Source organism: Pseudophryne corroboree, chromosome 3, assembly GCF_028390025.1.
Source record: "Pseudophryne corroboree isolate aPseCor3 chromosome 3, aPseCor3.hap2, whole genome shotgun sequence".
NCBI lineage: Eukaryota > Metazoa > Chordata > Amphibia > Anura > Myobatrachidae > Pseudophryne > Pseudophryne corroboree.
Genome location: NC_086446.1, coordinates 375,420,285 through 375,492,373, shown reverse-complemented (window position 1 = coordinate 375,492,373; position 72,089 = coordinate 375,420,285). Strand labels below are relative to the sequence as shown.

The following is a 72,089-nucleotide window of genomic DNA, read 5'->3' as shown; positions in this document are numbered from 1 at the left end:
GCTAGCTCTGTATAGCGGGCTCAACGCTCCCCGCTCCCCGGCGGTGACTCGCAGGTCCAGCGAAGGGTACAGGGCGCTTCCCGCTTAGGTAGATATAGTTTTAAAATAAGGCGCCATAACCGGGGTGCGGAGCTAACTCCCGCTCTGTACAGCGGGCTCAGCGCTCTCCGCTCCCCGGCCACTGTTATAGTGTAAGGGCGATTTATGTGAGTTTAATGCACATGGTGCTGGGGAGAATGTAATAGGCTCAGCACTAATCCAGTCATCCACTATATAGATTTTATCTCATAGCCCAGAGGAGTTTCACTCTGACGGCCATTTCCTCCCTGCAGGGGAAACCTCTGCCACATCCAGGTACAGACCTGGCTTCATATTTGCAGTGTCTCCTATAGCCTAGTGGGCTAATCTTGCATACTCAGAGACAAATAGAAGTAAAGCCCCATGTATATTGGAATAAGAGTTAACATAGCTCCGCCTTGCCACATAACAATTCTCCCCAGCTTTTATCACTGGCTAACCGCCATTTGGGGTGACCATCCGGGTTCTCCTTCCCTTTATTATTCCTTTATGTCACTGGTACTTTGGGGAATGTGTGTGGCATCAGATAGTAGCGGGGACATCTTAACACAGGGACCAGGGTTGTGATCCCAACAAAAACCTACTTTAAAGCTCCTATTCTGTCACTGCAGGTTATACTGCAGACATTACATAGGGCTACGCATCTTTAACCCACCTTTTCTCCTTTCGTTCATATCACCTGGACAGTCAGAGAAATACCTGTTAGGTGGGGATTGTGCGGGGCAGCCATCTCTTCAGCCCTCAACGCAGGGCGGGGTGTTGCCTTCCCTTTATGATTCCTTGGTATCACTAGTTACTAATGCTATTTGTAATTTGGGAATGTGTGTAAGGCATCAGACAAATAGCGCTGTGGCTCAGTACGCTAGTAGCGGGTATCTGAACAGAGGTTTAAAAAAAAAAAAAAAAACAACTTTAAGGGGAGCTCCTATAGCCTAGGGCTAAGACTCCTATCCCACAGCGCAGCGCTACTGGTTCAAGTCTCCGCTGCTCCAGAAAGTTTATTTGAATCGTGTCGGTCACTACACGTTATAGTGCAGACCTTACATAGGGCTGTGTTTATTTAACCCACCTTTTCTCCTTTCGTTTGTCTCACCTGGGATAGTCAAAGAATTCCCTCTTAGGTGTAAAGTATGCGGTGGAGCCATCTGCTTAACCCTCCACGCACCTGCAGGACACTCCTGTTTGAACAGCTCAGATTATACAGGTAATGTCACTCTTAACCAGAGACCTTGTACGTCATTTCACTAGAGATGAGCGCCTGAAATTTTTCGGGTTTTGTGTTTTGGTTTTGGGTTCGGTTCCGCGGCCGTGTTTTGGGTTCGAACGCGTTTTGGCAAAACCTCACCGAATTTTTTTTGTCGGATTCGGGTGTGTTTTGGATTCGGGTGTTTTTTTCAAAAAACACTAAAAAACAGCTTAAATCATAGAATTTGGGGGTCATTTTGATCCCAAAGTATTATTAACCTCAAAAACCATAATTTACACTCATTTTCAGTCTATTCTGAATACCTCACACCTCACAATATTATTTTTAGTCCTAAAATTTGCACCGAGGTCGCTGTGTGAGTAAGATAAGCGACCCTAGTGGCCGACACAAACACCGGGCCCATCTAGGAGTGGCACTGCAGTGTCACGCAGGATGTCCCTTCCAAAAAACCCTCCCCAAACAGCACATGACGCAAAGAAAAAAAGAGGCGCAATGAGGTAGCTGTGTGAGTAAGATTAGCGACCCTAGTGGCCGACACAAACACCGGGCCCATCTAGGAGTGGCACTGCAGTGTCACGCAGGATGGCCCTTCCAAAAAACCCTCCCCAAACAGCACATGACGCAAAGAAAAAAAGAGGCGCAATGAGGTAGCTGACTGTGTGAGTAAGATTAGCGACCCTAGTGGCCGACACAAACACCGGGCCCATCTAGGAGTGGCACTGCAGTGTCACGCAGGATGTCCCTTCCAAAAAACCCTCCCCAATCAGCACATGATGCAAAGAAAAAGAAAAGAAAAAAGAGGTGCAAGATGGAATTGTCCTTGGGCCCTCCCACCCACCCTTATGTTGTATAAACAAAACAGGACATGCACACTTTAACCAACCCATCATTTCAGTGACAGGGTCTGCCACACGACTGTGACTGATATGACGGGTTGGTTTGGACCCCCCCCAAAAAAGAAGCAATTAATCTCTCCTTGCACAAACTGGCTCTACAGAGGCAAGATGTCCACCTCATCTTCACCCTCCGATATATCACCGTGTACATCCCCCTCCTCACAGATTATCAATTCGTCCCCACTGGAATCCACCATCTCAGCTCCCTGTGTACTTTGTGGAGGCAATTGCTGCTGGTCAATGTCTCCGCGGAGGAATTGATTATAATTCATTTTAATGAACATCATCTTCTCCACATTTTCTGGATGTAACCTCGTACGCCGATTGCTGACAAGGTGAGCGGCGGCACTAAACACTCTTTCGGAGTACACACTTGTGGGAGGGCAACTTAGGTAGAATAAAGCCAGTTTGTGCAAGGGCCTCCAAATTGCCTCTTTTTCCTGCCAGTATAAGTACGGACTGTGTGACGTGCCTACTTGGATGCGGTCACTCATATAATCCTCCACCATTCTATCAATGTTGAGAGAATCATATGCAGTGACAGTAGACGACATGTCCGTAATCGTTGTCAGGTCCTTCAGTCCGGACCAGATGTCCGCATCAGCAGTCGCTCCAGACTGCCCTGCATCACCGCCAGCGGGTGGGCTCGGAATTCTGAGCCTTTTCCTCGCACCCCCAGTTGCGGGAGAATGTGAAGGAGGAGATGTTGACAGGTCGCGTTCCGCTTGACTTGACAATTTTGTCACCAGCAGGTCTTTCAACCCCAGCAGACTTGTGTCTGCCGGAAAGAGAGATCCAAGGTAGGCTTTAAATCTAGGATCGAGCACGGTGGCCAAAATGTAGTGCTCTGATTTCAACAGATTGACCACCCGTGAATCCTTGTTAAGCGAATTAAGGGCTGCATCCACAAGTCCCACATGCCTAGCGGAATCGCTCCCTTTTAGCTCCTTCTTCAATGCCTCCAGCTTCTTCTGCAAAAGCCTGATGAGGGGAATGACCTGACTCAGGCTGGCAGTGTCTGAACTGACTTCACGTGTGGCAAGTTCAAAGTGCATCAGAACCTTGCACAACGTTGAAATCATTCTCCACTGCACTTGAGACAGGTGCATTCCACCTCCTATATCGTGCTCAATTGTATAGGCTTGAATGGCCTTTTGCTGCTCCTCCAACCTCTGAAGCATATAGAGGGTTGAATTCCACCTCGTTACCACTTCTTGCTTCAGATGATGGCAGGGCAGGTTCAGTAGTTTTTGGTGGTGCTCCAGTCTTCTGTACGTGGTGCCTGTACGCCGCAAGTGTCCCGCAATTCTTCTGGCCACCGACAGCATCTCTTGCACGCCCCTGTCGTTTTTTAAAAAATTCTGCACCACCAAATTCAAGGTATGTGCAAAACATGGGACGTGCTGGAATTTGCCCATATTTAATGCACACACAATATTGCTGGCGTTGTCCGATGCCACAAATCCACAGGAGAGTCCAATTGGGGTAAGCCATTCCGCGATGATCTTCCTCAGTTGCCGTAAGAGGTTTTCAGCTGTGTGCGTATTCTGGAAACCGGTGATACAAAGCGTAGCCTGCCTAGGAAAGAGTTGGCGTTTGCGAGATGCTGCTACTGGTGCCGCCGCTGCTGTTCTTGCGGCGGGAGTCCATACATCTACCCAGTGGGCTGTCACAGTCATATAGTCCTGACCCTGCCCTGCTCCACTTGTCCACATGTCCGTGGTTAAGTGGACATTGGGTACAGCTGCATTTTTTAGGACACTGGTGACTCTTTTTCTGAGGTCTGTGTACATTTTCGGTATCGCCTGCCTAGAGAAATGGAACCTAGATGGTATTTGGTACCGGGGACACAGTACCTCCAACAAGTCTCTAGTTGGCTCTGCAGTAATGATGGATACCGGAACCACGTTTCTCACCACCCAGGATACCAAGGCCTCAGTTATCCGCTTTGCAGTAGGATGACTGCTGTGATATTTCATCTTCCTCGCAAAGGACTGTTGAACAGTCAATTGCTTACTGGAAGTAGTACAAGTGGGCTTACGACTTCCCCTCTGGGATGACCATCGACTCCCAGCGGCAACAACAGCAGCGCCAGCAGCAGTAGGCGTTACACGCAAGGATGCATCGGAGGAATCCCAGGCAGGAGAGGACTCGTCAGAATTGCCAGTGACATGGCCTGCAGGACTATTGGCATTCCTGGGGAAGGAGGAAATTGACACTGAGGGAGTTGGTGGGGTGGTTTGCGTGAGCTTGGTTACAAGAGGAAGGGATTTACTGGTCAGTGGACTGCTTCCGCTGTCCCCCAAAGTTTTTGAACTTGTCACTGACTTATTATGAATGCGCTGCAGGTGACGTATAAGGGAGGATGTTCCGAGGTGGTTAACGTCCTTACCCCTACTTATTACAGCTTGACAAAGGGAACACACGGCTTGACACCTGTTGTCCGCATTTCTGGTGAAATACCTCCACACCGAAGAGCTGATTTTTTTGGTATTTTCACCTGGCATGTCAACGGCCATATTCCTCCCACGGACAACAGGTGTCTCCCCGGGTGCCTGACTTAAACAAACCACCTCACCATCAGAATCCTCCTGGTCAATTTCCTCCCCAGCGCCAGCAACACCCATATCCTCCTCATCCTGGTGTACTTCAACACTGACATCTTCAATCTGACTATCAGGAACTGGACTGCGGGTGCTCCTTCCAGCACTTGCAGGGGGCGTGCAAATGGTGGAAGGCGCATGCTCTTCACGTCCAGTGTTGGGAAGGTCAGGCATCGCAACCGACACAATTGGACTCTCCTTGTGGATTTGGGATTTCGAAGAATGCACAGTTCTTTGCTGTGCTGCTTTTGCCAGCTTGAGTCTTTTCATTTTTCTAGCGAGAGGCTGAGTGCTTCCATCCTCATGTGAAGCTGAACCACTAGCCATGAACATAGGCCAGGGCCTCAGCCGTTCCTTGCCACTCCGTGTGGTAAATGGCATATTGGCAAGTTTACGCTTCTCCTCCGACAATTTTATTTTAGGTTTTGGAGTCCTTTTTTTTCTGATATTTGGTGTTTTGGATTTGACATGCTCTGTACTATGACATTGGGCATCGGCCTTGGCAGACGACGTTGCTGGCATTTCATCGTCTCGGCCATGACTAGTGGCAGCAGCTTCAGCACGAGGTGGAAGTGGATCTTGATCTTTCCCTAATTTTGGAACCTCAACATTTTTGTTCCTCATATTTTAATAGGCACAACTAAAAGGCACCTCAGGTAAACAATGGAGATGGATACTAGTATACAATTATGGACTGCCTGCCGACTGCAGACACAGAGGTAGCCACAGCCGTGAACTACCGTACTGTACTGTGTCTGCAGCTAATATAGACTGGTTGATAAAGAGAAGATGTCTATGTAACTATGTATGTATAAAGAAGACTGAAAAAAATCCACGGTTAGGTGGTATACAATTATGGACGGACTGCCTGCCGAGTGCAGACACAGAGGTAGCCACAGCCGTGAACTACCGTACTGTACTGTGTCTGCAGCTAATATAGACTGGTTGATAAAGAGAAGATGTCTATGTAACTATGTATGTATAAAGAAGAATGAAAAAAATCCACGGTTAGGTGGTATTACAATTATGGACGGACTGCCTGCCGAGTGCAGAGACACAGAGGTAGCCACAGCCGTGAACTACCGTACTGTGTCTGCTGCGACTGGATGATAAATGATATAAAAAATATATATATATCACTACTGCAGCCGGACAGGTATATATTATATATTATATAATGACGGACCTGCTGGACACTGTCTGTCAGCAGAATGAGTTTTATTTTTATAGAATAAAAAAAAAAAAAACACACAAGTGAAGTCACACGACGAGTGTTTAACTTTTTCAGGCAATCACAATATAAGTATACTACTAACTATACTGGTGGTCAGTGTGGTCAGGTCACTGGTCAGTCACACTGGCAGTGTCACTCCTGCAGCAAAAGTGTGCACTGTTTAATTTTAATATAATATGTACTCCTGGCTCCTGCTATAACCTATAACTGGCACTGCAGTAGTGCTCCCCAGTCTCCCCCACAATTATAAGCTGTGTGAGCTGAGCAGTCAGACAGATATATAATATATATAGATGATGCAGCACACTGGCCTGAGCCTGAGCAGTGCACACAGATATGGTATGTGACTGACTGAGTCACTGTGTGTATCGCTTTTTTCAGGCAGAGAACGGATATATTAAATAAACTGCACTGTGTGTCTGGTGGTCACTCACTATATAATATATTATGTACTCCTGGCTCCTGCTATAACCTATAACTGGCACTGCAGTAGTGCTCCCCAGTCTCCCCCACAATTATAAGCTGTGTGAGCTGAGCAGTCAGACAGATATATATAATATTATATATAGATAATAGATGATGCAGCACACTGGCCTGAGCCTGAGCAGTGCACACAGATATGGTATGTGACTGACTGAGTCACTGTGTATCGCTTTTTTCAGGCAGAGAACGGATATATTAAATAAACTGCACTGTGTGTCTGGTGGTCACTCACTATATAATATATTATGTACTCCTGGCTCCTGCTATAACCTATAACTGGCACTGCAGTAGTGCTCCCCAGTCTCCCCCACAATTATAAGCTGTGTGAGCTGAGCAGTCAGACAGATATATATAATATTATATATAGATAATAGATGATGCAGCACACTGGCCTGAGCCTGAGCAGTGCACACAGATATGGTATGTGACTGACTGAGTCACTGTGTGTATCGCTTTTTTCAGGCAGAGAACGGATATATTAAATAAACTGCACTGTGTGTCTGGTGGTCACTCACTATATAATATATTATGTACTCCTGGCTCCTGCTATAACTGGCACTGCAGTAGTGCTCCCCAGTCTCCCCCACAATTATAAGCTGTGTGAGCTGAGCAGTCAGACAGATATATATAATATTATATATAGATGATGCAGCACACTGGCCTGAGCCTGAGCAGTGCACACAGATATGGTATGTGACTGACTGAGTCACTGTGTGTATCGCTTTTTTCAGGCAGAGAACGGATATATTAAATAAACTGCACTGTGTGTCTGGTGGTCACTCACTATATAATATATTATGTACTCCTGGCTCCTGCTATAACCTATAACTGGCACTGCAGTAGTGCTCCCCAGTCTCCCCCACAATTATAAGCTGTGTGAGCAGTCAGACAGATATATATAATATTATATATAGATAATAGATGATGCAGCACACTGGCCTGAGCCTGAGCAGTGCACACAGATATGGTATGTGACTGAGTCACTGTGTGCTGTGTATCGCTTTTTTCAGGCAGAGAACGGATTATAAAGTAAACTGCACTGTCCTCACTAGTAAACTCTCTCCACTCAGTCTCTACACTTCTACAGTAACAGTACTCCTCCTAGTCAGCTCCAGTAAATCTCTCTCAGTCTCTTATAATCTAAATGGAGAGGACGCCAGCCACGTCCTCTCCCTATCAATCTCAATGCACGTGTGAAAATGGCGGCGACGCGCGGCTCCTTATATAGAATCCGAGTCTCGCGATAGAATCCGAGCCTCGCGAGAATCCGACAGCGTCATGATGACGTTCGGGCGCGCTCGGGTTAACCGAGCAAGGCGGGAAGATCCGAGTCGCTCGGACCCGTGAAAAAAAACATGAAGTTCTGGCGGGTTCGGATTCAGAGAAACCGAACCCGCTCATCTCTACATTTCACCTCTCCAGGTTTCTAAAGGAACCTTGCTAACCTTCCATGTTACAATACTGATGATGTCTGTTTTCTGTGGAGTCTGAACCAGTGTCTCAGAATATCCAGGTGCATTATACAGCAGTTCGTCTGATACTGCAGGTAAAGGAGGCGGACACGTCAAGTCCATCAGGGTACAACGCCGATGACGAAATGACAGCGACTGGTCCAGTATCGGATGAGCTGGGCAGGCTCCGGTAGACACCCGAATACACAATTTCAGGTATCAAACAATGTTTGTTTTCCTATCCTTTCCCCGCAGACGACAGGAAATGGTATCAGTACCTCTCCAGGGTATACCCCTCGATGTATCGCCGGTCCAACAAGCTGCCGTTTTTTCCTGAGGCAACCTTGCTCAGGGATCCATCGAACGCACATATACGACAGCGGGGTTCTACCTTGTCCGGATCAGGCAGGTTGTGGAACAATTGTCCTCTAGGTTACAGGATGTTTCGCATCAGGATCAATTGATACTTTGGTACGGGTCAGAATCACGATTCTGCTTTATGTTCTTTGGAGGTCTTCACGTCTGCAGACTCGGAACCTGCATTTTCGCTTGGGCTGTCTTAACCCGACGACCTCTGGGGCTGCGACAGTGACAGGTGAACATGAGATCCTAGGGGGCAGATGGTTCAGGGGAAGGAACTTTCTGCAGGATTTCTCGAACCATTGGAGGTAAGTCCACTTTGCTTTCTCCTACTACTGCCCCAGCTCCAAGACAGACCTTTACCGGTCTTTCCTTTAGATTTTTCCGTGCCCTTTCAAGCTTTCGACTCCACACGGGCGATATCTCCGTCGCCAGGGGATCTCAGGGCAAAAAGCTGAAGCAGAGGTTCAGCATCCTCGGTCCAGTCTGATTTTAAGTCATCCTATACACCTACTACAGGTCAAACCTTCCTACCACCTGGAAGGTCCCAGGGTAGGCGCATGTCGGGGTCCTACGGAGAGTACTGAGAAGGCTTGGGCGGTTACAGACTAAATTTTGGAGTACAACCGTCTCAGGAGTCAAGAGAGTCATACTACAGGCGGCGCTCCATATGCTTCTAACCACAAAGGATGTTGATCCCTGTTTTTCAGATATCATTTGAATCGGGATAGTTCTCAGGCCTTTGTTTTCTCTTCACGCTCCGAAGCCTGTTGGCTCGGCCAGCCCTATTCTAGCCTTCGAATCCTTTCAGTCTGTGATTGCTAGTTTTGGACAAGATAGGGAGTTTTACGTGTCCCTTGTCTGCAGGGAGGCCTGTTTACTGATTTCCGTTGGGTTTCCTCATCGGGCTTTTCTCAGATTCGCATTACAGGATACTCATTTTCACTGTCAGTCCACTTCCATTCGGTCTCTCTTCCGCTCACACAGGGTTCAGGAAGATCACAGAATAAATCTTTCCCAAGGGCAGAAAGTACGTTGGTTCCCTAATGGGACAATCTACTGCTACTATCCCACTTTGTACATTAGGTGGCTTCTGAATATCCGGAGGATCCAGGAGCTTCTAGTTCGACACGGATCCAAAATTATGCTCCTCGTAGACGTTTCTCAACACGGTCCGTCGGAGGATTTTTCCTTCCTCGGCACCAGGTACTCTATTTCTTCAGTCAAGCTGCGACGCAATGAGTGGTCGCCTACATTCCCCTCTGAGCGGGGGACAACAATCTTCTTTCCAGGTCAAGCCGCCAGGTCAGACTCCCGGGTGAGGGGACATTCCCCGGAGTTTTGTCAACTGGTCCGCTGTTGGCGGAGATTTCAGATCGACCTCAGGGCGTTCTGACTGACTCTTTAACCCTTTACTACACTCGGACGTGAGCTCTGGCGGCAGTAGCCGAGGATGCCCTCAGGGCTCCTGGGAGTTTTCTGGTTATTCTATCCTGCCTCCTTTTCTATTTCTACCTCTCTTTCGGTAACACAGGAGGGAAATATGCGTGCTAGTCCTCTCGGTGGCTCCGGTTGGGCCACGCATGACTTGAAGATACAGCTACACCTGTTGTCAGTAGAGGAGCCTTGGCTCCTACCTCGACTGGACTGTCTACTTCAACAGGGCCCCTTTTCTTTATTCAATCTTACACTGGTTTCATTTAACCTTGTGACTGTTCACGAGACCTCAGAAGGGACGAGTTCCCTAGTTCGGTTAGGCCTACTGGGCCCCGATTTCAGAAGTCTGTTACTACTTCTCGCTTTTGAAACTTTTGGAAAACTGTATGGGACATACTAAGGATAAAAGGGGTTTTCCCCTTCTTTCAGTTACCATTCAGCCGTCATCTTTGGTTTCTCTGGGAGGTTTTGCTCCGCTGCGCTTCAAACCACATTGACCTGAATTTTAGGTCTCTGCCTTTTTTCGGTTTTCTTCCAAAAGAGATTAGCCTGGCGGCCGTAAGTTCGGGCTCTTTCAGGGAGTTCTCTATTGGCAACACCCCCGGTTGAGCTTCGGCCTCAGCGGTCGTTTCTTCCAAAGGGGATGTCCGTTTTTCATATAAATCTGACACTAGTGTTTTTCGGTCCTCTTTGACTGTTGTCAGGGCTCGCCGACTCTCTCTACAGCGGTCTTAGGCTATTCGACGAAGGGCTTTTCTTCTTTGTTCTGTACGATGCTCCCGTACTAAATAGCCGAGGTCCCAGCATATGCTGGGCTGTTGGATACATCTGACCATCAGACAGTCTTCTTGGCGGTTGCTCAGGAGCCTCCGTTTTCCATTTCAGCGCACTTTACGCGCGTTGTGGGACCTTTGTGGGCAGCTGCCCGTGGGGTCTCCATTAATACTTTATGTCGGGCGGCTACTTGGTCAGACCGCCATCCGTTTTGTCAAATTCTACAAGTTTGACACTTTTGCGGCCTCTGCATCACAGTTTGGCCGAGCAGTTTTACAGGACTCTCAGCGCTCTCCCACCCGTTTTGGGAGCTCTGGGACGTCCCTATTGTAACTACGCCCCAGTGGCCCCTAGTGGATGAAGGAGAAATCAGGATTTTGGTACTTACCGATAAATCCCTTTCTCCGATTCCACAGGGGCCACTGGACGCCCGCCCAGCGCTGTTCCTCCTTGTTTTTTGCTTAACGGTTTGCAGATCACCATATGACTGCTTGTTGAGTTCGGGCTAGCCGGTTGTTTGTTAGGTTCTGTTCCAGGTTTGGTCTGTTATCCTGGTTTACAGGGCTTCATTAACCTCCTCTACCTTACGGTTTGTTTATTCCAGCTCTCCTCGGGCACAGTTTTACGTAGACTGGCTTGGAGGGGAGATAGTAGGGGAGGAGCTAGCCACAGTGTGAGAATTTTAAAGTGCCAGCTCCCAATTACTGCCTACTATTTCCCCATTGTAACTACGCTCCAGTGGCCCCTGTGGAATCGGAGAAAGGGATTTATCGGTAAGTACCAAAATCCTGATATATATATATATATATATATATATATATATATATATATATATATATATATATATATATATATATATATATATTAAAGATGCTGTCTTAAGAGATATGTATATATACAAAACATGCCCAAAGAGACATGAGTATACTGGGTCCTAGAGTCAAAGCTATGTCGATTTCTGCTTGACATGTCCTGTAGAATATGCAATGGACAGATGATGCTGACTTAAGAGGCATATGGAAGGCTGAGGATTGTGTGGAGAAGGGTTCTCGGATCTGGTCTCCACAGCTATAGCTAGTAATTCTGATATTTTGCCTTATATTCCTGCACAGCCTAGGAAAGCACGACATTATCAAATGCAGCCTTTCAAATAAAGAAGCAAGAAAGTCCGAGGTGCGTCCTTTCTTGCCAGAGGCGGGGGCAGAGGAAAGAAGCTGCACAACACAGCTAGTTCCCAGGAACAGAAGTCCTCCCCAGCCTCTACAAAAATCCACTGCATGTCGCTGGGGCTCCACAGGCGGAGCTGGGCCCGGTCGGGGCACGCCTTCGTAAGTTCAGCCACAAGTGGGTTCACTCCCTGTTAGATCCCTGGGCAATAGATATTGTGTCTCAGGGATACAAGCTGGACTTTGAGAAGATGCCCCCTCACCGACGGCCCTGCCGGCTTTCCCCCACGAGAGGGAAACAGTGTTAACTGCAATTCACAAATTGTATCTTCACCAGGTGGTGGTCAAGGTTCCCCTCCTTCAACAAGGAGGGGGTTATTATTCGACCATGTTGTAGTCCCGAAACCAGACGGTTCGGTCGGACCCATATTGAATTTAAAATCCCTGAACATATACCTGAAAGGGTTCAAGTTCAAGATGGAATCGCTAAGAGCGGTCATTGCAAGCCTGAAAGGGGGAGATTTTGTGGTGACTCGGGACATAAAGGATGCATACCTTCATGTCCCCATTTATCCACCTCATCAGGCGTACCTCAGAATTGCGGTACGGGATTGTCGTTACCAATTTCAGAAATATTCACCAAGGTAATGGCGGAAATGATGGTGCTCCTGCGGAAGCAAGGTGTCACTATTATCACGTACTTGGACGATCTCCTCATAAAAGCGAGATCAAGAGAGCGGTTGCTGAACAGCGTATCACTTTCTCTGGAAGTGTAACGGCAACGCGGCTGGTTTCTATATATTCCAAAGTCGCAGTTGGTTCTTACAGCTCATCTGCCTCTCCTAGGCATGATCCTAGACACAGACCAGAAAAGGGTTTATCTCCCGATAGAGAGAGCTCAGGAGCTCGTGACACTGGTCGGGAATCTATTAAAACCAAAACAACATCACTGCACTCGAGTCCTGGGAAGGAGGGTGGCATCATACGAGGCCATTCCCTTCGGCAGGTTCCATACGAGAACCTTCCAATGGGACTTACTGGACAAGTGGTCCGGATCACATCTTCAGATGCATCGGTTAATCACCCTATCCCCCAGAGCCAGGGTGTCTCTCCTGCGGTGGCTGCAGAGTGCTCACCTTTTCGAAGGTCGCAGATTCGGCATTCAGGACTGGGTCATGGTGACCACGGATGCAAGCCTCCGAGGGTGGGGGGCAGTCACACAGGGAAGAAATTTCCAGGGGCTGTGTTCAAGGCAGGAGACTTGCCTTCACATCATTATCCTGGAACTAGGGGCCATATACAACGCCCTAAGTCAAGCGGAGACCCTGCTTCGCGAACAACCGGTTCTAATTCAGTCAGACAATATCACTGCAGTGGCTCATGTAAACCGCCAAGGCGGCACAAGGAGCAGGGTGGCGATGGTAGAAGCCACCAGAATTCTTCGCTGGGCGGAGAATCACGTAAGCGCACTGTGAGCAGTGTTAATTCCGGGAGTGGACAACTGGGAAGCAGACTTCCTCAGCAGGCACGACCTCCACCCGGGTGAGTGGGGACTTCATCAAGAAGTCTTCGCGCAGATTGTAGGTCTGTGGGAACTGCCACAGTGGGACATGATGGCATCCCGCCTCAACGAAAAGCTACAGAGGTATTGCGCCAGGTCAAGAGACTCTCAGGCGATAGCTGTAGACGCACTGGTGACAGCGTGGATGTTCCAGTCGGTTTATGTGTTTCCTCCTTTTCCTCTCTTACCCAAGGTGCTGAGAATCATAAGGAAAAGAGGAGTGAGAACAATACTCATTGTTCCGGATTGGCCAAGAAGGACTTGGTATCCAGAGCTGCAAGAAAGGCTCACAGAGGACCCATGGCCTCTGCCTCTAGGGCAGGATCTGTTGCAGCAGGGACCTTGTATGTTCCAAGACTTACCGCAGCTGCGTTTGAAGGCATGGCGGTTGAACGCCGGATCCTAGTAGAAAAAGGGATTCCGGATGAGGTTATTCCTACGCTGATAATGGCTAGGAAGGACGTGACGGCTAAACATTATCACCGTATACGGCGAAAATATGTTGCTGGGTGTGAGGCCAGGAATGCCTCTACAGAGGAATTCCAGCTGTGCCGTTTCCTTCACTTCCTACAGTCGGGAGTGACTTTGGGCCTAGAATTGGGGTCCATTAAGGTCCAGATTTCGGCCCTATCCATTTTCTTTCATACCAAAACTAGCTTCTCTACCTGAAGTTCAGACGTTTGTAAAGGGAGTGCTGCATATTCAGCCCCTTTTTGTGCCACCAGTGGCACCTTGGGATCTTAACGTGGTGTTGAGTTTCCTGAAATCTCACTGGTTTGAGCCGCTTAAGACCGTGGAGTTAAAATATCTCGCGTGGAAAGTGGTCAAGAATTGGCGGTTTTGTCATGTAAAAGCCCCTATCTGGTTTTCCATATGGACAGGGCAGAATTACGGACTCGTCCGCAATTTCTGCCGAAGGTGGTGTCATCTTCATTTGAACCAACCTATTGTGGTGCCTGCGGCTACTCGTGACTTGGAGGATTCCAAGTTACTAGATGTAGTCAGGGCTTTGAAGATTTATGTAGCCAGAACGGCTGGAGTCAGGAAACCTGACTCGCTGTTTATCCTGTATGCATCCAACAAGCTGGGTGCTCCTGCTTCAAAGCAAACCATTGCTCGCTGGATCTGTAACACGATTCAGCAGGCTCATTCTGCGGCTGGATTGCCGCATCCAAAATCAGTGAAAGCCCATTCCACAAGGAAAGTGGGCTCTTCTTGGGCGGCTGCCCGAGGGGTCTCGGCATTACAGCTTTGCCGAGCAGCTACTTGGTCGGGTTCAAACACATTTGCTAAGTTCTACAAGTTTGATACCCTGGCTGAGGAGGACCTTGTGTTGGCCCATTCGGTTCTGCAGAGTCATCCGCACTCTCCTGCCCGTTTGGGAACTTTGGTATAATCCCCATGGTCCTTACGAAGTCCCCAGCATCCACTAGGACGTTAGAGAAAATAAGATTTTATCACCGGTAAATCTATTTCTCGTAGTCCGTAGTGGATGCTGGGCGCCCGTCCCAAGTGCGGACTTCTTCTGCAATACTTGTATATAGTTATTGCTTCAATAAGGGTTATGTTATGGTGGCATCAGGTTTGTCTGATGCTCTGTTGTTGTTCATACTGTTGACTGGGTATGTTATCACTAGTTATACGGTGTGATTGGTGTGGCTGGTATGAGTCTTACCCTGGATTCCAAAATCCTTTCCTTGTAAGGTCAGCTCTTCCGGGCACAGTTTCCTTAACTGAGGTCTGGAGGAGGGACACAGAGGGAGGAGCCAGTGCACACCAGGTAGTACTAAATCTTTCTTTAGAGTGCCCTGTCTCCGGCGGAGCCAGTCTATTCCCCATGGTCCTCACGGAGTCCCCAGCATCCACTACGGACTACGAGAAATAGATTTACCGGTGAGTAAAATCCTCTCTTTCCCTATCCTAACCCTCAGGGAGTGTCGGTGTACCAGCGCCTGTCTGCTGAGTAGTATAAGGAAACCTGTGTAGTACTTGCTCTGCTTCAGCCCCATAATGTGTATGTGGGAAAATACTTCAGCTGTTGCCATACTATGGAGCATATTCAGTTGCAGGCAAAATATTGAAAAACCCTGGGGTACTTCAGAGAAAACCAGTTGCAGTAATTTCCATAGAAATTAATGTGGCTTTTTTTCTAGAGATGTGCACCGGAAATTTTTCAGGTTTTGGTTTTGGGTTCGGTTCCGCGGCCGTGTTTTGGGTTCGAACGCGTTTTGGCAAAACCTCACCGAATTTTTTTTGTCGGATTCGGGTGTGTTTTGGATTCGGGTGTTTTTTTCAAAAAACCCTAAAAAACAGCTTAAATCATAGAATTTGGGGGTCATTTTGATCCCAAAGTATTATTAACCTCAATAACCATAATTTCCACTCATTTTCAGTCTATTCTGAACACCTCACAATATTATTTTTAGTCCTAAAATTTGCACCGAGGTCGCTGGATGACTAAGCTCAGCGACCCAAGTGGCCGACACAAACACCTGGCCCATCTAGGAGTGGCACTGCAGTGTCAGGCAGGCTGGCCCTTCCAAAAAACACTCCCCAAACAGCACATGACGCAAAGAAAAATGAAAGAAAAAAGAGGTGCAAGATGGAATTGTCCTTGGGCCCTCCCACCCACCCTTATGTTGTATAAACAGGACATGCACACTTTAACCAACCCATCATTTCAGTGACAGGGTCTGCCACACGACTGTGACTGAAATGACGGGTTGGTTTGGACCCCCACCAAAAAAGAAGCAATTAATCTCTCCTTGCACAAACTGGCTCTACAGAGGCAAGATGTCCACCTCATCATCATCCTCCGATTCATCACCGTGTACATCCCCCTCCTCACAGATTATCAATTCGTCCCCACTGGAATCCACCATCACAGCTCCCTGTGTACTTTGTGGAGGCAATTGCTGCTGGTGAATGTCTCCATGGAGGAATTGATTATAATTCATTTTAATGAACATCATCTTCTCCACATTTACTGGAAGTAACCTCGTACGCCGATTGCTGACAAGGTGAGCGGCGGCACTAAACACTCTTTCGGAGTACACACTTGTGGGAGGGCAACTTAGGTAGAATAAAGCCAGTTTGTGCAAAGGCCTCCAAATTGCCTCTTTTTCCTGCCAGTATACGTACGGACTGTCTGACGTGCCTACTTGGATGCGGTCACTCATATAATCCTCCACCATTCTTTCAATGGGGAGAGAATCATATGCAGTGACAGTAGACGACATGTCCGTAATCGTTGGCAGGTCCTTCAGTCCGGACCAGATGTCAGTATCAGCAGTCGCTCCAGACTGCCCTGCATCACCGCCAGCGGGTGGGCTCGGAATTCTGAGCCTTTTCCTCGCACCCCCAGTTGCGGGAGAATGTGAAGGAGGAGATGTTGACAGGTCGCGTTCCGCTTGACTTGACAATTTTCTCACCAGCAGTTCTTTGAACCCCTGCAGACTTGTGTCTGCCGGAAAGAGAGATCCAAGGTAGGTTTTAAATCTAGGATCGAGCACGGTGGCCAAAATGTAGTGCTCTGGTTTCAACAGATTGACCACCCGTGAATCCTTGTTAAGCGAATTAAGGGCTCCATCCACAAGTCCCACATGCCTAGCGGAATCGCTCTGTGTTAGCTCCTCCTTCAATGTCTCCAGCTTCTTCTGCAAAAGCCTGATGAGGGGAATGACCTGACTCAGGCTGGCAGTGTCTGAACTGACTTCACGTGTGGCAAGTTCAAAAGGTTGCAGAACCTTGCACAACGTTGAAATCATTTTCCACTGCACTTGAGACAGGTGCATTCCACCTCCTATATCGTGCTCAGTTGTATAGGCTTGAATGGCCTTTTGCTGCTCCTCCAACCTCTGAAGCATATAGAGGGTTGAATTCCACCTCGTTACCACTTCTTGCTTCAGATGCTGGCAGGGCAGGTTCAGGCGTTTTTGGTGTTGCTCCAGTCTTCTGTACGTGGTGCCTGTACGCCGAAAGTGTCCCGCAATTCTTCTGGCCACCGACAGCATCTCTTGCACGCCCCTCTCGTTTTTTAAATAATTCTGCACCACCAAATTCAAGGTATGTGCAAAACATGGGACGTGCTGGAATTTGCCCAGATTTAATGCACACACAATATTGCTGGCGTTGTCCGATGCCACAAATCCACAGGAGAGTCCAATTGGGGTAAGCCATTCTGCGATGATCTTCCTCAGTTGCCGTAAGAGGTTTTTAGCTGTGTGCGTATTCTGGAAAGCGGTGATACAAAGCGTAGCCTGCCTAGGAAAGAGTTGGCGTTTGCGAGATGCTGCTACTGGTGCCGCCGCTGCTGTTCTTGCGGCGGGAGTCCATACATCTACCCAGTAGGCTGACACAGTCATATAGTCCTGAGTCTGCCCTGCTCCACTTGTCCACATGTCCGTGGTTAAGTGGACATTGGGTACAACTGCATTTTTTAGGACACTGGTGAGTCTTTTTCTGAGGTCTGTGTACATTTTCGGTATCGCCTGCCTAGAGAAATGGAACCTAGATGGTATTTGGTACCGGGGACATAGTACCTCCAACAAGTCTCTAGTTGCCTCTGCAGTAATGATGGATACCGGAACCACGTTTCTCACCGCCCAGGATGCCAAGGCCTCAGTTATCCGCTTTGCAGCAGGATGACTGCTGTGATATTTCATCTTCCTCGCAAAGGACTGTTGGACAGTCAATTGCTTGGTGGAAGTAGTAAAAGTGGTCTTACGACTTCCCCTCTGGGATGACCATCGACTCCCAGCAGCAACAACAGCAGCGCCAGCAGCAGTAGGCGTTACACGCAAGGATGCATTGGAGGAATCCCAGGCAGGAGAGGACTCGTCAGAATTGCCAGTGACATGGCCTGCAGGACTATTGGCATTCCTGGGGAAGGAGGAAATTGACACTGAGGGAGTTGGTGGGGTGGTTTGCGTGAGCTTGGTTACAAGAGGAAGGGATTTACTGGTCAGTGGACTGCTTCCGCTGTCGCCCAAAGTTTTTGAACTTGTCACTGACTTATGATGAATGCGCTGCAGGTGACGTATAAGGGAGGATGTTCCGAGGTGGTTAACGTCCTTACCCCTACTTATTACAGCTTGACAAAGGCAACACACGGCTTGACAAATGTTGTCCGCATTTCTGTTGAAATACTTCCACATTGAAGAGCTGATTTTTTTTGGTATTTTCACCAGGCATGTCAATGGCCATATTCCTCCCACGGACAACAGGTGTCTCCCCGGGTGCCTGACTTAAACAAACCACCTCACCATCAGAATCCTCCTGGTCAATTTCCTCCCCAGCGCCAGCAACACCCATATCCTCCTCATCCTGGTGTACTTCAACACTGACATCTTCAATCTGACTATCAGGAACTGGACTGCGGGTGCTCCTTCCAGCACTTGCAGGGGGCGTGCAAATGGTGGAAGGCGCATGCTCTTCACGTCCAGTGTTGGGAAGGTCAGGCATCGCAACCGACACAATTGGACTCTCCTTGTGGATTTGTGATTTCGAAGAACGCACAGTTCTTTGCTGTGCTTTTGCCAGCTTAAGTCTTTTCATTTTTCTAGCGAGAGGCTGAGTGCTTCCATCCTCATGTGAAGCTGAACCACTAGCCATGAACATAGGCCAGGGCCTCAGCCGTTCCTTGCCACTCCGTGTGGTAAATGGCATATTGGCAAGTTTACACTTCTCCTCCGACGATTTTATTTGAGATTTTTGAGTCCTTTTTTTACTGATATTTTGTGTTTTGGATTTTACATGCTCTGTACTATGACATTGGGCATCGGCCTTGGCAGACGACGTTGATGGCATTTCATCGTCTCGGCCATGACTAGTGGCAGCAGCTTCAGCACGAGGTGGAAGTGGATCTTGATCTTTCCCTATTTTTGGAACCTCAACATTTTTGTTCTCCATATTTTAATAGGCACAACTAAAAGGCACCTCAGGTAAACAATGGAGATGGATGGATACTAGTATACTTATGGATGACGAGCGACTGCCAACACAGAGGTAGCTACAGCCGTGGACTACCGTACTGCGTCTGCTAGTATAGACTGGATGATAATGATATAAAAAATATATATATATCACTACTGCAGGACAGGTATATATTGTATAATGACGGACCTGCTGGACACTGTCAGCACTGCAGACTCCTAAACTACTAGTATGAAGAAGATAGAAATATAATGAATGACGGACCTGCTGGACACTGTCAGCAGAATGCGTTTATAGAATAAAAAAAAAAAACACCACACGAGTGTTTAACTTTTTTAGGCAGACAATATACTGGTGGTCACTGCTGGTCAGTCACACTGGCACTCTGGCAGCAAAAGTGTGCACTGTTAAATATGTACTCCTGCTATAACTGCTCCCCAGTCTCCCCCACAATTAAGCTGTGTGAGCAGTGAGCACTACTCAGCATAGTCAGATATACATAGATGATATTATCATGCAGCACACTGAGGCTGAGCACAGATATGGTATGTGACTGTGTATCGTTTTTTTTCAGGCAGAGAACGGATTATATTAAATAATAAATAAAACTGGTGGTCACCACTAGTATAACTATCAGCAAAACTCTGCACTCTCTGAGTACTCCTAATGCTCCAGTAAATCAAGTGTCTCACTCTCTATCTAAACGGAGAGGACGCCAGCCACGTCCTCTCCCTATCAATCTCAATGCACGTGTGAAAATGGCGGCGACGCGCGGCTCCTTATATAGAATCCGAGTCTCGCAATAGAATACGAGCCTCGCGAGAATCCGACAGCGGGATGATGACGTTCGGGAGCGCTCGGGTTAGCCGAGCAAGGTGGGAAGATCCGAGTCTGCCTCGGACCCGTGTAAAAAGCGTGAAGTTCGGGGGGGTTCGGATTCCGAGGAACCGAACCCGCTCATCTCTATTTTTTTCTTACAGCTTTAGAGCAAGTTAAATTTTTCCTAAACTTGTTATTTTAAAGAAAAATTGTTGGGACTTACTTCAGAGCCCCTTGGTCAACCCACATATAACTAATTAGGCAAGTTCCTAATTGTCTTAATTAGTCCAACGTTGTTTAAAAAAAATATATATATACATCCCCTTCTACGTATGCTCTGCTGAACAAGTTAATTGTGAAGACCCCTTCCAGAGCACAGCAGGCAGAGCATGGTGGATAGACTAGCAGCTGCTGCAGCCCAGGGGGACTTGGAGCCTTCAAAAAAGATTTTGGACAATGGAACATCCAAATGCCATCAATCCTGGGTCAGGACCGTGATTCAGGTACAGGGTGAGGGCAGAGGGAGAGAAGTAAAGTGATGGTGGAAAGAGTGAGAAGAGACTGGAGATCTTTAGTATGGACGTGTATCAGACAAAGCTACCTGACTAGCTCTCCTGCAGCCTTCTGATGTTTCTTCTCATGAGTGCCACAGGAATCCTTCATTCACCCCTCAGTCCTAAGGATCCAATTCCCTCAATCACAACCACCTGGCTGCAAGCTCCACCCTTATCTCCCTCCCACCCCTAACATTCACACTCACCAACCCTAACATGATGAATGCAGCTCATTAGGTACAGGGATCAACAGGCAGCAGTTCCTGTTGCCAGAACTCTAACCCTCCCCTGCTCCCTACCCTTATCCTAACTTTCCCTTGTAGGTTCCTAACCCTATCGGCTTGGTGTCTAACCCTAACCTCCCCAGTACCTAACCATAACCTTGCCTCCAGTGCACCCTAAACTCCCACACACGCAGTGGAACACGAAGGCATCACACTGTAACTACGATCAGGATTCCCGCTGTCAGTATTTTGATGCTGGAATTCCGACGCCAGGCTTATGCTGTCGTTCGAGATTCCCGTGTCAGTATTTCGAATACCGGGATCTCATCTGTCGTCATATTGACTTTATCTCTTATGACCATTCATGCAGAAATTCCATTGATCTCTGCAAGGCCCTTTTACTTTGAACTCTTAAAATCAAACTTAAAAAAAAACCTAGTTGTTTACAGGGAACACTAAACAAAACTCCAATCCTGTCTGAAAGAAAACATGATTCTCTTCACTGATATCCTGCAGCATGAAAATTGCTTTTCAAAATTAATAACACAGCAGTAAGATTGATCATCTAGGTGCCTTTCAATGCTTCAGCCAAAACACAAACCATTCCAAAGTTGCCAGAAGCTCCCATGCAGTCTATGCCAAGTAAAGGAGAACACTGTTTCTGCATTAGTTAAGGGATGCCCTTGGCTAATATTATTGGGCTTGTTGCCAAGCATAAAGAAACACTGCCATAAGTGAGGGAACAGGTGATTCACATATGCAAATGTATAAAATCCACACTGCACTGATTTTGATGTGAAAATATGCATCCATAATTGTGGTGGACAGGCAAGCATATCTTGTATTTCTATCTGTGTATATAGTGCCTTCAGGCCCATCACCCCAGACAAGGGACTAACCCAACAAACACAGTTTATCAGTTTAATGGACAGAGTTGCACAGCATCCTCTGGAGAAGGCAGTTTCCATGACAACCACAGTTTGTTACCAGTAGTACGATGCACAATATTTGATATACTTTTGTCTAGACAAAGGAGACAACTTCTGCCCACATAGGGTTCATGAGTTGAAACTCTCCAGTTGGTCCATGAGCACAACAAGGAGGCATACTGGACCAAAACTGTTTCAGAAGGACAATGATCTATAATGGTTCATGTGCTGCATAGGACTTTGTAAGCTGTATCTTCTTGGAAATAGGTGTTACAAGGTATCAGGAACTGGTTATCCTTGAATCAATTCTGTGGTTGGTGTCAGGGCTATCATCTTCCCTGTTGTGAATTACGTAGTTAAGGTTCAGTTTTAGAAAGTCATATGATAAAGGTTGGGAGGTCTTAACTGAGCCCACATTTATTCATAGGAACATATAATGGTATATAGAGTTTGACTAGGCTTCTCAGCTTGTGGCCCAGGTTGTGATGCGTTGGTGAAGTTAAGCAGGAAGGACTCAGCTGGGGCTTGCTGCAGGGCTCGTCTCACTGCTATTACTGACAAGGCATTCATTGGATTTCAGGCTTGGCAGAGATTTACAGCTGGGGATAGATGCCAAAGATCCGCACAGACCCAACATGGAGGGAGTGGGGTCCTTACCTGTGGGGTAAAGGAATAGGGGGAAAAAAGTCAAATTGTATGTCCAAATTCTCTTAGCTGCCTTCGGTAAATATTCACTTTACTGACATGTCGTGCTGGAGTGACTAGTGTACACAATTTGGGATATGATATAAGTTTGGGTGGAAATGTTATGTGGCTCCTTCACACTTTGCGTTTTGGCTCATAACTACTGTTGTAAACGATAAATTTACACCTGTGTTCGAATGCTTTTACATTTACCCACTGCCTATACACCATGTAAACAGCCATTTTGTTGGCTGATCCAATATGCATATAAATGCAGCATTGTCTCTTGTTCCCAAAGCAGTGATCTCAGGCTGGCAACACCTCAGTAAGGTTACAGGTTCTTTATTCATAAGACTGCATTCTCATAATGGTGGCCTCTAATGTGTACAGGCAGTGGGCACACTTTTTAAATTGTAAAACTACTTCATTTTGGTTGTAGGTTAACTGCATAACCACAGGCTACATTGTTGGGTCGACACCTATTGGTTGACATGAACATGGTTGACATGCAAAAAGATCGACATGAGTTTTTCACTTTTTCTAAACTTTTTCATACTTTACGATCCATGTGGACTACGATTGGGAATGGTAACCTGGTCCGAGCGCAGCGGTAGCGGAGTGAGGCACCTTGGCCAAAGCATGGCGAGCAAAGCGATCCATTCGAGGGGACATGGTGCACTAATTGGGGTTCCTGGTCACTGTACGAAGAAAACGACACACATGTTGAACTATTTCTATGTCCACCTAGCCACCGTCGATCAATAGGTGTCAACCCTGAGTCCCATACCCAACTGTAGCTGTGGCGTTATTTCTGCTGCGGGGTACACTGGGCTTCACAAGGAATAACATTGGGGTTTCTTGAGTGTAGAGTAGCATCTTGATCCAAAGCACCAATAGGCGCAAAGCTTTGACCTTCTTCCCAAGATGCATAGCGCCGCCTGCTATATCACCCCACCTCCATGCACAGGAGCTCAGTTTTGTAGTTGGTGCCTTGCAGTAAGCAGGCAGTTAACAGGAGGGGCTGCTCCTGCAGCCCTAAGAAAAGCTATATCAGGAGAAAAGAAAATCTGAAGACTTCAAGGGCTGTGTATGGATGTCAGTCTGACATCTCTTGCTGCAGCTCCATCACTCCCCCAGTGGCGCTGTATACTCCCACGCCCTGGTTGCCGGGTAATTACAGCGGAGGCTCCGGTGTTCTGGTTAGTCACACACTCGCCGCTGTTCTCCCGGATCGCGTGGCCACATACAGGAAGAGGTAAGGGGTCTCTTTGGCCCGCTGTAACTGTGATCCGGCGCGGCCAGTGGGAGGAGGACCGGGCGCGCTGGCGTGGACACTGTAAGGGGCAGGGGCTCCACTAGCCACCAGGGCACTGGGCACAGGTCGGTTTTCTTTCTAAAACAGTTTGTTTAACAGCCGCAGTGCCTGGTGGGGAAGCCAGCATGGGGGATAAGGCCTGACCTGTAGCCCCTCCCCCAGGCCCAGGGCGCCATGTAGGCAAATGTTCCCACCCTGCATCTCTCCCTCACTCCCTGTCAGCCGCCATTAGACGGAGCTGCGCTGTTCATGGGACTGTTTGGGCAAAATCCTCTGTAAAGCCGCCTGCACGTCAGCGCTGTGCATTTTACAGGACACTGAGGTATTCTACCTGTCAGTGGACAGTGTAAAAAGTGCATCCAGTCAGGGTTGTGTAGTACAAATACCCTGTGATATACATCCAGTATTTACTGTGTTTTGGTATATCTAATGTTATATGTGTGTGTGTGTATATATATATATATATATATATATATATATATACATACATACATACATACATACATACATATACACAGACACACACTGCTCAAAAAAATAAAGGGAACACTTAAACAACACAATGTAACTCCAAGTCAATCACACTTCTGTGAAATCAAACTGTCCACTTAGGAAGCAACATTGATTGACAATCAATTTCACATGCTGTTGTGCAAATGGAATAGACAACAGGTGGAAATTATAGGCAATTAGCAAGACACCCCCAGTAAAGGGGTTGTTCTGCAGGTGGTGACCACAGACCACTTCTCAGCTCCTATGCTTTCTGGCTGATGTTTTGGTCACTTTTGAAAGCTGGCGGTGCTTTCACTCTAGTGGTAGCATGAGACGGAGTCTACAACCCACACAAGTGGCTCAGGTAGTGCAGCTCATCCAGGATGGCACATCAATGCGAGCTGTGGCAAGAAGGTTTGCTGTGTCTGTCAGCGTAGTGTCCAGAGCATGGAGGCGCTACCAGGAGACATGCCAGTACATCAGGAGACGTGGAGGAAGGCCGTAGGAGGGCAACAACCCAGCAGCAGGACCGCTACCTCCACCTTTGTGCAAGGAGGAACAGGAGGAGCACTGCCAGAGCCCTGCAAAATGACCTCCTGCAAGCGACAAATGTGCATGTGTCTACTCAAACGATCAGAAACAGACTCCATGAGGGTGGTATGAGGGCCGACGTCCACAGGTGGGGGTTGTGCTTACAGCCCAGCACTGTGCAGGACGTTTGGCATTTGCCAGAGAACACCAAGATTGGCAAATTCGCCACTGGCGCCCTGTGCTCTTCACAGATGAAAGCAGGTAATCACTGAGCACATGTGACAGAGTCTGGAGACGCCAAGGAGAACGTTCTGATGCCTGCAACATCCTCCAGCATGACCGGTTTGGCAGTGGGTCAGTAATGGTGTGGGGTGGTATTTCTTTGGGGGGCCGCACAGCCATGTGCTCGCTAGACGTAGCCTGACTGCCATTAGGTACCGAGATGAGATCCTCAGACCCCTTGTTAGACCATATGCTGGTGCGGTTGGCCCTGGGTTCCTCCTAATGCAGGACAATGCTAGACCTCATGTGGCTGGAGTGTGTCAGCAGTTCCTGCAAGACGAAGGCATTGATGCTATGGACTGGCCCGCCCGTTCCCCAGACCTGAATCCAATTGAGCACATCTGGGACATCATGTCTCGCTCCATCCACCAACGCCACGTTGCACCACAGACTGTGCAGGAGTTGGCACCATCCACCACCTCATCAGGAGCATGCCCAGGCGTTGTAGGGAGATCATACAGGCACGTGAAGGCCACACACACTACTGAGCCTCATTTTGACTTGTTTTAAGAACATTACATCAAAGTTGGATCAGCCTGTAGTGTGTTTTTCCACTTTGCAGGTGGCGTGGCTGGTGGTATCCTCAGCTCGGCCTGTAACTACCGTCACGTCTCTGAAAGAACCAACGAATAAGCGTGTGGAGGGTTGTTTAAAGGCATTTTACACCCTAACTGGTGCTGCGCATAGGCCCACCATTGCAGCGACATGGGCTGCAGAGGCTGTTGAAGCGTGGGCTCAGGAGCTGGAGGCGGAGTTGCCTTCCAACGCTTCTGATCATGCTAGACAATGTCTGTCATATATTGTCACAGCGTCTCATTATATTAAGGAGGTGTCTTCTGATGCTGGTATTCTGGTGGCCAAGGCTTATACTACGTCCATTTTGGCTCGCTGGATTCTCTGGTTACGGTCCTGGTCTGCGGATCTGGACTCTAAGAAAACCCTGGAGGTACTCCCTTTTAAGGGAAACATTCTTTTCGGAGAAGACCTCAACAAGATAGTAGCTAACTTGGCTTCTGCTAAAACAGCATGTCTACCTAGTACTGCTCCTTCGGTGCCAAAGGCTAAGAGTACTCCCTTTCGCTCCTTTCATCCTTCAGGGAAAGCAAAAGGTCAGGCGTACCCAAAACAGGTTCGCACTTCCAAACCCAATAAGCCCAAACCCAAACGGGCCTGGGCTTGCCCGTCAGCCTGCTTCCAAAACTGACAAGCCTGCCGCATGACGGGCGGGCCTCCCTCTGGGGGATCCCAGGGTGGGGGGCCAACTTCTAGGGTTTACCCAGGAATGGTTGAAGACCACTTCCGATGCCTGGGTACGGGAAGTCGTCACTCGAGGTTACGCCGTATCCTTCAAGAATCGTCCCCCTCATCGATTTTGCCTGACAGACGTCCCTTCGGATCAGGTGAAGGCAAAAACTCTTCATTTGGTGGTACAGTCCCTCCTGGACACAGGAGTGGTAGTACAGGCGCCTCTGGCTCAGAGAGGCAAGGGGTACTATTCACCACTGTTCCTAGTCCCGAAACCGAATGGGTCCTTCTGGCCCATTCTCAACCTCCAAGTCCTTGAACAAATTTGTGAGGGTCTCCAAGTTTCGTATGGAAACTCTTCGCTCTATTGTTCTGGCATTGGAACCTGGGGATTATATGGTCTCCCTGGACATACAGGATGCTTACATGCATATTCCCATTGCAGTGTCGCATCAGCAGTACCTGAGGTCTGCGGTTGGCAACCCCCATTACCAATTTCGGGCGTTACCTTTTGGTTTGACAACGGCTCCGCGAGTCTTCACCAAGATCATGGCGGAAATTACTGCTGTACTCCGCCGTCAAGGAGTCCGGATCCTACCGTACCTGGACGACTTGTTGATCCTGGCAAATTCCCCAGAAATTCCACTACGCCATCTGGATCTGACTATCCAGTTTCTGCAAGCCCACGGGTGGCTCATCAACTGGAAGAAATCTTCCCTGGTCCCTGCTCAGAGCATGGTGCACCTGGGGACGTTGTTGGACACTCACAACCAGCAGTTGTTCTCGTCTCAGGAGAAAGTCCTGAAGCTACAGGACATGATTCGATGCTTCCTATCTCGTCCGCAAGTGTCGATACATTCGGCAATGCAAGTTCTAGGTCTCATGGTGTCTGCTTTCGACTTGGTGGCGTACTCTCAATTCCATTCCTGCCCTCTAAAGAACCTGATTCTTGCCAAGTGGCACGGCCTGCCTCCCCGGAACAGGTCTCAAATGATCTCCTTGTCTCCGGAGGTCCGTCTGTCACTGAGCTGGTGGCTTCAAGACCAACGATTGAGCAGGCGTTGTCCCTTCTGGATCTCCAACTGGTTCCTTCTGACGACGGATGCCAGTCTGAGAGGTTGGGGCGTGGTGTTGGAGCAACACTCCCTTCAGGGTCGGTGGACCAAGGAGGAATCTCTCCTCCCGATAAACATTCTGGAACTGCAGGATTTAATACAGAACAGACCTGTTCAAGTACAGTCGGACAACGCCACCACGGTGGCATACATCAATTATCAATGCGGCACTCGAAGCCGCATGGCAATGAGGGAAGTATCACGGATTCTTCAGTGGGCGGAACGCCATCTGGCAGCCATATCGGCAGTGTTCATTCTGGGGGTCCTAAACTGGGAAGCGGATTTTCTCAGTCGTCAGGACGTACACTCCGGAGAGTGGAGCCTCCATCCAGAGGTGTTTCAACTCCTCGTGGACAGGTGGGGCCTTCCAGATGTGGACCTGATGGCATCTCGACAAAATCACAAGGTTACGGTCTTCGGAGCAAGGACAAGGGTTCCTCAAGCAGCGTTCGTGGACGCACTGGCAATTCCATGGAACTTTCAGCTGCCATACGTGTTCCCTCCGGTGTCACTCCTGCCCAGAGTAATAAGGAAGTTAAAGCAAGAAGGAGGAATCCTACTTCTGATCGCTCCCGCGTGGCCCAGTAGACATTGGTTCTCAGAGCTTCAGGGTCTCTCGATAGAGCGTCCTCTTCTACTTCCACAGCGCCCAGATCTCCTCGTTCAGGGCCCCTGTGTATATCAGGATTTAGCCCGGTTGTCTTTGACGGTGTGGCTCTTGAAGCTTCCGTCTTGTGGGCCAAAGGATTTTCTGAGGTAGTCATTCAAACCTTGTTGAAGGCCCGGAAACCTGCTTCTGCTCGGATTTACCATAGGGTCTGGAATTCTTACTTTGTTTGGTGCGCATCTAACAATCTTGACGCTTACAAGTTTAGGACGGCCAAACTTTTGGCCTTTCTACAACAGGGCCTGGACTTGGGCCTTCGTCTGGCCTCAATCAAGGTTCATATCTCGGCCTTGTCTGTTTGATTCCAGAGAAAAATTGCGACTTTACCTGATGTACATACGTTCACTCAGGGTGTGTTGCGGATTCAACCTCCCTATATCCCGCCTGTGGCCCCTTGGGACTTGTCGGTGGTTTTGGAGGCCTTGCAAGGGTCTCTGTTTGGCTTTCTCTTAAGGTATTGTTTCTGCTGGCTAATGCCTCTGCTAGACGATTTGGGTGCCTTGTCTTGTAGGTCACCATATCTTATTTTTCACCGTGATCGGGCGGTTCTTAGAACACGTCCCGGGTATTTACATAAGGTGGTGTCTTCTTTCCACCTTAACCAGGAGATTGTGGTTCCGGCCTTTGCATCTCCTGAATTGTCTTCCAAAGAGTGGTCTTTGGATATGGTACAGGCTCTCCATATCTACGTGAAGAGAACTGCCTCCGTCAGGAAGTCTGATTCTCTCTTTGTTCCGTTTGGTTTTCACAAACGTTGCTGGCCTGCTCACAAGCAGACCCTGGCCAGATAGATTAGAATGGTGATTGCACATGTTTATGTACAGGCTGGTCTTCCAGCTCCTGCTACCATCAAAGCCCATTCTACTCGATCTGTTGGACCTTTATGGGTGGCCCTCCGTGGTGCGACCCATGAACAGTTGTGCAAGGTGGCTACGTGGTCCTCAGTGAACACGTTCATAAGGTTCTATGCCTTCGATACTTCCACCTCCCAGGATGCTTTCTTTGGACGCCGGGTTCTTGTGCCCGCTACAGTGCATCCCCTCCCATAAGGTGCTGCTTTAGGACATCCCCGATGTTATTTCTTGTGGAGCCCAGTGTACTCCGCAGCAGAAAATGAGATTTATGGTAAGAACTTACCGTTGCTAAATCTCTTTCTGTGAGGTACACCGGGCTCCACAAGGCGCCCGCCCTGACGCACTTTGCTTCTTTGGGTTGGTATGGCATTAGCCGCTGACACCCTCTCCTATCAGGACAGTGTGGTGTATGTGGCTACCTGCTACTGCATTGGGCTGGTTAACAAAACTGAGCTCCTGTATACAGAGGCGGGGTGATATAGGAGGCGGCGCTATGCATCTTGGAAAGAAGGTCAAAGCTTTGAACCTGTTGGTGCCTCGGATCAAGATCCTACTCTACACCCAAGAAACCCCGATGTTATTCCTTGTGGAGCCCAGTGTACCTCGCAGAAAGAGATTTAACAACGGTAAGTTCTTACCATAGATCTCGTTTTTGCACTGCAGATCATGGTAGGGTGCTGAAGGAATCCCAACGTTCAGGTGTTTAAAAAAACAGTTCTATTCAGAAGGATTGAAATATTAGGCTGGGAGCAGGCTGCAGTCCAATTCCGCTTCAGTTAGAGCAGAAGTGGGTGTCTCTGCTACACTTCGGAATATGAACTCACCAGGTAAAAGTATGGAAACTGAAGAAAGCTTAATTTTCCATGATCCTGAATTGTGCGTGTTGAATCATCTATGCCACTTTTACAAAGAGAGACAAAACCATGATCTGAATGCACACAAGCTGTGTCCATCGTTGTACCACTGCCACAGACATATTTGTTTTTTTCTTTCAAATTGTCTTTCTGCATGTGTTTTTGCAGGATGTGGATCATAGGGTCGATAGTCATTAGGTCGACCACTATTGGTTGATTGATCGGGTTGACACCTGAAATAGGTCAACATGGTCATTACGTTGACAAGAACAAGGTTGACATGATTTGTTTACAATTTTTTGGGGTTGTTTTCTTTGTAAAGTGACTAGGAACCCCAATTAGTGCACCATGTCCCCTCGCATGGATCGTCATGCTTCGGGCACAGGTTACTATTCCCAATCGTAGTCCACGTGAATCATAAAGTATTTAAAAGTTCAAAAAATGGAAAAAAATGTGAAAAACTCATGTTGAGCTAGTGCCCAAGTTGACCTAATGCATGTCGACCAATAGTGGTCGACCTACAGACCAGATCCCATTTTGCACTCTTCCCTGCTGTCTAAGTATGTACTGCTGCAATTATGTTAGAGCTATGTCCTCATTGATCCAATAAGATAACAAACAAATCATAATACAATAAGATATACTGAGCTAGTCAAGGATGCAGGGAGAGTCCCATAACACCTTGAAGGACAGCAACTGGCCTGTGGGTCTCCTCTTGGACAGAACTGTATTGTAAGTTTATTGCATAACATAGGAAGGAATAAAAAAACAAAACAGTTTTTTTTCTTGTTTTTTTCAATGTTGCTATTATTTCGACTCTCAACACTGCCAATCATTAATTCCTCACTCACCTCATTAATGCTCGTATTTACCAAAATCCAGATTTTGGTCACGTAAACGAATGTTTGATGATCAAAAACTGGACCCCAGCTGTGCTACTGCAAAAATGTTAGGGTAATGTAGGGGTGGTCTTCTGTTTGCCGGCGGTCGGGCTCCCGGCGCTCAGTATACCGGCGCCGGGAGCCCGACAGCCAGAATACCGACAATTATTTTCCCTCGTGGGGGTCCACGACCCCCATAGAGGGAGAATAAAATAGTGTGGCGCGGCGAGCGCAGCGAGCCCGCAAGGGGCTCATTTGCGCTCGCCAAGCTGTCGGTAAGCCGGCGGTCGGGCTCCCGGCGCCGGGAGCCCGACCGCCGGCCAGCCGTAGTGAACCCTAATGTAGTCCCCAGGCCACAATGGCTTTCCGGGGCTTGGTAAATTTTACAATTTAGCAGCTATTGGGGGCTGAGTTTGCAAAGGAAAATATCCTTAAATCCTGGAGACACGGATATTTTGCAGGTATCCCTGCTATTATTTCGCAAGCTCTTCCACAAAATGAATTTGATAAATAAGTCACTCACATGATTCGGTAATACAATATATCCCCTCCTCTTACCAATAGGACCCCAGGGTTCCCCATCATGTTTATCTTCTCCCCTTTGGGATTCAGAGCTCAGGCTGAGCTCAGCAGAGAGATGCTCAGTGCTCAGGTAGCTATGTCTGTGGAGAGAAACACTGTTAAAACAACAGAAATAACAGAAACTGAGTAAGATTCTGAGTGTGTGCTCTTATACTGTATATGTCTAATGGCCATTGTTTAATAACTATTTGCTTGTGCACATCCTCCTGTAATTGTTACTAAACACGTTGCTGTATCTTTCTAGCTTTTGTGCCTTCTGACCACATCTTTACAAAAGCCATACTTCATTCCCATTGCAGTTGGGTATGATACAAATACAATGATAATGTAGCAAGTTGCGTCATATAAACCGCTGTCAGCTATATAGGACAAAACGCAGCAGAAAGCTAGAAATTAAATCTATATTTGGTAATAGCTGCAGAGAGAGGTGTACAATATAACAGATTATTCATCTGAAATGGAAAAATTCCTGTAAATAAGAAATGATCTGCCTGGCTGTAGCGTTAGGTTTTAAGGGGATGCTCTGTTGATGTGACAGTTAAAAAAAAAAAAGTTTAGTGTCTAAGAGGAAGATGTACTAAGTGAAAAGTGTGGAGAAGTGAGCCAGTGAAGAAGTTGCCCATGGCAACCAATCAGCTGCTCTGTATAATTTTATAGTATGCAAATTATAAATGTTATTTCAATGCTGATTGGTTGTCATGGGCAACTTCTCCACACTTTTCACTGCTTAGTAATTCTCCCCCATATGCTGTGTGTGTCTGTATGTCTGTCTTACCTTCTGTAGAGCGAAGAGTTAATAGATGTCTCATTGTCATTAAGATTGCCAAGGGAGGGCCACTGATTTACGAGAGGGGCCCCAATGCTTGAGTTGAATTGTTTGATGGGGGCAGTTTCGCAGGGGAGCAGGCCAGTGCTGGAATTACAGGGAGAAAATGCTCTAGTTATGAAATGCCACAGTTTATGATGGTTAAGTTTGCGAGGGATGGTTAATTGGCTTGTCGTTGCTACTGGTGTGGGCATAGATTTGAATGCTCTAAGGGGCTAATGCAATGTTTCATGCAAGTTCATAATGCTGACAGATCTTGTGATCTTTAGCACTGCCCATACTACAGAGCCAAGTGTACGCATCTCTGGCAATCTTAAGTTGTACGCATTTCAGTGACAACGCCACTTATGGCTGTATGGGTGACAATGGCGCCAGATTGTGAGTGGATGTGTGCAGACAGAACTGCGGGTTATGATGAGTTGGCAGGTCGGCATATGGGCAATTATCCGCATTTAGTTCACTGCACGCAGTGCAAGTGTAATTGCAGCTGACTTAGACATACAACATATTTTCAAATTGCTTGAAACAAAAGTAAATATGGATGTAATCTAATTCAAACCCTATTTTTAGTTTTTGTATTTTTCACACATTAATAAATACATAAACACCATTAAACATTGGTGTTTAAAATGTTTTAAAAAAGTTATATAGCGTGGCCTACTTCTCATGGATTATCGTGCACTACCTGTGCAATAATTATTGGATATGCATTTTTTTTTTACCCATTTTCCCAGTGCATGTGTGTGAACGGGATGATGTTGGGATCCCGATAGTCAGGAGTGCATTGGTAAGTACTGGGGTTAGGATTAGACACTAGGGGAGAATTAGGCTGCAGGAGGGGTGTGGTCAGTGGTGCCTAGAGTGGGGCAGGGACATTTTATCCAGGCCTGTTGGAGGGGTGGGGGTTCCGCTACCCCTGTTGTAGAGAGCGCCCGCATTGCGAGGAGAGAAAGAGGAGTGACTGCCCATGCTGTAGCCTCTCTCCCCAGCCCAGCACAAATGCTGCTTGTGTGCTGCGCAGGGGAGAGAGGCAGTCACTCCCTGCGTGATGTGCGGAGGAGGGAAGGGGTGATCGCACCTGCCACCAGTGGGCGGTGCCCATCTGCCCTCATTGGTCACGCTCCCCTCCCATTACCCGGACCCGGCACAGCTGTTAGCACCCCTGGGTGTGGTTAGGGTTTACATACCTGGATCCATCAGGATTATGACTGCCGGGAAACTGAATGCCGGGATTTTGTACCCAACCCGTGTGAACAAGCCCTACCCTTTGCTTGGTATACAGGAGAGGAAAGCTTGATTTTTGAAAATTTTCCTTTTTTAACTTAAATTATATTGTTTAGCAGTCGTATGAAACAGAAAAAATTGTGCATGGCAAAAATACTAGCGATGTAGCGATGTGTGTTTTGCATTTTGTAATAAAATAGCTGAGATTGTTGTGTGTTTAAGCAGCTTAAGTGCAGTCAATTTGGTTGTAATGGGGCCAGGATCTGTGGTAGATGACTGTGTGTCTTATGGTAGAGAAGTGCAAACAAGTCATAGGCTTATTTAATCAAGACGATATTTATATGCTATCAGATGTAGCACTGACTCTGACTAAATAACGTGGTTCCAATTAACTAATTGATGTAAAAAGCTTGTTTTATGAGTTAATTAATGCAGTCCGAAAGTTAGTACAAAGTTCTGGAGCAGACAAATATCTACCACGTGGAATGGGTCAGCTGAACTTTTCTACTCTGGATAGACCTTGTGATTATTAGGTCTGCAAACTCTGTCTTCATTACCCCACACAGTGCATGTTTTGCAGGTAATCCAGCAGGTGCACAGGTGTATTAATTACTCACAGACACATTTTAAAAGGTCCGCAGGTGGAGCTAATTATTTCACCTGTGATTTTGTGAGGAGACCTGCAAAACATGCACTGTGTGGGGTAATGAGGACCGAGTTTGCAGACCTATGTTGTAGTTATTTATACTGTAGCTTATAAACGGCTATGCCGGTTTATTATGGCCAGTGCAGAGGTGTATGGGAGCTATTCAGAGTTTTTAGCAAACCAAAAATGCACACTAATGGGCAAAACCATGTGCACTGCAGGTGGGGCAGATATAACGTGCAGTGAGAGTTACATTTGGGTGGGTTATATTGTTTCTGTGCAGGGTAAAAACTGGCTGCTTTATTTTTACACTGCAATTTAGATTTCAGTTTGAACACCCTCCACCCAACTCTGTCTCTGCACATGTTACATCTACCCCACCTGCAGTGCACATGGTTTTGCCCATTAGTGTGCTTTTTTGGTTTGCTAACAACTCTGAATAAGGCCCTATGTCCTCTCTAAAGGTGCGTACCTGACTAGTGTAATCTGCCTATCGTGATAATATTTGTCTAAATGGGTGAGTAATGTATGGGTGGCTTAGAGTCCTCTCACTCACAGCTGTTCTTGCAGTTCAAGGATGACTCCTTCTAGCTCGTGCTTCTCTTGAAGACTCTGCTCTCCGTGTTCATTGAGTATCTGAGTCAGTCTCTTGTTCTCCGTTTCTAGAGTCTTTAGCTGAGACTCTCTCAAACGAACCAGCTCCTCCAGATATCCCTGGGAACATATAGGGACAATGTTGGGTTGTAATGACTGCAAGAACACTACTCCACTATCATGTCCCTGAATATAGTCCCATCATGATTTGTCTTAACTATTGGCATGCATACAACATTGCATGGTTACACATTAGATCAGCTCCCAGACATCTCTCCCATATCATTATCTTTTCAAAATAATAAATATGATAAATCTGTGAAGACCATGCGAAGTAAGTGGTGGTGACATCACAAGAACATCATTGTTCTGAAAATTATCTGGAGTACTGAACCCACTGATTAACGGTCATTGTTGCCATCACCGTTACTGCTCTGATAATCTCTGTGGCCTACTGCGCGGCACAGCTGCCATCACAACGTCTACAACTATGGTGGTAATAAGGCTGATGCCAAACAAAAATACCTGCCACACAAGTATTCTGAGCTGGCAGATGACCGAGTGCCCATATATAACAAAAGCAGGACCAGAACAGGAAGAAGGTTCACTGTATTTACTTGGTGTAAAGTGTTCGTGGATGCCTGCAGCTTGACTTATCTTAAGATTTCTACAACAACTCGCTCCTCTTTCTTGTCTCCACCTGTCACACTTTCTCCAGACCTCACCACCAGTAGCTGCACAAAAATGCCAGTCTGTCCATTGTTTCTCATACATCTGGTAAGCTCCTTTCAGAGTGATCATCTTCACCTTCTGGTTCATGCCATTGTGTGTAGTTTATATTATGTTCTCCTACTGTACCACACTGTGTAATATGTCAGTTATGTTTCTTACTACTTATTTATAAAGTGCCAGGTGAGAGAATACATATTGCACCATTACATTTACTGAAAAGGAGATTCAAAAAGTGAACTATTGTTTGGTATGGTACTTGAATCTTTACGATGTATACATTTTGTACTTCAAAAATAGCACTAACAAAAAAGTCCATATTTAATATAGTTTTGTACTGACAGACTTGTAACATTTATTTTACAGAAACGGTAGATGCTTTTTCACCGAGTGGACATGCCCTATTAATGTATTTAATCAGTTTAGGCTTTGAAAGTTTTCCATTATAACAAGGAAATCTAGTTCTTTTCCTTTATTTTACACTACTGATATTTATGTGAAAAATGAGTCTGGCAGCCAGGTATCTTCTGTCACCAGTACTCGGCTGCTGCCTCCCCTATAGCCTATCACAGCTGTTCAAGGAGACTGAACCAGTGAAAGAGAATAATTTCTCTCCCCACTTCTATACTCCTATCACCATGGGGGCAAATGTATAAAGCCTGGAGAAGGGATAAAGCAGTGATAAGTGGAAGGTGATAATGCACCAGCCAATCAGCTCCTAACGGTCTATTTACATATTGGAGCTGATTAGTTGGTGCGTTATCTCCTTGCACTTAAAACTGTTTTCTCTATCGTCCTAAGTGGATGCTGGGGTTCCTGAAAGGACCATGGGGAATAGCGGCTCCGCAGGAGACAGGGCACAAAAAAGTAAAGCTTTACTAGGTCAGGTGGTGTGCACTGGCTCCTCCCCCTATGACCCTCCTCCAGACTCCAGTTAGATTTTGTGCCCGAACGAGAAGGGTGCAATCTAGGTGGCTCTCCTAAAGAGCTGCTTAGAGAAAGTTTAGTTTAGGTTTTTTTTTTCTTTACAGTGAGTCCTGCTGGCAACAGGATCACTGCAACGTGGGACTTAGGGGGAAAGTAGTAAACTCACCTGCATGCAGAGTGGATTTGCTGCTTGGCTACTGGACACCATTAGCTCCAGAGGGATCGAACACAGGCCCAGCCGTGGAGTCCGGTCCCGGAGCCGCGCCGCCGACCCCCTTGCAGATGCTGAAGCGTGAAGAGGTCCGGAAACCGGCGGCTGAAGACTCCTCAGTCTTCATAAGGTAGCGCACAGCACTGCAGCTGTGCGCCATTTTCCTCTCAGCACACTTCACTGGGCAGTCACTGAGGGTGCAGAGCGCTGGGGGGGGGCGCTCTGAGAGGCAAATATAAACCTTATACAAGGCTAAAAATACCTCACATATAGCCCATAGGGGCTATATGGAGATATTTAACCCCTGCCTGACTGGAAAAATAGCGGGAGAAGAACCCGCCGAAAAAGGGGCGGGGCCTATCTCCTCAGCACACGGCGCCATTTTCTGTCACAGCTCCGCTGGTCAGAACGGCTCCCAGGTCTCTCCCCTGCACTGCACTACAGAAACAGGGTAAAACAGAGAGGGGGGGCACATTAATGGCTATATATATATATATTAAAGCAGCTATAAGGGAGCACTTAATATAAGGATATCCCTTGTATATATAGCGCTTTGTGGTGTGTGCTGGCAGACTCTCCCTCTGTCTCCCCAAAAGGGCTAGTGGGTCCTGTCTTCATTAGAGCATTCCCTGTGAGTTTGCGGTGTGTGTCGGTACGTGGTGTCGACATGTATGAGGACGATATTGGTGTGGAGGCGGAGCAATTGCCAAATATGCAGATGTCACCCCCCAGGGGGTCGACACCAGAATGGATGCCTTTATTTGTGGAATTACGTGATGGTTTATCTTCCCTTAAACAGTCAGTTGAGGACATGAGGCGGCCGGACAATCAATTAATGCCTGTCCAGGCGCCTCAAACACCGTCAGGGGCTGTAAAACGCCCTTTGCCTCAGTCGGTCGACACAGACCCAGACACGGGCACTGATTCCAGTGACGACGGTAGAAATTCAAACGTATTTTCCAGTAGGGCCACACGTTATATGATTTTGGCAATGAAGGAGACGTTACATTTAGCTGATACTACAGATACCGTAAAACAGGGTATTATGTATGGTGTGAAAAAACTACAAACAGTTTTTCCTGAATCAGAAGAATTAAATGACGTGTGTGATGAAGCGTGGGTTGCTCCTGATAAAAAGTTGATAATTTCAAAAAAGTTATTGGCATTATACCCTTTCCCGCCAGAGGTTAGGGCGCGCTGGGAAACACCCCCTAAGGTGGACAAGGCGCTCACACGCTTATCCAAACAAGTGGCGTTACCCTCTCCTGAGACGGCCGCACTTAAGGATCCATCAGATAGAAAGATGGAAGTTATTCAAAAGAATATATACACACATGCAGGTGTTATACTACGACCAGCTATAGCAACTGCCTGGATGTGCAGTGCTGGAGTAGTTTGGTCAGAATCCCTGATTGAAAATATTGATACCCTAGATAGGGACAATGTTTTACTGTCGTTAGAACAAATAAAGGATGCATTTATCTATATGCGTGATGCACAGAGGGATATTTGCACACTGGCATCTCGGGTGAGTGCTATGTCCATTTCAGCCAGAAGAGCCTTATGGACACGACAGTGGACAGGCGATGCGGATTCAAAACGTCACATGGAGGTTTTGCCGTATAAAGGGGAGGAGTTATTTGGAGTTGGTCTATCAGACTTGGTGGCCACGGCTACTGCCGGGAAATCCACTTTTTTACCTCAAGTCACTCCCCAACAGAGAAAGGCACCGACCTTTCAACCGCAGCCTTTTCGCTCCTACAAAAATAAGAGAGCAAAGGGCTTGTCGTACCTGCCACGAGGCAGAGGAAGAGGGAAGAGACACCAACAGGCAGCTCCTTCCCAGGAACAGAAGCCCTCCCCGGCTCCTGCAAAAACCTCAGCATGACGCTGGGGCCTCTCAAGCGGACTCGGGGACAGTGGGGGGCCGTCTCAAAAATTACAGCGCGCAGTGGGCTCACTCGCAGGTAGACCCCTGGATCCTGCAGATAATATCTCAGGGGTACAGGTTGGAATTAGAGACGGATCCTCCTCATCGTTTCCTGAAGTCTGCCTTACCAACCGTCTCTTCCGAAAGGGAGAGGGTGTTGGAAGCCATTCACAAGCTGTACGCTCAGCAGGTGATAGTCAAAGTACCCCTATTACAACAAGGAAAGGGGTATTATTCCACTCTATTTGTGGTACCGAAGCCGGATGGCTCGGTAAGGCCTATTCTAAATCTGAAGTCCTTGAACCTCTACATAAAAAAGTTCAAGTTCAAGATGGAGTCACTCAGAGCAGTGATAGCGAACCTGGAAGAAGGGGACTTTATGGTATCCTTGGACATCAAGGATGCGTATCTACACGTTCCGATTTACCCCGCACACCAGGGGTACCTCAGGTTCATTGTTCAAAACTGTCACTATCAGTTTCAGACGCTGCCGTTCGGATTGTCCACGGCGCCTCGGGTCTTTACCAAGGTAATGGCCGAGATGATGATTCTTCTTCGAAGAAAAGGCGTATTAGTTATCCCATACTTGGACGATCTCCTAATAAGGGCAAGGTCCAGAGAACAGCTGGAGACAGCTTTAGCACTATCTCAAGAGGTGCTAAGACAACACGGGTGGATTCTGAATATTCCAAAATCCCATTTAATCCCGACAACTCGTCTGCTGTTCCTAGGAATGATTCTGGACACGGTTCAGAAAAAGGTTTTCCTTCCAGAGGAAAAAGCCAAGGAGTTATCCGATCTGGTCAGGAACCTCCTAAAACCAGGAAAAGTGTCAGTACATCAATGCACAAGAGTCCTGGGAAAAATGGTGGCTTCTTACGAAGCAATTCCATTCGGCAGATTCCATGCAAGAATATTCCAAAGGGATCTGTTGGACAAATGGTCAGGGTCGCATCTGCAGATGCACCTGCGAATAACCCTGTCACCAAAGACAAGGGTGTCACTTCTGTGGTGGTTGCAGAAGGCTCACCTATTAGAAGGCCGCAGATTCGGCATTCAGGATTGGATCCTGGTGACCACGGACGCCAGCCTGAGAGGCTGGGGAGCAGTCACACAAGGAAGAAACTTCCAGGGAGTATGGACGAGTCTGGAAAAGTCTCTTCACATAAACATTCTGGAACTAAGAGCAATCTACAATGCTCTAAGCCAGGCGGAACTTCTCCTGCAAGGAAAGCCGGTGTTGATTCAGTCGGACAACATCACGGCGGTCGCCCATGTAAACAGGCAGGGCGGCACAAGAAGCAGGAGTGCAATGGCAGAAGCTGCCAAGATTCTTCGCTGGGCGGAGAATCACGTGATAGCACTGTCAGCAGTGTTCATCCCGGGCGTGGACAACTGGGAAGCAGACTTCCTCAGCAGACACGATCTTCATCCGGGAGAGTGGGGTCTACATCCAGAAGTCTTCAACATGTTAATAGACCGTTGGGAAAGACCAATTGTAGACATGATGGCGTCTCGCCTCAACAAGAAACTGGACAAATATTGCGCCAGGTCAAGAGATCCACAGGCAATAGCTGTGGACGCACTGGTAACTCCTTGGGTGTACCAGTCAGTGTATGTGTTTCCTCCTCTGCCGCTCATACCAAAGGTATTGAAGATCATACGGCAAAGAAGAGTAAGAACAATACTAGTGGTTCCGGATTGGCCGAGAAGGACTTGGTATCCGGAACTTCAAGAGATGCTCACGGACGAACCGTGGCCTCTACCTCTGAGAAGGGACCTGCTACAGCAGGGTCCCTGTCTTTTTCAAGACTTACCGCGGCTGCGTTTGACGGCATGGCGGTTGAACGCCAGATCCTAAAAGGGAAAGGCATTCCAGAAGAAGTCATTCCTACCTTGATTAAGGCACGGAAGGAAGTCACCGTGAAACATTATCACCGCATTTGGCGAAAATATGTAGCGTGGTGCGAGGATCGGAGGGTTCCGACGGAGGAATTCCAACTGGGTCGTTTCCTACATTTCCTGCAATCAGGATTATCTATGGGTCTCAAATTGGGATCCATTAAGGTTCAAATTTCGGCCCTGTCAATATTCTTCCAAAAAGAATTGGCCTCTGTCCCTGAGGTCCAGACTTTTGTCAAGGGAGTACTGCATATACAGCCTCCTGTGGTGCCTCCGGTGGCACCGTGGGATCTAAATGTAGTTTTAGATTTCCTCAAATCCCATTGGTTTGAACCATTGAAAAAGGTGGATTTGAAATATCTCACATTGAAAGTGACTATGTTACTAGCCCTGGCCTCTGCCAGGAGAGTATCTGAATTGGCGGCTTTATCTTATAAAAGTCCTTATCTAATCTTCCATTCGGATAGGGCAGAACTGCGGACTCGTCCGCATTTTCTCCCTAAAGTGGTATCAGCATTTCATCTGAACCAACCTATTGTGGTGCCTGCGGCCACTAGCGACTTGGAGGACTCCAAGTTGTTGGACGTTGTCAGAGCCTTAAAAATATACATTGCAAGGACGGCTGGAGTCAGAAAATCTGACTCGCTGTTTATATTGTATGCACCCAACAAGTTGGGCGCACCTGCTTCTAAGCAGTCGATTGCTCGTTGGATTTGTAACACAATTCAACTTGCACATTCTGTGGCAGGCCTGCCACAGCCTAAAACTGTAAAAGCCCACTCCACAAGGAAGGTGGGCTCATCTTGGGCGGCTGCCCGAGGGGTCTCGGCATTACAACTCTGCCGAGCAGCTACGTGGTCGGGGGAGAACACGTTTGTAAAATTTTACAAATTTGATACCCTGGCAAAGGAGGACCTGGAGTTCTCTCATTCGGTGCTGCAGAGTCATCCGCACTCTCCCGCCCGTTTGGGAGCTTTGGTATAATCCCCATGGTCCTTTCAGGAACCCCAGCATCCACTTAGGACGATAGAGAAAATAAGAATTTACTTACCGATAATTCTATTTCTCGGAGTCCGTAGTGGATGCTGGGCGCCCATCCCAAGTGCGGATTATCTGCAATACTTGTACATAGTTATTGTTAACTAATTCGGGTTATTGTTAAGGAGCCATCTTTAAGAGGCCCTTTCTGTTGTCATACTGTTAACTGGGTTTAGATCACAAGTTGTACGGTGTGATTGGTGTGGCTGGTATGAGTCTTACCCGGGATTCAAAATGCCTCCCTTATTGTGTATGCTCGTCCGGGCACAGTACCTAACTGGAGTCTGGAGGAGGGTCATAGGGGGAGGAGCCAGTGCACACCACCTGACCTAGTAAAGCTTTACTTTTTTGTGCCCTGTCTCCTGCGGAGCCGCTATTCCCCATGGTCCTTTCAGGAACCCCAGCATCCACTACGGACTCCGAGAAATAGAATTATCGGTAAGTAAATTCTTATTTTATCACTTCTCCACGCTTAATACATCTGCCCCATGTTAGCTATGTGCCTCCTTCTGCAGTGAATGGTCACAGACAATAGCGGGTGAGTGGACAGAGGCATGCCAGGGGCCAGAAAGTGAGGCAAGAACTTCATCTCTGGTGTCTCCGGAGGTTCTTACCTCGCCTCATAGGAGCTCTGCCCTATCTACAGTGCAAATACTGTATTAGAAGGACGAGTGTCATCTGCAGTTATATTTCCAGTAACTAAGGAATGTTTTGATTAGGTCACCAAGAATAAACAGGATATTCCCCCGCTCATTGCTAGGAACAGCATTTCCTTTTTGATTTGATCTGAAATCTAACAAAGTAACTTTCAATCAACCAAATGACTTGAAAGAAAAATAAAGTATAACAACCATTTTTACTTAAAATCCTGGTCTACAGATCACTGATCAGAGGAGGATTATAGTTCTTGGCTATAAGAAGTAAACTGTAAATAAACAACTCCATAGTTACCAATAGCACATGTGCCCCTAAACAGAACCTGAAGATTTAAGAGAATTGCTGTAAGTTATGACTGAGAATGAGAAGGAATCCATTAAAACCCGGAATCAGAGTGAGGGTAATTGACACTGCTGGCTGGCTTAAGGGCCCTACACATTTAACGATCTGCCCGACGGCGGATACGGCCGACGGGTGACCCGGTGGCGGGGAGGCAGTAACGGGGGTAGGGAAGTTCCGTCACCCGGCTCCATAGAAGTGCAGGCAAACATGGACGAGGTCGTCCATATTGGCCTGCCTGCAGCGGTGTAGCTAGGTGCCCGGAGCAAGGGTATGTTTCGGCACCCCCTGCCCTGTATGGAATTGGGGGCCTGGCCAACATGTGGTGGCATGTTATATTTGAAAATAAAAAATATTTAAAAATTCTAAATTGGTGACAGTACCTTGTAGAGCTCAGGGCGAAAGTTTCCTCTGGACACCCCAAGTTTAAAACAGGGACAGCGCGTGCCCCAGGCACGCAACAAATATAAAGGGTCGTGGCTTCATGGGGTAGGGGTGTGAGCACAGAATAGTACCAATTCACATTACACTGCACATTAGTTTCTGTTAATCACTTTACACCACACAGTAGAGACCGTTATTCACGTTACAACACATACATGTTTAACCACAGAAGAGCTGTTTATACACGCTATGCCACAGTAGAGCCCCTTATACACGTTATGATACACAGTAGAGCCGCTTATATACGTTACACCACAGTAGAGCCATTTATACACGTTACGCCACACAGTAGAGCTGCTTATACATGTTACACCACAGTAGAGCCGCTTATACATGTTACACTACAGTAGAGTTGCTTATACACGTTACACCACCGAAGAGTCATTTATAAATGTTATGTTGCAGCTTCTAACGCAGAGAGAGGTGCTGCCGCAGCAACAGCTGGGGCATAGATAGGTGCTGTAGCATCCGGGGCAGAGAGGGGTGCTGCAACAGCCGGGGCAGAGAGAGGTCTGCAGCAGCCGAGGCAAAAAGTGGTGCTGTAGTAGCCGGGGCAGACTGAGGTGCTGCAGCATTCAGGGCAGAGAGAGGTGCTGAAGCAGCCAAGGCAGAAAGAGGTGCTGCAGCAGGGAGGGCTGCAGGACAAAAGTAACCCGGCTGCACAGCTACAAGCAGACAGTGAGACATATAAAGAGGGTGGGCAGAGCTTCGGCATGTGCTGGATGTCAGTGTCTCCTTCTGTCACTACTGGCCTGACCTGTTCCCCACCTATTCTCTGAGTCCGAGTCAGTGTGCCCACCATCTGCGCCCTCTAACTTTTTTGCCGCCCGGAGCTCGCGCTCTACTGGAGCCACCCTCGCTACACCCCTGCCTGCATGCACAGCCGACGGGGCACCAGCGATGAACGAGCGCTTGTGCCTCCACACTGAAAGAGATGAATGGTATCTCATTCATTAATGAACGAGTTTGTTCATATCTTTCAGTCGGATCGACCAGTGTGTAGGGCCTATTAGCATTGACTGGGACCACAGTTTTCTGCTACAGTCAGTCTGTTCCAATGTGCTCATTGGGGGTAATTCTGAGTTGATCGCAGCAGGATTTTTGTTAGCAGTTGGGCAAAACCATGGCCCTCATTCCGAGTTGTTCGCTCGCTAGCTGCTTTTAGCAGCATTGCACACGCTAAGCCGCCGCCCTCTGGGAGTGTATCTTAGCTTAGCAGAATTGCGAACAAAAGATTAGCAGATTTGCGAATAGAAATTTCTTAGCAGTTTCTGAGTAGCTCCAGACTTACTCAGCCATTGCGGTCAGTTCAGTCAGTTTCGTTCCTGGTTTGACATCACAAACACACCCAGCGTTCGCCCAGACACTCCCCCATTTCTTCAGACAATCCCGCGTTTTTCCCAGAAACGCCAGCGTTTTTTTGCACACTCCCATAAAACGGCCAGTTTCTGCCCACAAACACCCACTTCCTGTCAATCACACTCCGATCACCAGAACGATGAAAAATCCTCGTTATGCCGTGAGTAAAATACCTAACTTTTGAGTAAAATAACTAAGCGCATGCGCTCTGCGAACCTTGCGCATGCGCAGTAAGCGACTAATCGCAATATAGAGAAAATCTGCAACGAGCGAACCACTCGGAATGACCACCCATGTGCACTGCAGGGGAGGCAGATATAACATGTGCAGAGAAAGTTAGATTTGGGTGTGGTGTGTTCAATCTGCAATCTAAATTGCAGTGTAAAAATAAAGCAGCCAGTATTTACCCTGCACAGAAATAAAATAACCCACCCAAATCTAACTCTCCCTGCACATGTTATATTTGCCTCCCCTGCAGTGCACATGGTTTTGCCCAACTGCTAAAACATTTCCTGCTGCGATCAACTTGGAATTACCCTTATAGTCCGAGACGTGGCACTGTCCATGCAAGGCAGCAATGCCAGTCACTACGAATGTAATTGCTTTTGTCACAGATCATCTCCCGACGGGGAATGTCACTGGAGTATAAGGGAGGCAGTGAGTGGAATTTGCAAGGCAGAGCATTTTCAGAATAGAAATACATCTGAAAACTGCTTAGTAAACTATATTATAATTTCCATTTGTACTATAGTTAATTCTCATATGACCAATGTTATTTATGTTTACTCCGCATATAATATTTTATATGTACGTAGGTTTACACCTACCTTTTGTGCATAGACAATACGGAACTTCTGCTCCATCTTCCGCCACTTGCTGTACCAGCTCTCCTCATCTGTGAGCAAAGGCAAATAGGGGTGCTCGGGGGAGCTGTCCTCGCTGCTGCTGCCAACCACACTCTCTTTGTCCTCCTCCTCACTTAGGTAATCATAACTGGGTAGAGAGGTATGAATAACAGTCAATCCATGTTCCACACAATTGTATGAATTACTATTACCCCTAAAATGAAATGAATTTTAGTCCCCCTAAAACATATTTTTCTTGGGCAAAAAAAAGTGTATTTACTAAAGTGGTCCTGTCAGGGAGCAATTTTGTGAACTGTACAAATATAAATAAGAATGTAACCTGTCCATTCACTGTGATGATCTTCCATTTTGTACTGAATTGATAGAATGATTATTGGTTTTGCCCACAAAATAGTTGTCTTCACTGTGTATAGGACAATTTAACTTCTAAAGAACTAAGCGATACTGCTAAGGAACAAATTGATGATCTGTGTGTACTAGATGGTATCACTAAACAGTTGGTAGACACGCCAAGTGGATGCTTAACCAGTATTTGTAGTGCTCAATGATGGTACAGCCGTACTCACAGTTCTGATACACAGACAGCGCTGATGACGCAGAGCATACAACAGAGGTGCTTATTCATGTTTGTAGGATCACAGGAGACACAGGTATATTAGGGTTCCTGCAGATCTGATTAGTACACACGTGTGTATACCACTGCAGTGCTCAAACACAGCTAACAAAGATGGTGCTGTGCATGCGTAGCCTAACCTACGGTGTGGTGACGGCCATCTTGGTAACAAATGCTTCAAGGTGTGAAGCGACATAAAAGGAAGCACAGCAGCGCACTCCATATACCAACACAAACAGCTGCAATACATTGCCCTTATTTACCTCTGTGTGAACTTCAAGTATGGGGTGTAGTCTATGACTGCTGGAGTCTTCCCATCAATGCCCTCCCCTTTCAGGCAAAAGCTGCAGGGATATAAATATAAGGGAAAGACAGGCATGACTCAGATTGCAGAGTAGTGCTGAGAATATAGGTGATTCAAAATGTATAACAAATGGGTCTACTGAATGCTGCCAAACAACCACATGCATTAACCCTCACCATTGCTGGGTATTAATGACGCTGGAGTCGGACATATTTATTCCATGCCTGGATCTGATGATGCTTACTGTCACCAGCACATATCCCTTATTTCCAATGCAATATGAGTGGCGTGTAGTTACTATGTCGGCATTCAGAATGTCAACACTAATAAGAAAACGTTGAGAATGTCGAAATGCAACATGTTGATATTGACAAAATGACAACATTATGAACATATGAGGGTAAGGGTTAAATAGTACTGTTAACATTTTCAATTAAACACGTCGACATACTGAATGCCGACCACGTGGACATTCTCGTGGTGACCGTCTGTACACTGACCTGGTATACCCCACCCATATGAATCATTTCAGTGTCTCAAACACTCACTGACCATAAGAACAATATCATACCAAAGAGACATTATTACCACTGTAAATAATATAAAAGGTTTCTTATTATTTCTATCATGTCTGGCATTGATTAGGAACACATTTTATAACACAACCTACTGTAAATTATAAGGTCATTCAAATCCTGATTTCTAGTTCACATGTAGTATAAAACGTGTGGCTTTACATGGTCCCAGTACTTTATAGTTACAGCTGATGTACTTAGAATTTGCATGTTGGGAGTACAGTATTTTATATATAATATTTTTCACACTATTAGCTGAAGTTTTATTCTCTAATTGATTATGGATTAGATTCAAGTTAATGAGCTTTGCGCTTCAATGAAGACTTCATTATCAGCATTTTCTTTAAAAAAAAACAACTACCTCCATGAGGCTCATTTACTATCAAGGTAGTATTTGCAATGCAATTGCCAGCAAAACAAGCTATCTTAAGGCCAGTACACACTGGCAGAGGTGTGTGCTGAGCGATCTACCACAGACTGCTCAGCACACATCTCTTCCCCCGCACAGCGCGATGTGTGCTGAGCGAGGGGGAAAACAGCACATCACTATCGCTGGGGGGCATACATACGAGAGATTCATGCATAAAATCTAAGCAATGTAGTCAGACTGCTTAGATTTTAAGAACGGATCTCTCCGTGTGTACTCCCTTTAATTACATCTTTATCTACCCAGTGCATAGTTTCCCAAACTCTGCCATCCAGGTTTTAAGGAAATCCATGCTGGAGTCCATATGATTAAATCAAATTGACTGAGGTACTAATTACAGGTTGGGTACAAAATTCTGGCAGTCGGGATCCCACAGCACCATCCATATCCCAATCTCAGCGGATCCCGGTAAGTATTTCACTGTAACACACCCCTCCTGCAGCTTAACCTTAACTGTCCCATCCTGCAGCCTAACCCTCCCCACCCTGCCCACTCCCCCACCACAGCATAACACTAACCTCCACCGCAGCAGCCAAATCCTAAATAATCCTAATCTGTATTTTGACTCAAATTACGTCACCTGTGCTCAAGCGTGGATAGTCTTAAAACCTGGACTGTGATGGTGGAGTTGGGGAGACTTTGACCTAGTGCATATTAGACAATGAAAGTAGCTGCCTTATTGGCTGTTGCGGATTAGTGCATCATTATTCAATGCAATAACTCAGCACTAATATTGTGACTGCTCAATGGTTCAACTGAACCATACCCTCCAACATTTTACACATAAAAATCGGTACAAACCAGGAAAGGGGGCGTGGCCACGGATAACGCCCCTTTTTCTATACTTTCAATGGAAGTTTGGAGAGCCAAAAATCGGTACAGACCATAAAAAAAAGGTCCTGCACCTGCTAAAAAGGTACAGGTAGAGGGTATGCTGAACCAGTACACAAAACTTTCAGATATGCACAGGAAAACAGAAAATGGACATATATCACCATTAGAACATCATAGAACATGTAACATGAGAGATAATCATAATAAAAGGGTGGGCAATCAGACCAGATGACGTGCAATGTAAGATCACCTACCTGAAGTCAATGGCACTCAGTCCTATCAGCATCCCAGTCAGCACGGAGGATTCTTCACGCAGTAGGATAGCCCCATCATCATAAAACCTCCTGGAGGAAAGGCAATCGGAGAGTGCAATGAAAATATAGAAGCCTCATTTAGCAACATAGAGCCCAGTGATTGTGCCTCATTGCTCACACTCCGACAGGCTACATATGAATCCAATACACAAGGTGGAAAGCTGCTCAATCAGATTGTAATGTCACTCAGGTGCTAAAAGGGGAGGGGTAATTCTGTGTAGGAAAAAAACTGTGTTCCCTAATGCACACCGAGTGAATAATATTACTATATAATAATAGTCAGATAATACGGAGATCTTAGTTGCGTATATCTGCAGATATAGGGTTAAGCCCCCAGGCCGATCGACAAGGCTTCTCCGTCACTGGGGGTCCCTAATACTAGGTATGGGCCTGGGGTGCAGGACCCCACAATGTCGGCACAGGTCGGCCACCCCAGGTCAGCACACAGGTGAAAATTAATAGGGGTTACTAAGAAGCACAGAAGTGCTATGTAAGTGGTGTGATTAAAATAATATATACAAAGTGATAGGAAAAATAATAAGTGTTAATAAAGTGTTAGGGTGTGCCGACCTGCAGCAGCCCACCCATACCGACACAGGGGCCACTGCACCCCACACCCACCCCATAAATAATTACATATATATATCTGGGTTAAATTCCCAGTGTAAGGCCACATGGTAATGGCACCTACAGCATCTGAGAGCCAGCTTACCTGGGGATACTTTTTTCCTACACAGAATTACCCCTCCCCTTTTAGCACCTGAGTGACATTACAATCTGATTGAGCAGCTTTCCACCTTGTGTATTGTATATAGAGAGGCACAAATGGGTCAGCATTAGGAGGGATTGCTGACTCTAGTAGTGCCATAGGGGAAGCCAGGGGTATCCCCAGGTAAGCTGGCTCTCAGATGCTGTAGGTGCCATTACCATGTGGCCTTACACTGGGAATTTAACCCAGATATATATATGTAATTATTTATGGGGTGGGTGTGGGGTGCAGTGGCCCCTGTGTCGGTATGGGTGGGCTGCTGCAGGTCGGCACACCCTAACACTTTATTAACACTTATTATTTTTCCTATCACTTTGTATATATTATTTTAATCACACCACTTACATAGCACTTCTGTGCTTCTTATTAACCCCTATTAATTTTCACCTGTGTGCTGACCTGGGGTGGCCGACCTGTGCCGACATTGTGGGGTCCTGCACCCCAGGCCCATACCTAGTATTAGGGACCCCCAGTGACGGAGAAGCCTTGTCGATCGGCCTGGGGGCTTAACCCTATATCTGCAGATATACGCAACTAAGATCTCCGTATTATCTGACTATTATTATATAGTAATATTATTCACTCGGTGTGCATTAGGGAACACAGTTTTTTTCCTACACAGAATTACCCCTCCCCTTTTAGCACCTGAGTGACATTACAATCTGATTGAGCAGCTTTCCACCTTGTGTATTGTATATAGAGAGGCACAAATGGGTCAGCATTAGGAGGGATTGCTGACTCTAGTAGTGCCATAGGGGAAGCCAGGGGTATCCCCAGGTAAGCTGGCTCTCAGATGCTGTAGGTGCCATTACCATGTGGCCTTACACTGGGAATTTAACCCAGATATATATATGTAATTATTTATGGGGTGGGTGTGGGGTGCAGTGGCCCCTGTGTCGGTATGGGTGGGCTGCTGCAGGTCGGCACACCCTAACACTTTATTAACACTTATTATTTTTTCCTATCACTTTGTATATATTATTTTAATCACACCACTTACATAGCACTTCTGTGCTTCTTATTAACCCCTATTAATTTTCACCTGTGTGCTGACCTGGGGTGGCCGACCTGTGCCGACATTGTGGGGTCCTGCACCCCAGGCCCATACCTAGTATTAGGGACCCCCAGTGACGGAGAAGCCTTGTCGATCGGCCTGGGGGCTTAACCCTATATCTGCAGATATACGCAACTAAGATCTCCGTATTATCTGACTATTATTATATAGTAATATTATTCACTCGGTGTGCATTAGGGAACACAGTTTTTTTCCTACACAGAATTACCCCTCCCCTTTTAGCACCTGAGTGACATTACAATCTGATTGAGCAGCTTTCCACCTTGTGTATTGTATATAGAGAGGCACAAATGGGTCAGCATTAGGAGGGATTGCTGACTCTAGTAGTGCCATAGGGGAAGCCAGGGGTATCCCCAGGTAAGCTGGCTCTCAGATGCTGTAGGTGCCATTACCATGTGGCCTTACACTGGGAATTTAACCCAGATATATATATGTAATTATTTATGGGGTGGGTGTGGGGTGCAGTGGCCCCTGTGTCGGTATGGGTGGGCTGCTGCAGGTCGGCACACCCTAACACTTTATTAACACTTATTATTTTTCCTATCACTTTGTATATATTATTTTAATCACACCACTTACATAGCACTTCTGTGCTTCTTATTAACCCCTATTAATTTTCACCTGTGTGCTGACCTGGGGTGGCCGACCTGTGCCGACATTGTGGGGTCCTGCACCCCAGGCCCATACCTAGTATTAGGGACCCCCAGTGACGGAGAAGCCTTGTCGATCGGCCTGGGGGCTTAACCCTATATCTGCAGATATACGCAACTAAGATCTCCGTATTATCTGACTATTATTATATAGTAATATTATTCACTCGGTGTGCATTAGGGAACACAGTTTTTTTCCTATACATATGAATCCATCTGTGCACCCACTGAGCATGTAATTAATGCCTACTATAGCGTAGAACACATGGACTAGTTTATGAAAGTTTTTTCATTTGAAAACAAAGAAAATGTACTACCTATAGGCAATCAAAAGTAAAATTATAGTACTCACCAACTTCTGGCCCTGCAATGAGGAGGAAGACGCTCAGCAACTGTGGTCACTGCAGTTAGTTGTTCCCCACTGAAGCTGGTGTGTTGAAGCCAACACTGGACGTTATTCAGAGATGGATGCAAACCCAATTTTTATGCAGTTGTGTAATTATGCACTTAGGTCACACTGTGCATGTGCCGTGATGGTCTTGCGACAGTGGTTATTGCAAAGTGATTGACAGTCAGGGACTGTGTGTGGAGTGGCAGCAAAAACGCAGGCATATCATTTTCGCAGTGTGTCTCAGCCCGCGGCTGCAATCCTGTACACAGCTGCAATGGCTCCAACGTGTTCTTGTGGCCATGCTGCATGAACATAGGAGCTACTTAGAAGTCTGATCTGCGACCGGTGCTGCATGATTGTATGCAGCTGCTGGGACTCGCAACACCCTCAGTGGGCGGCTCAATACAAATCCAATACGGCAGTGGCATTTGCAGATTTTGCACAGTCGCTGCATACGTATTCGCATTGGCATTAGCGTCCATCTCTGAATCAGGCCCACAGCTAGCAGTGTAACTTGCTGTCTCAGTATGGCTTGGACTGCACTATCCAAGACAGAACTTAATAACAAATGTAATTGTAACTGAGGTGTCTATTTACTAAGCCTTGGATGGAGATAAAGTCCCAGCTAACCAGCTCCTGTCATTTTTCAATCCCAGCCTGTGACATGTCAGGTAGTTGCTGATTGGCTGGTACTTTATCTCCATCTAAGGCTTAGTAAATAGACCCCTTACTGACCTGAATCCACATACAAGTAAGAAACCATAATGAAGAGTGAAAATGGTCTGGATTGTCACTAGGTTATGACGGATACTATTTTTTCACAATATTCACATATCTAATAGTGATCCAGAAGGAAATTTAAGCTCTGCTTTGTTCTAGTTCTAAAAGATGCCATTTGGCTGAGCAAATGTACATTCAGTGGTGTAAATTAGAGAGAAAATACAAAAGTACAGCTACAATAAGTAACAATGGGGAAATAAAAGAGCTTTTCTGCTGTTCTGCGCTATTTATTTTCCTTTGCAAATAACCCCAGTGAGACAGCGAGTAAGAATCCAATTCAATCACAACAGAAAAAAATAATGTTGCGGGGGGAGATGTACTAAGCTTTCGAGAGTGATACATTAGAAAGAGATAAAGTACCAACCAGTCAGCTCCTACCTGCCATGTTACAAACTGTGCTTGAAAAATGACAGTTAGGAGCTGGTTAGTTGGTAGTTTATCTTTCTCCATTTTATCACTCTCCAAGGCTTAGTACATCTGCCCGTATTATATATTTAGGGAAATGCTCACCTAGTGGTCCTGGTGTCTCTCAGTGCCGACACTATATACTCTGACAGCCTCTTCTCCATGAGTGCTAGGCGAAGCCAGGCCCGGCCCTACAGCAAAACACAGCATGTCACAAAGCTAAAATAACATACTGTAGCATCATGTGACTGAATGTTCCAGAAACAAAAACTATGAGACCTCAATAAAGAGAATGTAATAAGACTTTGGTACAGTCGAGATACCAAAATAACAAATGTACATCCATAGTTGGTGGACATGTCATGTGGCTTCCAAGCCAAGCACCACGTTCCCAGTCCCAAATTAGTATAGAGCAATAGCAGCAGCCTGGTGTTTCACAAATATGAAACTCCTAGGTCCTGTTTCTTCACATCATCATCAGCTGCTCAGCATGGTCGCGAGGAAAATAAAAACAATATGGGGGCAATACAACTGTTTGAGAGACTTTGTTCCCGTCTAAAGTTGCTGGGAACTAATGCAATTGTTTTGGGCAACTAGCTCAGAAGCTGCAATTATTATGGATTTCTACTCACATCTTCCTGAGGTGCAAGCAGAAATCTGCCAAAAGTAGGGCTTTGGGTCTGGTTGCAAGTGCCGGACGCACAGTAACAGTATATGGGAAACGCTGTTTAACACGGCTAATCCCATGCATTAGGGTGTGAGAATGCACCCAGTGCAGGGCAGATCATGCAACAACTGAATTAGCCCCGGCCACTTTAGATGAGGAAATTTTCTCAAATAATTGAATCTGTAACCTATGTTATTCAGTGTTTTTTTGCACCTCCTATACTTTGGTACCCTAACCAACAGCTTAGGTTCACCGAGTGGTAGAGGTACATTTGTGTATAGTAAGGCTTACCCTATATAATGAATGTAGAAGATGGTTTACTCTGTTACTGACCTTTGCTCTAGCCGTGCTTATGTTTTCCATGTTCTCAATGCTGCTGATACAATTGTTGGGAACCTTGTTGCAAGCAATACGAATATAGTCCCAGAATCCTCTCTGCCCATCTGTGCTAAACCAGCTTACATGTCCTGAGGATACAAAAAAAGTCAGGGGAAATGTGATGTTAGTGTAGACAGAGAAGAAAAACATTTAAACGTATCAGCTTCTCTGCAGTTCAAAGCCTTACCTAGCTCTCAGAATGTATCACTTGAGTTTGAATAGTTGCACAGGATGCTGGTTGCCTAGCAAATATGTTAAGTAGCTTTAGCATGCACTTTATTTCATACAAAAGGTATCCAAAACATTTATAATTATTTTTTACATAAATTTGTAATCAGTGGGGGTGGAATATAAAATAAAGTGGATATAGGTCTGATTTAGCATGCTAAACATTTACCGTCTACTTATCTACTCCTCACATTTCCTTTCCACCCTCTTTCAGTCCCATCTCTCTTACCTTTGAATCGGTGGCTCAAGATATGTTCCAAAATTGCAGCAAAATTCACAAACTCTTCTGAGGAATCATCAATTGGCTCTGCTGTATATTTCTCCAGGAGTGTCTTCACTGAGAACCTGGTGGAGTGGTGTACAGTGACAGGAATGGAGAGATGTATGTATATTAAAACAACATTACCAGGTGTCAGATGCTTATAGCAGGTCATCATTTCTAATTGTCTTTGATAAAGGACAACTGTATGATTGCTGAACCTGTCATTTTAATTTAAAATTTAAGACAACCACCTTTTAGATCTGGACCTATACCATGTCATTGACTGAGCACTAACACAAAACAATTCCAATGGCTCAAAGTATATCCATTACCTATATACACAACGGTAGCAGCAATATGAGGCGTTTAAATAATACTTAGACTACAAATGAAGTAAGAACTATTGACATCAATGAAGCATGAGACATAAAGCACTTTCAGGGGGTGTGGATCATTGATCGACAGTAACTAGGTTGACAGTCACTAGGTCGACCACTATGGGTCGACAGTGACTAGGTCGACACCTGAAATAGGCCGACATGGACAAGGTCGACATGGAAAAGGGTTGACATGAGTTTTTTAATGTTTTTCTGGTGTCGTTTTCTTTGTTAAGTGACCGGGAACCCCAATTAGTGCACCGTGTCCCCTCGCATGGCTCGCAATCTTCGGGCAAGGTGCCTCACTGCGCTCGGCACAGGTTACCGTTCCCAATTGTAGTCCACGTGGATCGTAGAGTATGAAAAAAAATAATAAAAAAACATTTAAAAACTCATAACGTCCTTTTTCCATGTCGACCTTGTCCACGTCGACCTATAGACCATGTCGACTTAATGCATGTCAACCAATAGTGGTCGACCTAAACACGGATACCCTTTCAGGAATGGCTGCCTCCAATGTGTGCAGATAATAGTTACGTTTTAAGAGTAGAGAAAGTGACATCATTAGTGAAAGTATGATGCTTATTTCATGTGTGTTTATTGGAAGAACCTAGATATTTAATGTTAATAGTCCTCTTACTGTATAATGCATTTTCAAATGCTCTACATAACTAGATTTATACAAATCACAGATGTAAGAATTGTTGAAGCAGTTTTTGTTGGAGAAATAAAAATGGCAAGTATAGAAAAACTGCCTTTTATTTGCGTTTTAGAACAGAAATTGTACTTCATAATGGATATACAAATCATTGTCTATGCACAAACAGAGAATTATTATTCCTGGAGTTTATGTTATACCCTTCATCTATACACTGTGGAGGCAGCCATTTTGTGAGTAAAATCAAATACTCAGTTTATAAATTCAGTAAGAACTGCTACATTGCTGAGGCATGAGGCACAAATTATATTCATATCTCTATGGAGAGTTTAGATCATAATAAATGGATAGGTCCTATTGATTCACTACACAACATCACTGCCTCCAATGTGTGAAGGTGACAGGTACACATCATTTCAAGAGAACACACTGAATAACATAATCACTGAAAACATGGTAACACTTCATTAAAATCCTTATTCACTCAGTCTGTGCTGATTGATGTCAGTTGGTTTATAGCTGTGATGTCACTTCCTGCTACCACACGAGTAACATTCACAAATAAAGAAATGTTCCATATCCCCCATTAACAATGCCTTGTTACCCAATCTTTACAATCATTTTGTTAACCTCTTGTTAACCTCTTCTTTATCCACTCCTTATTACATATTAAAACAGTACAGCTCTGCATTATAAAAATCTATTAATCATGCCAATACCCAATAGTTCCTCTCAAATAACTAGCATTCACTGGTCAGGGTCAACGCACTTCCAAAACCTAATTTCTGACAGTCCTCCCACCTCCTCATCTCATGTATTGCCCCATTTTGCCAGCAGCATTTCTCCTTCCTTTTCCAAAACAATATACTTATTTTGCATCAATTATTATTTTAAAAGCCCTGCATCAAGCAATACCCTCCTCTCAAAGTAACAAAGTCCCCTCCCACCTCTAACCTGCACACAGTGAGCAGATTTTTCCTCTCCACAGCAATGTTCCTTGAAGAAGCCTTCTTAGATGGCAAGCCTAAAGCCATGGCCGACTGAATGAAGCTTGGTTCCATGCACAGCTGAAGAAGCACACTCCTTAAACCCACAAAGGACAGCTCCCGTCCGCAAGCCGCAGGCCTGCAGGCTTCCCTTACCACCAGCCCGGACCCCTCCCCACCTCCGAGTCCTGCAGGCCTGTGCTGCTGCTCTCTCTCCCCGCCTAGGTGATGATGGTGGCAGGATAAATGGATGGAGGAGAGCGGAGGAGGAGGAGGGATGGGAGAGGCTGCTCTCCGTGGTGCTGAAGCAGCTGAGACTGTGCTGCCAGTGATGTCACTCACAGCCTGGGAGAAAGCATGGGGAGGAGATAGGGAGAGAAGCAGCTCAGGTTAGTGATGGAAAGAAAGGGGGGTGGGGAACTAAAAACCTTACAATAGATCCAGCATGAAAAGACTGTTTCATGAATGATGTATGTTACATTTAGATAGGCAAGACCAATAAGAAATAATCTGAACTTCAGTCACACCTCTATGCCGGTAAATGTAGGCAGTCTATATATATATATATATATATATATATATATATACAGTCAGAGGGTTCACACCACTTATTACAAATGAGGAGATACTAAAAGGAACGACACTCTGGTTTGCATAAACGGAATGCCAATTGACTATAATGGGAGCAGATTGAAGTTTTATGAATATTACAAAAAATCTTACACCTATGCACTATATCTTCGGCACACTTCTTCCTAAAGTGATGTCACATATTTTACATGCAGAATGACGTGTAATGACAGCTGTTTTATTCGCCATCCCTAAGCAAAAATAGGATTAAAACAGTTCATATGTCCCATATAAAACACCAATTTTTCTATGATCCCCTAAATGCTTTCCCATATGTGACCGCCTACATCTGTACTGTACTATACATGTCACATAATGCGGAATGACTGCTGTTTACCATGGAATGACAGCTGTTTTATTCGCCACCCCTAAGCAAAAATAGCATTAAAACAGTGCATATGTCCTATATAAAACACCAATTTTTCTATGATCCCCTAAATGCACTCACTAATGCTTTTCCACGTGCGACCGCCTGTACCCTACTATACGTGTCACATAATGCGTAATGACAGTTGCTTACTATGTAACAGAGACAGAGGGGATCCATTCAATATCCTGGCTGTCGGGATCCAGGTGCTCAGCATACCGGCGCCGGGATACGACACCTATTCCCCCTCTTGGGGTGTCTACAACACCCTTGGAGGGAGAATAAATTGTGCCTCCGTGCCCGCAAGGGGCTCTTTTGCACTTGCCCCGCTGCCAGCATTCTGGCATCCCGTGGTCGGGATTCTGACCGCTGGGATGACGGGCGCCGGTATATATATATATACCAACCCGAGACAGAGCCTGTGGCCATTTGAATCTGGCCCATAATGTGGTTCCCAAGTAATATGAGGCAAGTTGGATATAGACACTGGGATCCTGGCTGCCAGAATACCTGCAGCTTGGCGAGAGCTAGAAATTCTGTTGCGGTCTTGCTGCGCTCACCACGCTGCAGGCTCGGTGGCTCACCACAGGTTCTATTCCCACTCTATAGGTGTCGTGGACATCCATGAGTGAATAGCCCTGGCGCAGCTGTCAGCAGTCTCGTTCCTGGCGTCGGTATTTTGACCGCCGGGATCCCAACCGCCGGGATATTAACTACATCCCTATGAGTCATAGGGGGGAATTCAATTATGTGCTGGATGGATTTGCCCGGTGAATCATAGTGCCACTACCGCTGTTTACGGCGGCGGGGCTCTTTCTTAAAAGAGCTCACTACCCCATAGGTAGTGAGCACTTTTAGACAAATGGGGCATTTGGCTGGCTGAATCTGCCTGTCCTTGCCAGCTTTTAAAAACGGCGGCAAAAGCAATTCTACCATAATTGAATTCTCCCCCTTAATATTACAGTATTTTGGAAGCACTTTTATCAAACAGTAAAATAGGGAGTAGGAGGAACCATGCAGAGCTTTGTTGCACCCATGCAGATATGGATAAATGATAATTATCTGTGTAAATAGTGAGTCACTTCAGCATCCACTAGGAAGATAGGTATTATTTATTGCACGGGTGCAACAAAGCTCTGCACGGTTCCTCCTTTTCCCTATTTTACTGTTTGATAAAAGTGCTTCCAAAATACTGTAGTATTAAGGGGGAGAATTCAATTATGGTCGAAATGCTTTTGCCGCAGTGTTTAAAAGCCGGCAACAACAGGCAGATTCGGCTGGCCAAATGCCCCATTTGTCTAAAAGTTCTCACTACCTATGGGGTAACGCGCCCTTTTAAACAAGAGCCCCGCCGCCGTAAACAGCGGCAGTGGCACTAGGATTCGCCGGGCAAATCCATCCAGCACATAATTGAATTACCCCCTATGCCTCATAGGGATGTAGTTAATATCTGCGAGGTCGGGATCCCAGCAGTCAGAATACCGACGCCGGGATCGTGACCGCAGAGACCGCTGACAGCTGTGCCAGGGCTATTCACACTCGTGGGTGTCTACGACACCTATAGAGTGGGAATAGAACCTGTGGCGAGCTACCGAGCCTGCAGCGTGGTGAGCGCAGCAAGCCTGCAAGGGGCTTTTTATCTCTCGCCCAGCTCCAAGCATTCAGGTGGCTAGGATCCTGACGTCGGTATTCTGACCGCTGGGATTCTATACCCAACCCGCCTCATATTACCCCACATTATGGGCCAGATTCAACTGGCCACAGGCTCTGTCTCTGTTCCATAGTAAGCAACTGTCATTCCGTATTATGTGACATGTATAGTAGGGTACAGGCGGACGCATGTGGAAAAGCATTAGTAAGTGCACTTAGGAGATCATAGAAAAATCAGGGTTTTATGTGGGACATATGCACTGCTTTAATGTTATTTTTGCTTAGGGGTGGCAAATAAAAGAGCTGTAATTCAGGGGCGTAACTCCCAGAGGCAATCGATACGCCTGCCTCCAGGCTCAAGGCCCTAAAGGGGCATCTGCTGCTCTTGCACTGGAGCTCTGCGGCGCGCCCGCTTGTGCTGCTGCAGAATTAATCATCTCTGTCCCAAGTGCCCTGCTAACACCGGCAACAGGGGACAGGACGGCTCCCGCCTAGCACCGCTCAGCCTGCGCTGCAGCAAGCAACAGTGCACCCGCCGATACTGCTGGACTTTGAGATGGGACACATCGGTGATCACTGATTCTGCGTGCTGCAGACGGCTCAATCTCGTGCGTGTGACCCTGACCCACAGGCCATTGTCACACAGAGTAGCTGAAGCCCTGCCAATGCAGCTCTATCTATATATTCTTGTAAATCGTGTGCATTTGTTTTCCCTTTTTTAAGGCGGGGGGGGGGGGGCACCAAACTCCAGCTTGCCTCCAGGCAACTGGGATGAACTTACGCCCCTGCTGTCATTCCATAGTAAACAGACGTCATTCTGCATGTACAATATGTGACATCACCTTAGGAAGATGTGTGCGGAAGATATAGTGCGTAGGTTTAAGACTTTTTGAAATATACATAAAAATTCAATCTGCTTCCATTACAGTGAATTGGAATTCAATTTATGCCGACCAGAGTGTCATTCCTTTTGGTACGTCCCTTACAAATGTGAATAACAAAATACATTTTAACTACAGATTTCTGATGAATTTATGATACTCTGATTTATAGAGAGGTTGTAGTTATTAATAGAATATTAGTCACAAGGGGAGGATATATCTGAAGCATTAGGACGGATTATAGAGAGTTTATATAGAGAAAGCCAGAACGGTCCGGACTCCGGAACAATGGACCGGACCGGCTCCCTACAGCAACTTTTTCCACTGTGGAGCTCTTTGTGCCTGTCCCTGTGTACAGTATGTGACAGCTGTCACAGAGCAAGCAGTGCATGGAGATATGCACAGCCACAGAGAGCTCCACAGCGGCTAAGGGCCCTCATTCCGAGTTGTTCGCTCGCAAGGCGATTTTAGCAGTATTGCACACGCTAAGCCGCCGCCTACTGGGAGTGAATCGTAGCTTATCAAAATTGCGAACGATGTATTCGCAATATTGCGATTACACACCTCGTAGCAGTTTCAGAGTAGCTTCAGACTTACTCGGCATCTGCGATCAGTTCAGTGCTTGTCGTTCCTGGTTTGACGTCACAAACACACCCAGCGTTCGGCCAGACACTCCTCCGTTTCTCCAGCCACTCCCGCGTTTTTTCCGGAAACGGTAGCGTTTTTATCCACACGCCCATAAAACGCCGTGTTTCCGCCCAGTAACACCCATTTCCTGTCAATCACACTACGATCGCCGGAGCGAAGAAAAAGCCGTGAGTAAAGATCCTATCTTCATAGCAAATTTACTTGGCGCAGTCGCAGTGCGGACATTGCGCATGCGCACTAAGCGGAAAATCGCTGCGATGCGATGAAATTTACAGAGCGAACAACTCGGAATGAGGGCCAAGGTGACTGCAGGTAGCTGTTTCGGTCCATCGTTCCAGAGTCCGGACAGTTCCGGCTTTCACCTATTGCCTGATTGGAGGCATTATAGTAAGGGATTAGGTGAAAACCGGACCAACTTCCAGGAACGCCGGACCGGATGAGTTCCCTACAGCAACCTCAGGAGTGAGAGGTTATAGTGAGTAGTAGGAGTAGCTAACGACCACGGAATAATAGGAGGTGATATGACAGGGTTGTTGTTTTTTTATAGTAAAAAAAGAGCAGTTTTAATAAGGAAAGAGAGGTTTTTGAAGGAGTTTTAGACAAAGTTGAATTGTATTACATATGTTTACACTTGATCATTATTGTAGACTTTAAAGAAGAATGTCTCTTTAAACTTCTTGGCATTAAAAAGCTTAAATGTTGCTTTAATCATATTCCAGTAATATAAATCATAATTCAGAGACAAGCTGATGCTCTAGTTAGTAAGTCCCAGTCCTTTGCAGAGGGTCACTTCCCCTGAGAGGCAGCTGAACGCAGCCAAGTAGCCAAGTATGCGCATCATATGTAGCTATTGTCCACGCATGTGCAGTGAGACACGTGTGTGCAAATCCCTCTCTGAGTTTTGCAGCCACGTTGAAGGTTACAAGTAAAGCCATCTTAGGATAAATAGAGCAGACACTGCAGTCTTTGCAGACATAGGGGGACATTTACTAAGCAGTGATAAGAGCGGGGAAGTGAGCCAGTGGAGAAGTTGCCCCATCAACCAATCAGCAGCTCTGTATCATTTTATAGTATCATGAATACTGAAGAAGAAAAGACAACTCTTTTTCATGGGGCACTCTTATCAAATAATCTAAAACTTAACTTTTATTATTAGAAATTGAACTCACATTGACATACTAACATATAACATACATTCTCATTAATCAAGACGTCACTGACTAGGCCGCAACAAGTACTATCTGACATTATCTTTTGGCTCAATAAATTTAGTATGTATCCAATTGTACTACTAATTGTATGAGTATCAATAATTGATTGATATCATGCCACAGATTAATTATAAACAAACCAATCAATTGTTTATTCAACCATAATCTTTGATGTACTGCAACAATTAATGGTTCCCAAAGTTATATCTGAGGTACTTAACGTGGCTAACTACACATACTTCCCAATATTGATATATGGTAAGGTCAGGTTTCTCAGCCAATCACACGTGTGTAGTTTTTTTGACCAGCTAAAAATGTGACATAATACAATTGTATACAAAAGATTAAGTCAGAAGGAAGATAGGGAAAAATAGGTGACTAAATGCCGGGTTTCTGCTTTTGGTAATCTGCTATAAAGCATCGAATTCCCAATGAGAGAACCACCTGGAGCACACGCACCAATCCCAAGACCTGTATCTGCTGTTAACTTATATTGCCCAATGAAGGGCAAAGTTAATGAGAGTGCAGGGGAGAGGTCCCTAGTCAATGAATTGCATCTATAAAACTTGGTTCTTATAAGCCCATTGAAAAATGATAATAATAATAATTATGATGATAACCACATGGTTACAGTTATTATCCACATGTGTCTATTAAGTCACAATTGGAGCTGTAACTACCAAAGAAAACACTCTGAAGTCTAATGGAACAGAGGAGTAACTAGATAATCAAATATTTCTCCTATCCAAATTGTGAATACAGATAATTAGTTGATACAATTGACTGAATGGTCTCTAAGAAATACAGATTTCATATGCAATAACACCCAGGATTTCTACTGTCCTCAATCATATCTGATGACATCGAATTGAGGATGAGAGGATCCTGTGGGTGTTTATGCAAAATGAAAAAAAGCGTGCTTCTGCTGTTGGTATCTCAATAAATGAGTTAAGCCAATGAGAGTACACAGAAAAGAAAGAAACAAACAAAGAAACAATTAGAAACAATTGTTGTAGAAAAAATGTTATAGTTTGTACATAATGTATCCTCCTGAGTGTATCAATGGATTATATAAATATCTCATGTACCCAAGTATCTAGTCAATTAGCGCTCATATATTTTGTTAGTAATAAATATAACAGTATTTTTCCAAAATATGACTATAATCATTCAAATTGAAACAGACTATATTAGTCTGGGTACAGGTATAATGGTATTGTCAAAATTGCATCATATTTTCAAAAAACTGCATCGTATTTGCATTTATAAAAATATTGCATCCTACTTGCAGACAACGTCCTGTATACACGTCACCAATTTAAAATTATTACTAATTTATAATCCGTTAATTATATATTAATTATGTGCTATTTTGCTGCTGATGGCAAAGAAAAAAACTTCTACTTATCTGCTGCTGTCTTGCCAACATCAATTTTGTTCTTTTTTTGTGTTGCACTTGATGCGGTATGCCCAGATTGGAAGATATAAATCCACCCACTGTCAGGCTCACTTAAATGTAATAGCAAAGTGGGGTAACGGAGGCTATACGTTTGTCGGTCTCCCCCTCTGCATTGAACTCCAATATAGGGGTCACCGGATCCAATAATTAAATAGGTCTAAAGACCATTAGCCGTTGCTGACAGTCAGTAAGTGGGATTAGCGTGTAAAGCCGCTGCAGGCGGCGTCCGGCTTAAAGCCGATTCCCGAGTCTGCACTCGGAGGTTGCTGACAGTCAGTAAGTGGAATCAGCGTGTAAAGCCGCTGCAGGCGGCGTCCGGCTTAAAGCCGATTCCCGAGTCTGCACTCGGAGGTTGCAGCGGTTAGGTCCCCGGTCCGCGTCTGGGAGCAGCAATAGCAATATGGGTGACGTGCACAGACGCTGTGTGTCCGTGTCCGACGTGCACGTTTCACCTGGGCGGCTTCGTCAGGGAGTGTGATATCCTACCTAATTGTCTTGGTATTTACCTGTAAAGGTGTATTCCTCTAGCCAATCGCTGTATGCGTTAAATCAGCTGAATTGGTTCCCAAACAGATTGAATTATGGGGCATGTAGTTTCTAACACAAACAGGTTCTTCTAAATGAGTATACAAGTCTAAAAACGGCCAGCAGTGATAATAAAAATATATATGTGTATACTGGCAAAGGACAATAACAGTATTTAAAGGATATGAAAGAACATCTGCTCATCTCTAACAATTATGTATAAATATGTGGAGAGAAAATATATGGAGAAAAAATATGTATGAAATGGTTATAATAGTAATGATGATTAATGGAATGAAATTAATGGAATAATTAATTAAATTGAAATAAAATAAATTGAAATGAACATAAATAAAATATAAAATGTGTAATATAATGATACTAAAATAAACCACATTATAATGAAGAATGATAATAAAGATTAAGTGACTGGAAGTGTTAGTTGATTACCAATCACCATAGAGTGTGCAAATTATTTGACTAACTAAGAAAAGGGGGAAAGAAAACCTAGGCGGGGAAAGTGAAAAAGAAAAAAGAGGAAGAAAAAGAAGAAAAAGAAAGGAAAAAGAAAAAGAATAAATTGTGTTAAAGTGTAAGTCAAATTGAGTATATATATATATATGTATGAATGAATAGATTATTAAGTGTGTCGATAATGTGATTGGTGCTTACTACATTGGTAACTAGTGCTAGCTTGAAGCACAATGCGCTAATTAATAAAACAAGTGACTGATTACAAGGAATATTTAAACAAAGTGAAGTGCATAATTAGATTAAATTACAATAAGAAATAATATATATATAAAAAAAAAAAATTATATAAATAAAAAATATATATATAAAAATAAAAATAAATATAAATAAAAATAATAATAATATTAAAAATAAAAATAATAATAATAATAATAATAATAATAATAATAATAAAAAATAATAATAAAAAATAATAATAAATAAAAATGGTAATAGTAATAATAATAATAATAATAATAATAATAATAATAGTGATAATAATAATGATAATAAAGAACTATAATACTAAGAAAAATAATTATATGTAGGTGAATCAGAGAAATGCTCCAAAATTTTGATTTTCATTGAGCCCATCCGGACTCAATGTTCCCAATCTGAAAATCCATTTGCTCTCTTGTTGTAGAAGAGTTCTATTGAGATTCCCTCCCCTAATACCCAAATGGATTTTCTCAAGTCCAAAAACTGTCAGATTCTTACTGCTGCTTCCATGTTTGTTGGACATATGTCTTGCTACAGGGGAAAGTTTTTTCATTTTATTCAAATCTGTTGTGATGTTTCTTATATTTCCAATATGCTCCAAAACCCTCTGTTTAAGTGCTCTTGATGTCATTCCCACATACTTCATTCCACATTCACATTGTAAGCAGTATATGACCCCTATGGCGTTGCAGTTGATAAAGGATCTAATCTCAACCTTGTTTCCTCGTCTGTCAAATGTATGTTTTGTCTTGACCATATATTGACATGCCTTGCAACTTCCACACGGGAAGGAACCATTTATTGTAGGTGTCCGTTTTGCTGATCTTTCAAAATGGCTGTCCACCAAAATGTCTCTCAGATTTTGAGACCTCCTCCAGCTCATGGCTGGTTTAACATCGAGCTTGTTGCTCAGGTCTCTGTCTGTATGCAGGACTGGCCAATGTCGTTGTGTAATGTTCACTATCTCTTGCCATTCATGGCAAAAGTCACCTACAAATCTAATCTGTTTTTTTGTGTCAGGTTTGACTTTATTTTTAGGGAAAATGAGATCTTCTCTTGGAATTTTAGATGTCAAATGGATAGCCTTTTTTATGCTCCTATTGCTATAACCTCTTTCTCTGAGGCGCATCGCCAATTCCTTGCTCCTGATCTTAAAGATTTCCATACTGGAGCAGTTCCTACGCAACCTCAGGAATTCTCCTTTGGGTAGATTTTTAATTGTAGGTGGGAAGTGACTGCTAGTTCTGTGTAAGACACTGTTAGTTGCAGTGGCTTTTCTGAACAAATCCGTAACTAGTTCACCTTCTTCATTCTTATTGATTTTCAAATCCAGAAACGTGATGGAGTCTTCACTAATCTCTGATGTCAGTCTCAAATTGAGTTGATTATTATTGAGATGTCCAATGAATTCACTGAGCAGGTCCTCTGTGTTATTCCAGATCATCAGGACATCATCAATATACCTCAGCCATACTACAACAAACTGTGTGTATTTTTCATTATCCTCCGTGAAGACTAGTTCACGTTCCCACCATCCCAAATAGATGTTCGCGTACGTGGGCGCACAAGCCGCGCCCATCGCCGTACCCCGAGTTTGCAAGTAGAAAGCATCCGCAAAGGTAAAATAGTTTTTTGTAAGGACAAATCTTAGTAAATCGATCAGAAATAAATTGAAATCCTCGGCATCCTTCATTCGTAGAAAGTACTGTACCGCTGCCAATCCTGCTTGATGATTGATGCTCGTGTACAGTGATTCTACATCCAAGGATACTAGAAGGTGTCCTTCTTCCACTTTGATTCCTTGTATTTTTCGGAGAACATCTGATGTATCTTGGACATAAGATGGTAGGCTTACCACATATTCCCTTAGATGGAGGTCCAAAAAGATACTAGCATGTTCACTTAACCCTCCTATTCCAGAGACTATGGGTCGACCTGGTGGAGTGTCACTGTTCTTATGGATCTTAGGAAGCATATAGAATGTTGGAACTTTTGGATTGTCAACTGTTAGGAAGGTGTGCTCTTGTTTAGTAATAATACCTTCTTTGAATGCCTTTTCAATCATTCTTTTGTAAAAATAGAGATAATTGTCCGTTGGATTGAAGGTAAGTCGCGTATAGCATGATTTGTCATGTAGTTGTCTTAAAGCTTCCTTGGTATACTTTTCTTTTGACCAGAGAACTACATTACCCCCTTTATCTGATTGTTTTATAATCGTATCATCCCACGTTTGTATATCTCTCAGAGCTGACTTCTCTCTTATTGTAAGATTATCTCCCATAACAGGTCTTACTTTCAGTGACAATTCCAAACTGTCCAGATCCTTAGACACCATTTCTCTGAAAATTTTAACAGCTGGACATAAGGTCTCTTGTGGGTAGAATGTGGATTTCTTTATACAGACTGGACGACTAGTACATCCTTTTTTGGAATGGTCCGTCTGTGTCTCCTCACCAGAATCATATAATTCTTCCAGGTCTAGGAGTGCCTGCAATTCCAAATCAGTCCATTTGTTGGCATCCTCCTTCATGGTTGCAAGTGAGGCTTCCTGGGTAAGGTTTTGCCTCTGTTCGTGGAATTTGATCAATAACAATTTCCTACAGAACAGATTAAGGTCCTTTTCCCATTTGAATCTATTCATTCTGGAGACCGGGGAGAAGGAAAGTCCTTTGCTTAGGACGGTTTTATGTTCTTCCGTTAGAATTCTATCTGTCAAATTAATAATTTGAAGAGGGTCATCATCCCTCCGAGGAGTTATTTCCTGAACCTCGGGGATTGTCTCTGTGGTAGTGGTGTTCCCCAGTTGTCTTGGTTCCTTCCTCTTCTTTTTATTACTTCTCCTCGTCCTCCTCCTTGTTTTTTGTAACGGCCCCTTTCTGTCCTGGGAAATTCTAAAAAATGCGCTTCAGATGCATTCATCTGGGAATAGGAGGTTCCTGTTCTCTGATACTGTTCTGGATAGTCTTCTGTGCCAGAGGAGTCAGCCTCTGAGGAAGAGTATTGGTAGCTACCTGTTCTTTGATGTTCCTTGGGGTACGGTTTCTTCCATTTGAAGATATTGCCCGTAGCGTAATCTCTCTTATCTCTAATGAATTTGTTCTTCTTCCGATCTACTATCATTTGTTCATAACTTTCCAGTTCTTTTTTGTTTTTTTCAAAACATTGTTGGAAATAAGTATCCTTTTCCCATGCTTCAAGGTTTTTTCCCAAGGCATCAATCTCTTTGTCAATCTCTTCCAAAATTAGGAGATCATGTTTCAATAAAATATGTAAAAGTTCTGTAGAGCACTTATGAAGTGTTTGTTCCCATTCTGTTTTTAGAGTCGGTGTAGCTAATTCAAACGTTGGAAAAATCCTTGGTCTCAAACCTCTAGGAGAGATTTTATGTTTAATGTATTGTTCAATTGTTGTTTGATCCCATGTTATCCTCTTCTGTCTTTGTAGTAATTTCTTCAATGTCGTGAAATCTTTTTCCCAGTTAGTTTGCACTGAAGAGTCAGAGATCGTGTTGGGAAAAATACTGCTGTAATCCTCATTTGTCTTACGTTTGTGTGTCAATTCATTTTTCAAACTGAATGTACTCATTTTGTCAGAGTATAGATTTACAGTCCTATAGAACCTACTGTGTCCCTTGTTATTTCAAAATAGTTTTTTTGTGTATTGGTTTACCACATAGATAGGAATTAGTAAAATAAAAAATAATAAATAATAAAAAACATATGGAAAAGATTGATAACTTGAATATATGACAAATGTATATGAAAAATCCAAATTCAATTTCCAAAGAAGGTAATAACAGTATGTTTCATTCACGCCTAAGAAAAGGCTGATATATATTTAACCCGTGCTGCCCCCCCTGAAGACTGGGATTAACCCAGTAAAAATACAGGTGATACTAAATTGGTTGTGGGGGAAAAAAAGGCGCACTGGGCTACCCTATTGCAGGTATAACATATCAATAAACCGGAATATAGAAAAGTAACTTTAGATAAATATTACCCTCTTTATGGGCAGAACAAATTACTAAATTCATAAATAGAAAAAGCCGGCGGTGCTCCCTCAAGTTGTAAAGAACAAGTCACATGAATACTGAAGAAGAAAAGACAACTCTTTTTCATGGGGCACTCTTATCAAATAATCTAAAACTTAACTTTTATTATTAGAAATTGAACTCACATTGACATACTAACATATAACATACATTCTCATTAATCAAGACGTCACTGACTAGGCCGCAACAAGTACTATCTGACATTATCTTTTGGCTCAATAAATTTAGTATGTATCCAATTGTACTACTAATTGTATGAGTATCAATAATTGATATCATGCCACAGATTAATTATAAACAAACCAATCAATTGTTTATTCAACCATAATCTTTGATGTACTGCAACAATTAATGGTTCCCAAAGTTATATCTGAGGTACTTAACGTGGCTAACTACACATACTTCCCAATATTGATATATGGTAAGGTCAGGTTTCTCAGCCAATCACACGTGTGTAGTTTTTTTGACCAGCTAAAAATGTGACATAGTATGCAAATTATAGATGTTACTTCAGTGCTGATTGGTTGCCATGGGAAACTTCTCCACCGGCTCACTTCTCCGCTCTTATCACTGTTTAGTAAATGTTACTCATAGTAACCAACAACAAAAGGGGGACTACAGGTGACATCAGTGAAATCTCTGCAGTCTCCATTTTCTTAAATAGGAGTAAAGATAACCTCTTTCTCCATCAAAATAGCTGGTGAAAGGATAGTAACCTATTTTAAGGGGCTGAGTTAATTAGGCGCGTGGCTTACCGCACAGCTGTAGCTCTAGGTTTAATACCCATTGCTATTCAATCACTAGCCAGTTTCCCTGCGTGGCAAGCCACAGATTCCAGGTTTAGTGCTGGTAATCTATATGTTACCAGGCGCAGTAAGCCCTAGAAAGTGCACTAAACACAGATTTAAACCCAGAAAGGTCCATGTTAAGTGCAGGGCTGGACTGGGCCACAGGGGCCCAGGGGAAACCCCCAGTGGGCCCCACTGCATGGGCCTCCACCCCACCCTCTAGAGATCAGGTTCCAGACTGTGCATTTGAATTATACATTAAACATATGTTACCTTATACTGCACAGGACTGTAATATATTTTCTACAGGGCATTGCTGTTATTTATCTGGTACATTATCATGCATGCACTAGCAGTATTTACTATATATTTCTCAAGGGGCCCAGCACATGCTCTCTCTAATGATTAGACAAACCAATGTGGGGGCTGGACACACCCCCTCTGGAGACTGACCACACCCCTAAACATGGGCCCCCTACCACAGCATTCTCCCCGGTGAGCCCTTCATGCCCCAGTCCGACACTGGTTAAGTGTACCCTCTGTCTTATTGCTGCGTCGGGCTGCAATAATTGAATAGCTCCTAGGAGAGCTGCAGCATGCTGCTGATTTAAGTTGCCCCTAAATATTTGAATAACAAGTTTATTGTTTTGATATACTGAATATCGTGATATACTGTGCATGATTAAAAGGCATATACACTGTTTATCAGTAGCAATCATACTTGCTTTTGATTATCCTATATGATAAGAGGCTAAGGCTGCTCCTCACCTCTGTTGTGTGCACCGGTGGCCACTAGGGGACTAAGGGGGTCATTCCGAGTTGATCGCTAGCTGCCGTTGTTCACAGCGCAGCGATCAGGCTAAAAATCGGCATTTCTGCGCATGCGTATGGGCCGCATTGCGCACTCGCGTCGTACGGGTACAAAGCCCCTTGTGGTTGTGCACAGGTTGTAGCGAAGTTTTCAGTCACACTGACGGCCGCAAGAAGATTGACAGGAAGGGGGCGTTTCTGGGTGTCAACTGACCGTTTTCATGGAGTGTTTGTAAAAATACAAGCGTGTCTGAAAAAACGCAGGCATGGCTGGGCGTTCGCTGGGCGGGTGTATGACGTCAAATCCGGACACGAATAGGCTGAAGTGATCGCAAGCGCTGAGTAGTTTCAGAGCTACTCAGAAACTGCACAAACGGTTTTTGCAGAGCTCGGCTGCACATGCGTTCGCACTTCTGCTAAGCTAAAATACACTCCCCAGTGGGCGGAGGCATAGCGTTTGCACAGCTGCTAAAACTATCTAGCGAGCGATCAACTCGGAATGACCCCCTAAGGGCCTAATTCAGAGTTGATCGCAGCAGCAAATTTGTTAGTAGTTGGGCAAAATCATGTGCACTGTAGGGGGTGCAGATATAACATGTGCAGAGAGAGTTAGATGGGGCGTGTTCAAACTGAAATCTAAATTGCAGTGTAAAAATAAAGCAGCCAGTATTTACCCTGCACAGAAACAATATAACCCACCCAAATCTAACTCTCTCTGCACATGTTATATCTGCATTGCACATGATTTTGCCCAACTGCTAACAAGTTTGCTGCTACGATCAACTCTGAATTACCCCCTTAATGCCTCCAAAAGTGAAAGTGTTACTGCAGGGAGATGTTACAGCCTCCTAACCGTACTGATCTGACTTGCTGCATTTGGAGAGAGGGGGCTGGGGAGTGGGGAGAGAGAGTTGAGGTAGTCACAGATAGGGACTTGGTGGTGGAGAGTGGGGTAGAGGCACATACCACCCAACTTTCTAAAGTTGGGAGGAGGGACTCAGGAGCATGCCTGAAATTAGGGGGGGTGACCTCATAGGGAGTGCCGTGTTTGCAAGCCACGCCCCATTTTCACCGCTGTTGGGGCATGTTGAGCGCTCTGTGAGCTGCTGGCATGGCCCCTGTCCCTCTCTCCAGATGAATAGACGCTGTGCGCATGCGCACATCATCTGTTTACTGCTACTGTGCAGTGAGGATTTTCCAACTGCCCCGCCCCCACCCACTGCGGGATACAGTGACCCGTGGGTGGGACAGATAGACAGTCCCAGAGAAACGGGACTTTCTTGCCAAAATGTGAACAGTTGGGAGGTATGGGGGCAGATAGAGACTCGGGGAGAAAGAGGGAGGGTTGTGACAGACAGGGACTGTGGAGAGAGAGGGGGGTACAGGTTGATAGGGACTGGGAGGAGAGTGGAGTAGTAGGGACAGATAGGGACAGTGGAGAGAGAGGGGGGTACAGGTTGATAGGGACTGGGAGGAGAGTGGAGTAGTAGGGACAGATAGGGACAGTGGAGAGAGCTGCAGATTTTTTTTCAATATAGTATTACATATCTATATATAAGGTTAACGCTGCTCCTAACCTCATCGGCAGCCACTGAAGAGTACCCGACGGAGCTCCATTTGTGACACACACACCCCTATGTACAATGCACCCCCTCACTATATACTGCTCCTATATACAGGGCACCCTCTCCTCCATATACCGCTCCCACCATCTACCGCATACTCTGCACCACCTCCTCCATATTCTATGCTGTAACCCCAGGTTACTTGTCATCCCGGGACTCAGCAACAAGTAACAGGAGTAACCAAGAAACGGATGCAGGAACAACCAGATGGTCTCGCAGCTCTCAGAGCGGAGGCACCGGGGCCACATGTGGCCACTTACTGGCAGGAGGAGAAGGTTAAGCAGGGGTGGCATCCTGTGAGGGGTGAGCAGTGCGGTGACCGGGAGGAGGAGGAGTCAGTGATGGGGTTGCAGATGATACGAGTGGGGAGGAGGTAGATAACCAGCCCAGCTGCTTTATATATACTGTGCATCGGCGGAGCGGCGGGGCCCTGTGCTCACCCCTTCCATACCCCTCACAGGCCATGCCAAGACCCCTCCGGACAGATTGTGGTGGCTACTGATGTCCTGGTGAGCTTACACATACTGGTGTATATACTGTAGTGGGGGTGTGAACTGGGCCATTTTTTGGGTTTTGGTTTTGGATCTGTAGCTCCTTCGTATTTTGGATCTGTATTGGTTTTGCCAAAACCGTCCTTCCGGTTTTGTTTTTCGATCTTTTTTTTTTTTTTTTAATCATAAAAACAGCTAAAACCACAGAATTTGGTGGTGTTTTTGTTCCTACTGTATTATTAACCTCAATAACATTAATTTCCAGTCTATTCTGAATACCTCATACCTCACAATATTGTTTTCATCCAGTTTAGGCTAAAAGGTTGCACCGAGGTAGCTGGATGACTAAGCTAAGTGACAGAAGTGGGCCACACAACACGTGGCGCATCTAGGAGTGGCACTGCAGTGGCAGACAGGTTATCAGTTATCACGGAGGATATATAGCAGTAGTGTACGGCAGTACTAGTAGTCACTGAGTGACGCACCAATAAAAATATATTTTTTGCTTTGGATCACACACAGAGGATATATAGCAGTAGTGTACGGCAGCGGCAGTACTAGTTGTAACGGAGTGACCCACCAATAGAAATATATTTTTTGCTCTGAGTCTGGATCACACACAGA

General features: G+C 45.4%; 1 protein-coding gene across 3 annotated transcripts; it reads right to left on the bottom strand.

The window, feature by feature from the left end:
- Positions 1 to 21,688: 21,688 nt before the first annotated feature.
- On the bottom strand, positions 21,689 to 55,928 carry RUNDC3A (RUN domain containing 3A). Of its 3 annotated transcripts, XM_063959946.1 has the most exons (12): positions 55,559 to 55,624; positions 53,544 to 53,659; positions 53,274 to 53,328; positions 53,042 to 53,175; positions 52,147 to 52,232; positions 47,912 to 48,001; positions 45,781 to 45,861; positions 44,866 to 45,031; positions 34,465 to 34,622; positions 31,988 to 32,125; positions 31,189 to 31,292; positions 21,689 to 22,367 (listed from the first exon to the last, which is right to left on the bottom strand). In XM_063959946.1, the coding sequence occupies exons 4-12, from the start codon at positions 53,069 to 53,071 to the stop codon at positions 22,225 to 22,227; spliced, it is 996 nt and encodes a 331-aa protein (XP_063816016.1). In that variant the 5' UTR covers positions 53,072 to 53,175; positions 53,274 to 53,328; positions 53,544 to 53,659; positions 55,559 to 55,624; the 3' UTR covers positions 21,689 to 22,224. The 3 variants fall into 3 exon arrangements, with proteins under 3 accessions (XP_063816016.1, XP_063816013.1, XP_063816015.1); XM_063959943.1 differs by lacking the exon at positions 53,274 to 53,328 and having other exon boundaries at positions 55,566 to 55,928; XM_063959945.1 differs by lacking the exons at positions 31,988 to 32,125; positions 53,274 to 53,328 and having other exon boundaries at positions 55,566 to 55,928.
- Between the last annotated feature and the right edge of the window lie 16,161 nt (positions 55,929 to 72,089).

Coding starts and splice junctions, on each gene's coding strand:
- RUNDC3A (XM_063959943.1), bottom strand. CDS start 55,672: ATGGAACCAAGCTTCATTCAGTCGGCCATGGCTTTAGGCTTGCCATCT. Junction 53,660..55,565: donor AATCTGCTCACTGTGTGCAG/GTTAGAGGTGGG, acceptor CCACTCCACCAG/GTTCTCAGTGAAGACACTCC. Junction 34,623..44,865: donor GTATTGTCTATGCACAAAAG/GTAGGTGTAAAC, acceptor ATATGTTCCCAG/GGATATCTGGAGGAGCTGGT.